We start from the raw sequence: 72,089 nt of genomic DNA, 5'->3' as shown, positions 1-72,089 counted from the left end.
TGGCTGCCAAAATCAAGAAGGTTTTGTGTACAGAGTTTTGTGTTTTTTCTTCCAGGCTTTTCTTTTTGGGGAGGGTAGGATGGGTGCAGAAACCACAGAGGTCTCTAAGTTTGACATCTGTGTCAGGGTACTATGAATAGGAACCACATACAAGGGCACAGGGATGATCATAAATCCAACTGATTAAATACAAACAAGGAGTTTCAGGTAAGGATGCTAATGAAAATGAAGTCTCCTGGGGATCTGGGGAAATGTGGGGAAGGGCTTTTCACTTCCACAGGATGTAGGATGGGACCTTATCTAGAAGTTAAAAGGAAGAGAAAGCATAGCTACTTTTGGTAGAATTACCTTGTCTATTTGCCTGTCTCTGTCTCTCTCTCTCTCTCTCTCTCTCTCTCTTTAGGCAGGGAGGAGTGTGGTTAACAAATATGTAAATATCTTTACGTAACTTTTAATGCTATTACCCTTGCAGAATATTATTAGCTTCTATTCCATTTTACAAATGCAGACACTAGAGCTCTGAGTAACTTTTTCAGAGCCACCCAGGAATGAGTAACAGAGCAAGGAATTAACTGAGATCTGTCCAACTCCAGGGCAATATTTATTCCATCAGGCTTCACAAAAGTGACATGAACCCTTCTGGAACTGAGGAAATGCATGGTTATGGGAATGGGGAGGATGACTGGTAACATATAATCTAAAAATCTCAGTTTGCCATATATTACTGACTGTAATTATTTATTGACCTATATATTGAGATCCCTAAATAAATTAATAGGAGCTTTCAAAGGAATTAATTACCTTTGCTATATCATCACTTTTATTTTATCTTTCACCACTAGTTCTTCCCCAGAGTCCATTTTCTTGGGTGAATTTACTCCAGAAGATAGAATGTTTCTACTGTTTTCACTGACATTGGAGGAATTAAAAACGAAATATATTGAAAATATGGGAAAACATTCATTGTTGATAAATAGGGGTGAGTGAGAGAGAATGTCAAGTAGGTTGCAGTCATATGGTAGAATTAAATTACTGGGAAAGTAAGAAAGCTAGTTAAATGGAAATGAATAAAGATGAGATTGGATTTTCATTACAATCACAAGAAACTGAAACATTTGAAGATTTAAGCTAACAATGGGGATTTTGAATTTAGCTAAGAAAGAAGAGATTAAAAAAGACCTTATTATGGCTGTTTCTGACAACTAAGTATGACAGAAGCAAGAGCCCAAATAGAACAGAGCACCGGAGAGGGGACAGCTGAGGCAATTCAAGTGTTTATGCAAAGAACTTCAGAAGCAAACTTTGGCTTAGACTCTCCTCTCAACTTTGGCTTAGGTGTAAGATAAAGGAAATATGAGGATGTCAGAAGTGTAGGAACATTCAAAGAGAAAAGCGGATTTCTCCCTTACATCCCTTAGTACTGAGAGTGAAAGGTCTATGGTTAGAGGGCGTGGGGGGAGGAGAGAGAGAGAAAGAGAGCAGAAAGACAGACAGAGAGAGAGACAGAGAGAGAAGAAGAGATTTTAGGAATGAATGGCTAAAGAAGATTATGAAGAGTCGATAAGAGAAAAAGGTATTGTCCTAAATGAAGAGCTATATAGGACAAAGAGGCAGAGATTGTTGAACTTTTTAGAGACAAGAAGACCTAAGAGAGTGAATAGTTATGTAATGGGGTACTCAGTGGCATAAACACAAATAACAAGGAATAACTTCACACTGAGTTCTCATAGTGCACAAAGAGATAAAAAGAATCAAGAATGGAAATAAGAGTGAAATCCAGTGAAACCTTGAAACAGAGAGGAAGAGAAAAGAGATCGTCTCTACTAAAAACACAAAAATTAGCCATGTGCAGTGGCAGGTTCCTGTAATCACAGCTACTCAGGAGACTGAGGCATCGTGCCACTGCACTCTAGCCTGGGCAACAGAGCAAGACTCTGTCTCAAAAAGAAAAAGAATTAAGAATAGAAAAAAAGTAGATGGGCCAACCAGCAGTATGTTAGTGGGGAAAGAAGCGCAGTAGTTCAATGTTAGAATACATTATATGCATTATGTCATGTATTTTCCATTATCTATCAAGGGTAGGTACTGCCAGGTGAGGTTACTGTCACGCGCATCCATGTGAAGAGACCACCAAACAGGATCAGTGTGAGCAACAAGGCTGTTTATTTCACCTGGGTGCAGGTGGGCTGAGTCCGAAAAGAGAGTTAGCGAAGGGAGATAGGGGTGGGGCTGTTTTATAGGATTTGGGTGGGTAGTGGAAAATTATAGTCAAAGGGGGTTTTTCTCTTGTGGGCAGGGGCGGGGGTCACAAGGTGCTCAGTGGGGGAGCTTCTGAGCCAGGAGAAGGAATTTCACAAGGTTAATCGCTCAGTTAAGGTGGGGCAGGAACAAATCACGATGGTGGAATGTTATCAGTTAAGGCAGGAACCCGCCATTTTCACTTGTTTTGTGATTCTTCACTTGCTTCAGGTCATCTGGATGTATACGTGCAGGTCACAGGGGATATGATGGCTTGGCTCGGGCTCAGAGGCCTGACAGTTAATAAGGCATAGAGTTTAAATGCCTTGACCAAACGTCACTAGCTGGTAAATGAAGTCAAGTGTCAAACCAGGCCTGTCTCCAAAGCCTATACTCTATCACCATTTACATTTTTGAAGACATTTTAACTTCAGTATGTATTTTAAAAGAAACATTTTCTGGATAGCCAAAATATTATCATAATTCACAAAAATTAATTATAATTTTTTAATATACCCTGTCCATATTTCACAAACTGCCTTCCAAATATCATTTACAGCTGGTGTATACAAACCATGATCCTGTCCAAGCCACACTACTTACCTTTCCAATGTAGAAGAGTCTCTTTTTTTTCTCAATGATACTGATCTGTTCTGTAAAGTGTTTCACCTTCTGAATTTGTCTAATTGTTTCATTGTGGCAACTGTCTATTCTTCTATATGTTTCCTATAAACTGAAAGTTATATCTAAAGTCTTGATAGGTTTGGCCGGCCGTGGTGGCTCACACCTGTAATCCCAGCACTTTGGGAGGCTGAGGCGGGTGGATCATGAGGTCAGGAGATCGAGACCATCCTAGCTAACGCGGTGAAATCCCATCTCTACTAAAAATACAAAAAATTAGCCGGGCGCGGTGGCAGGCACCTGTACTCCCAGCTACTTGGGAGGCTGAGGCAGGAGAATGGCGTGAACCCGGGAGGTGGAGCTTGCAGTGAGCCGAGATAGCGCCACTACACTCTGGCCTGGGCAGAAGAGCGAGCCTCTGTCTCAAAAAAAAAAAAAAAAAAAAAAAAAAAGTCTTCATAGGTTCAAGTTAAGTGTTTTAGTTGAAAGTGCATCATAGTTAATGTGTATACACCATAGGCAATTCATTAGGAGTTGGATAATACCTGGTTGTTCTAGCATTAGGGGTGCCAAGTTTGGTCAATGAATTAGGATGATGATGGCCTTATTCTCTATTGTACAATTTTAGTCTTATCCTGCCTCTGCCATTGCATATTTATGATTTCCCCTTGTGAAGCGAATGTGATCTTTTTTTTGATATTCCTTAAGCAAATCACATACAAAATTCACTTCCCCACCAATTGATCACCTAACAATTTTAACATCAACTGATAATCCTTGCCTGAGTCAGTAATTTTCATCAGGGCTGCAAAATGGTGAATTTTATCTTTCTATCTATTATCATCTATATTTATTAGCTGGCATTCTTTTGTAAAGTACAGCTTTGACTTGTCAACTAGGGCTACTAGTTACTCAGAAATACCGGTCTTACTGGAAAGGCAGAATAAATGTGTAATACTTCCTTTTACTTACCAATTTTCAAAGTAAGATGTTGGTTTAATGGCCACCTCAAATGGTAACAAATAGGTTTTTATGACTTATTTGAGAGTTATGACGGACTTAACGAATTTTCCTAGACCTAATGTGTTTCAGTTACCTACAATCTTGATGTTCAAATGGTGGCAAATTAGGCCAGTGGGAACCCCATCTACGAGGTTTTTGTGCCCTTTTGAAATGACTCCATGTCTTTGAAAGCTTCTTTACTTTGGTCAGAAGATAATGTGGGTCACCTTGTGTTTCCCTGTTTTAAATCTGGAATCAGCCATTTCTTCAAGGAGTCCTGCTTACTTTTAGTGAGCAATGATACTAGAGATCAAAATTTGGGTTTGAAATGATATTTTTTTTAAAAAAACTAAACTACAGTCTTAAGGTAAATCTGTTTCTAAGATTTTGACTTTGTTCTTATCATGAATTTCCCCCACATTATTAAATAAAACGCCTCTACTAGGCCTTTTTTTTTGAGACGGAGGCTTGCTCTGACGCCCAGACTGGAGTGCGGAGTGCAGAGTGCAGTGGTGTGATCTCGGATCACTGCAAGCTCCGCCTCCCGAGTTCACGCCATTCTCCTGCCTCAGCCTTACAGGTGTCCGCCACCATGCCCAGCTAATTTTTTGTATTTTTAGCAGAGACGAAGTTTCACCGTGTTAGCCAGGATGGTCTCGATCTCCTGACCTTGCGCCTTGGCCTCCCGAAGTGCTGGTATTACAGGCATGAGCCACCACGCCCGGCCCTGTCTACTAGGCCTTTTTAAGTGACTGAATGGTGCTCTATGAAACTATTATAACTTTTGATGAATAGGCTTGTGCAATTAAACTTTCTTCAAAAAGCTATTAAGCATTAAGTCCAGGAAAGGTAGAGGTCCTACAAAATTTTCATTGACTTTAACCTACTTGTTAATATTATACCCTACAAACCAGCCCATAGATCTTACTAGACTGAAAATGTTTTCAATAAGAATTCTCAAATTATCTTACCAGAGAACCAACTCAAATGGAAGGCAATAAACAACACAAGTTATATCTTCCCTAGATTTGCTCACTGTTATTCACTGATTTGTATCATTTTTCCATTTTTAACCATGTCAGGACATCTTTAAGCACTTTGTTGGTTAGTGTTTAACTTTGTGAAACAATATCAGAATTCAGAACTAAAGGAACAGTTTCTTTTTTCCAGCTTTACTGAAGTATGATTGACAACAATTGTGTATATTTAAAGTGTACAATGTGACATTTCGATACAGGTATTGTACCTGACTGAGTTAGAGAAAATGCCACACTTTGAGACAAATTAAGAGTCCGTTTATTTAGCCGGCGGCCAAGAGACGGCTAATGCTCAAAGTTCTCTCGGCCCTGAAGAAGGGGCTAGATTTTCTTTTATACTTTGGTTTAGAAAGGGGAGGGGGGATCTAGTTAAAACAATTTTACAGAAGTAAATTAGGCAAAAAAGTTAAAAGGATAAATGGTTACAGGAAAGTAAACAGTTCCAGGTGCAGGGGCTTTAAGACTATTACAAGGTGCCTGTAATCCCAGCACTTTGGGAGGCCGAGGCAGGCGGATCACGAGGTCAGGAAATCGAGACCATCCTGGCTAACAAGGTGGAACCCCATCTCTACTAAAAATACAAAAATTAGCCGGGCGTGGTGGCAGGCGCTTGTAGTCCCAGCCACTCGGGAGGCTGAGGCAGGAGAATGGCGTGAACTCAGGAGGCAGAGCTTGCAGTGAGCCGAGATTGTGCCACTGCACTCCAGCCTGGGCAACAGAGCAAGACTCCATCTCAAAAAAAAAAAAAAAAAACAAAAAAAAAACTATTACAAGGTGATAGACACGGGGCTTTGGGCATTATCAATCAGACGAATTCCTGGGAACTAAGGATATTGCTCGCCACAGTATCTTATCAATTAATTGCATTCTTGGATGTGCTGGGAGTCAGCTTGCACAAGTTAAGTCCTTGAGGAAGGGGCTGCCAGTGAAAGAGCCAAGATGGAGTCTGTCTGGCTCTCTTAGCTAAGGGAGAGTCAATTCAGGTGGAAACAAGGCTAGGTGATTAAAGGAAAGAGAGAGTCTAAGAACAGGGTTAGTAAAAACAAGGTTGGGCATTACAGTACGCATTGTGAAATGATTATCATAATCAAGCTTCATCAACTCACATTTTTTGTGTGTGTATGGTGAGAACAATAGCAATCTACTGTCTTAGCAAATTTCAAGTATGCAATATATTATTATTAACTTTAGTCACCATGCTGTACATTAGGTCTCCAGGACTTAATCATTTTATAACTGAAAGTTCACATTCCTTGATCAATAAATCTTTTTCCCCACTCCCCAACCCCTTGTAATCACCGTTCTATTGTTATTAGGAGTTTAAGCATTTTTTTTTTAGATTCCGCATATAAGTGCTCATGTGATATTTGTCTTTTTATCTTTCTGTGCCTGGCTTATGTCACTTAGCATATTGTCCTTCAGGTTTTTCCATGTTATCAGAAGTGGCAGAGAAAAACTAGAAAATTCCTTCTTTTTTTTAAAGAATGAGTAATATTCCATTGTATATATGCACCACGTTTTCTTTATATGTTCGTCTGTTGTAGAACACTTAGGCTGTTTCCACACCTTTGTGATTGTGAATGACGTTGCAGTGAACATGGGAGTGTAGACATCTCTCAAGACAGTGATTTTATTTCTTTTGGACATATACTCAGAAGTAGAACTGATATGCGGAAGTAGGATTTCTGGATCAAATAGTAGTTCTATTTTCAATCTTTTGAGGAACGGTCATATTGTTTTCCATAATGGCTGTACCTGAAGGACCATGTTCTAATCTCCTCATTCTGGAGATGAGAAAGTTGGGACTTGCAGAGATGGTGGTAGAGGCATGCTTAAAAATTTGGGACATCCAACTCCTATGCTAATTCTCTCCATTTTCATTTTGCAGTTCTGCCACTTATATCTCTGTTAGCACACTTGATCATTGTAAAGTTGCAACAACATTTTGCAAGAGGGAAAGGTAAAGATCAAAGTATGCCAAGACCAGCTAGGTTGGGGAGACCCTAACCCAGTGGCACTAGAGGAATTAGAGACACACACGCAGAAATACAGAGGTGTGGAGCGGGAAATCAGGGGTCTCACAGCCTCCAGAGCTGAGAGCCTCGAACAGAGATTTACCCACGCATTTACCGACAGCAAGCCAGTGATAAGCATTGTTTCTATAGATTATAGATTAACTAAAAGTATTCCTTATGGGAACAAAGGGATGGGCTGAAATAAAGGGATGGGTTTAGCTAGTTATCTGCAGCAGGAAACATGTCCTTAAGGCACAGATCGCTCATGCTATTGTTTGTGGCTTAGGAATGCCTTTAAGCGGTTTTCCGCCCTAGGTGGGCCAGGTGTTCCTTGTCCTCATTCCGGTAAACCCACAACCTTCCAGCATGGGCCTCATGGCCATCACGAACATGTCACAGTGCTGCAGAGATTTTGTTTATGGTTAGTTTTGGGGCCAGTTTATGGCCAGATTTTGGGGGGCCTGTTCCCAACAAAAGTAGAAGTTGTGAGAACTTATGACTGCAAAGGTAGAAAAGAGCTAGGAATTAAAATCTGATAAATCAGAATTTAGCTAAGGAAAACAGAAGGAAATATGGAATGGGTTTTTTTTTTTTTTTTTTTTTAAAAAAGGAAAAAGACTAAATTTTCTAGTAGTGCATTTAAATAAAGAATGCATTATTGAGAAGTCAGGGGAGCACTCAGTGGGGCATTTTAAATGCTGTCCAGGGAGCATGGTCAGTGAGCAATACACTCAAGTGACGGACATCTGGTAAATATCTGATGGGCAACACAACCCTAAAAAAAACCCAAGGTCGGCCGGGTGCGGTGGCTCACGCCTGTAATCCCAGCACTTTGGGAGGCTGAGGTGGGAGGATCACGAGGTCAGGAGTTCGAGACCAGCCTGACCAACATGGTGAAACCCCGACTCTACTAAAAATACAAAAATTAGCCAGGCATGGTGGCGCGTACCTGTAATCCCAGCTATTCAGGAGGTTGAGGCAGGAGAATCGCTTGAACCAGGGAGGCGAAGGTTGCAGTGAGCCGAGATGGTGCCACTGCACTCCAGCCTGGGCGACAGAGCAAGACTCCGTCTCAAGAAAAGAAAAAGAAAGAAAAAAAAAGAACCCAAGGCCTTCTACACTGATACCCTCAATATTTTTATGTTTTGACATTAGCTATATTACATTTCTGAAAATGCCAATCATATTCAGCCAAGTATTCCTCATTTATACTGCAGGAGATCACAGAAACCGTGGCTACATGATACTGATGTCTGGGTAATTTCTAATTCTTATTTGAACAGGTAACTTTGATCCTCTCCCTTCATTTTATTAACGCAGCTAAGGGAAAGATACTGGCATGGATTCTTTCCCAGGACCTATACACCCCCTGGTGGAGACAAGAACAAGTAATCAAATTCCCATACCCTGATGACCTGATGTTAACTTGTCACAAGGTAACTACTGTATAAGATTTTGTATTACTACAAGTAGCACCTTGATTTTGTAAAGATTAACAGGCTCTATGACCTTAAGTATTTATTGCCAGATAATGACATGTTTGGGCGGGGATAAAACATAGTTCGTCACTCATTGTTACCTGACATGGCTCCTCGCCCATACATACCTATCAGTAGGTGGAAACCACACAGTTCCTTGTCTTACAGCCTGGGTCATTGTATCAGATCCAAGTCACTTTGTCAAAGAAGTGAAAATGTAATAAACAATAGTACTCTTGATATTTCTAATTGCTGCCAACCAGTGATATCTGATGTAGTCTTCTCTTTTCTGGCTTACAGTTGAATAAGAATACCAGATTCTTGCACCAGATCAATGTAAAAAAAAAAAAAAAAGAATTTGATATTCCTATCTCCAGTTAAAGAAAAACATAATATTCTTATAGAATTAGCGCCAGTGCCTTTCAAATATTCTGCTTTTTTCTGCCACATCATTTTTGATGTAAAAAAGTTTCTACGATAGGTTTGAAAAACAAAACAAAACAAAAACAGCAAACATTCAAGGAAAATATATCAAAACATTAAAACACATTAGAACACTCCACACAAGAAAGTTAAACAGAACCCAAACTACCAAATCTTCATACATTAACATTTCATCTGAGGATGCTTTTGGCAGTGAGGCCAAAAATTACATTTGCTGAATAGCCTTCAGAAAATTACTTAATATGCTGAATACTCACCATATTTACTGAATATCCTTTAGAAACTACTTAATCCTTTATAATAATCTACAAAATGAATATGTCAATATCTCTGTATCTACACTGCTAATTACTATTAAGAAATAAGGACAATGTTTGTTACCCAAAACTGCAGGACAATGGAAACTGAATCATGCCAACCATAAGGAGATACTGACTTCATCTCTACTCACAATGTGATTCTTCACGTCACTTAACTTTTACCCATGAAAATACTGGGGATATGATTTATTCTGCTTATCTCCAAGGGTTCTCGTGGAAGCCGTATTTTGAAATAATGAATTTTGTATAGGAGCGAAGAGCTTTACAAACTCAAGTGCTGACATAGTAGAGATATTTCAGGATTTATGTTTATATAGGCTTTTACATTGTTGGTATTTATAGATATATCTCCATTTACAAATTAGATGACCCCAAGTGTTGAATGTAAACTGACTTTTGTAGTTAAGTCATTCAGATTGCACTTAAAGGGACTCAACAGAGAATCATCAATAAACAACTATTTTGCAGTTGAATTGGCACCAATACTAATGTTATCTCATATATAAAGATATTCCTGATGAAAGCTGTCTGTGTTACAGGGCTTTGCTCTTCTAATCCTCTAGTGAGCCTTGTCAGAGCTGACGGTGCCCCACCTCTGCTGTGCCACTGGCAAGATACCATTCACACTTGGTACTTCTCCTGACATGTTACTGTCAGGAGAACTCAATGTTCCAAGGAAAGTTCCCAGTGAGTCAGAAAGTTTTGGAAGTAATATTTAGAAGTATATGGAGAACAATGAGAAAAAAGAACCCAAGAGGAATGGAAGTGAAAGTTTATACAGTGTTTGAAACTTTATGGAAAGTTTATGAAAGTTTATTGAAAGTTGGTTGGAGATTTAGAAGTATATGAATAAAACAAAAAATCGCCACCAGCACCCTACCCTATTTACATATAGTATGAAGATTTTAAAAATATTTTGGGATATTTACAACTAGTAAAAGTAAATACCAACTTGCTTACAGTAGGAAGAATAATGAGGAAATAAACATGTTTTTGTATATACTTAAATGCAATTATCTAAGTAAAATCTTAGCTTTGGTGAACCATTAAAAGTGGTAAAAACTGGAATTAGGGGATCTGTTTGCAGGTATAAAATAATAACTTGTCATAAATTTAAAAGCTTTTAGAAATGCAAACATCTTTTATAATTTTATTATTTTCACTAATAGATTAAATTAAGGTAGCTCCTCCTAATTTAAAACTAATTTAGAGAGGGAAAAAAAAGAGTTTGTGAGCCATCCAGTGATGCTTTGCATCTAAGAAGGTCGGATCACGTTAATATATGCCATGCACTCACTGTGGCATGAACATGACCTGGAAACCCATCAAGGCTTCTTTTTGCTATTTTCATTACATCCAAAACAAAAGGATTGAGATGCTTGTGGGTACAGTCCTACGTTAAAAGTAATTTCTCATTTTAAGAACAAAATATAGAGAACTCCTGATTTCTTGTAAACTTCAGTGCCATTTTTAATGTCAAATATACTTAAGATTTTTATTTATAGTACGTAATAAAAACCTATGGAAATTAAGTAATTACTGGTTGAATATTTTAACACGCAGAATAGGGTACTTTTAAGAACTATCGAAATTAAGAGGAATTTATAATATCATTTATTTTTCTGAAAAATAATTCCAAAAAGAACATTGAAACTCAGGCATGTTTGCAGATATCCTTGTCTGTTTATAAAGGTTGTTTGGAAATCTGTAACTCCAGGTCATTTCTACTGCCTTTGCTTGCGTGAAAGATTGCATAAGTGAGTTAATTTAGAGAACAAAAACAATATATAATGACAAGTGAGAATTTTCTTTAAAAGTTCAGCCAAACTGAGCAGGTAGCCAAAGTCAACAGCTACTTGAACTTGTTTGATTTCAGAGGCATGAGTGCCACATAACTAAAGCCTCTAATATCATCTTATTTTCTGTAGTTTTTTATTTAAAAAATTATTACATAGATTTAGAAACTCATTAACTCCTCTTTCACATTTTTTTGGGTGTCAGTAGTCAGGTAACAAATAAATGATGATGAGATATTACATTCAAAGCCTGAAAATGTTGGAATATGTGAAATTTAATAAAAATAAATTGAAAAATGGATATTACACAGGCTTGTATTATATAGCCTGCATTATATAGATTTTATATATGAAAATGAAATCTATAATAATCATACTGTAAGCAATCAGATAGTATGACAAGTGACCAAGGAAACTTTGGTTGTTTCAGAGTGAAAACAAAAATCATTACTGAACAGCTTGAGGGTTTTCTACAATGTCTTCATAGCACAGTGTTCTTCCTTATCTCCAGACTTCTAGAATCACAGCAGTTACTACTATATATATATACACAAAGTTTTTTAAGCCAGGGTCTTGCTCTGTCACCTAGGATGGAGTGCAGTGGCATGAACATGGCACTGCAGACTCAACCTCCTGGGTTCAAGCGATCCTCCCACCCCAGCCTCCTGAATAGCTGGAACTGTAGGCATGTGTCACCACACCCTGCTAGTTTTTAAAAATATTTTGTAGAGACAGGGTTTGCTACGTTGCCTAGGCTGGTCTTGAACTCCTGGCCTCAAGCAACCCTCCTGCCTCGGCCTCCCAAACTGCTGGGATTACAGGCGTGAGCCACTGCACCCAGCCAACATACATTTTTCTATCACCAGCATCAACTTTGTTGGCACTGCTCTCTCGTTTAAAAAACATTAATGTATATATTTCCTCAAGGTCCAGAGGGTTCTATTCTTCATTCGCTGATTTATTACTAATTAACCATTTACCGAGTGACTCCTATATGTAAGATGTTGTTCTGGGCTCTAGGGACACATAGTGGAGAGTCTGGAGGAATGGGAAAGGAGCATGTTAGTCAAACAAGTTAACAAGAAAATGTCAGGTATTGCTAATGCTACAGTAAAGAGTGTAAAAAGTAACTGAGAGAGAAAAGAGATGACTTTAGATTGAGGTATCAGGGAAGGCCTTTCTGAAGAAATTACATTTATTAAGCTGAGGTCAGAAGGACAAACTGTAACAGAGTGTCATTTACCCTAAGTAATGTGCCGCCTGCAAATACAGGACTGTGTTCTTGGTAGGCCCTCAATAAGTGGTAAGTCCAAGTAGTCATCTCTAAGTTATGTACTCCTGGCTGGGCGCAGTGGCTCACACCTGTAATCCCAGCACTTTGGGAGGCTAAGGTGGGTGGATCACTTGAGGTCAGGAGTTCAAGACCAGCCTGGCCAACATGGTGAAAACCCATCTCTACTAAAATACAAAAAAAAATTAGAAGGGCGTGGTGGTGCATGCTTCTAATTCCAGCTACTTGGGAGGCTGAGGCAGGAGAATCGCTTGAACCCAGGTGGCCAAGTTTGCAGTGAGCCAAGATCGTGCCGTTGCACTCCAGCCTGAGCAACAGAGCAAGACTCCATCTCAAACAAAAAAGGAAAAACAAAACAAAACAAAAAACCTCCAAAAGTCATTTACTCTATTGCAAAAGTACCATACACATGCTTAATATTAAATCATATAAAGTCAGATTAGTTTGGGTTGCCATAGAACACCAATGTACACAACATTCTAGACACTAACATCTACTCACATTACAAATACTTATAACAGGTTTTCTTTTTTTTTTTTTTTTTGAGACGGAGTCTGGCTCTGTCGCCCAGGCTGGAGTGCAGTGGCCCAATCTCGGCTCACTGCAAGCTCCGCCTCCCAGGTTCGGGCCATTCTCCTGCCTCAGCCTCCCAAGTAGCTGGGACTACAGGCACCTGCAACCACGCCTGGCTAATTTTTTGTATTTTTAGTAGAGACGGGGTTTCACCGTGTTAGCCAGGATGGTCTCGATTTCCTGACCTCGTGATCCGCCCCCCTCGGCCTCCCAAAGTGCTGGGATTACAGGCATGAACCACCGCGCCTGGCCTATAATAGGTTTTCAAAGGGGAAAAGAAAACCCTCCTAGCCTCAATATTATGTATTTTATATGTACAAGTTTAAACATGGTGTTTGCATGTAACTTTACTGTATTAATAAAAACGACCACCTCATCCCCTGGAATGTTGAATCTGTTATCAGTTTGTAGAAAGGATGAACATTTCTTTCTACAAGATATCACTTCATCCTACTACCTTCTTTCTCAAAAGCCCACATACAGTCACAAATTCCAGGCTAGGGCAAGCAGGACCTCCACTTGTATCAACTGGTTCATGCTTTCACTTTCAAGTCTACTGATGCTCTGAATATCTGTAGTATCTATAGTTGCTACTTTTTAATCAACATACTTACAGACAACTAAACATTATAGTTTTTACCATTCCTGATAAAAATGATAAAATCTGTTAAACAAGCCTTTCCCACAAAGATAAAACTGAAGAATAAAATAGGGAAGATGTTAAATACAGAAACTATGAGGAAAGACTTTTATAATTAAGAATGTTCTACAAAGTACATTGAAAGGTACACTATGTAAGGAAAACACAAACCAAAAATCAATACAAAGGATAAAACAGAAAGGACATGTACTCATTTTAAATATTCTTCTATCTCCAAGGTCAAAGTGAGAAAAGGCACTGGCTCAAATATTGACACTAATTGTGAGTCATTTTAAACACTATTTCCAAGCCAGTGTAAACTGAAGGAGGTAAAGGACAGTAAAGAGAATCTTGTGAGGAAAAACCTTTCTTAGTCCTCTTTTAATGTTGCCTAATTATCATACAAACCTTAATTCAACAATGATAAGCCATTAGAAAACATTGTATTGCTAATTATGTGTGAAGTCTTTAAGTCCATGCGAATAAGTTAGTTAACTGTTACGCCCTCCAAAGAAAGCAAGAAGTGTTGTGATACAATCAACAAAACAGTGGTTTATCAGCATTCTCTTTCCCTGTAGCTTTCCTTTGAGTAGGTGCACTTGGAATTATGCTAGTGAAGCCACATGAAATCAAACTACAGGACTCAAAAGAAATTTTAAGGTAGCCACTGCCGAGGATGATTCTGAATGTCTCTGCTTTATATTGTAGCAGGACAAGCCGCAGACAAAACCCCTCAGACACCGAGTTAAAGAAGGAAGGGCTTTATTTGGCCGGGAGCTTCGGCAAGACTCACGTCTCCAAAAACCGAGCTCCCCGTGAGCAATTCCTGTCCCTTTTAAGGGCTTACAACTCTTAAGGAGTTCTGTGTGAGAGGGTTGTGATCGATTGAGCAAGCAGGGGGTGCCTGACTGGGGGCTGCATGCACCTGTAATCAGAACGGAACAGAACAGGACAGAGATTTCCACAGTGCTTTTCCATACAATGTCTGGAATCTATAGATAACATAACCAGTTAGGTCAGGGGTCGATCTTTAACCAGGCCCAGGGCGTGGCGCCAGGCTCTCTGCCTGTGGGTTTCATTTCTGCCTTTTAGTTTTTACTTCTTCTTTCTTTGGAGGCAGAAATTGGGCATAAGACAATATGAGGGGTGGTCTCCTCCCTTAATATAGAAAGATTTATCTAAAGGAAAATGAATCATCAAGTTCAAACTTTGTAAAAGAGCATTTTCCCCTGCACAGATCCCCAGGTCATAGCTATAAATTCCAAAGAGGCAAAACTGTTAAGCTAAGTGGATTAGGGCTAATTATTAGTTCTAGGACACACATGCTATTTTCATGTGCTATAACACACACACACACATACATATACATGGTTACACATGTACTAGGGCTCTTTTTATAAACTATTTGAGTTAGAAGATACTTTACATTAAAAACTTTACAGAGGATTATAGAAATTATTAGCCTTTATGACAATATTGGTCACATATATATTCACATTTATTGATCAGGGACACTCTTAAGGGGCAAACACTAATACAGGATATAGAAATAAATTATTTAGGCAGATAGTGAGGGCAAAAGAGTCCTCAACAGAACTTCCCTTTTTACAAAAAGCAGCCCTAGAAATCATTTCTTTTCTAACAAAGAGCAGCCTGAAAGATCGAGCTGCAAACACAGGTAAGGAAGCTGGAAGCTTGCACAGGAGGAGGCCTGCAGCTGTGCCAATAGAAAAGGGTTACCTGGGGGCCAGACATGTCCACCATGGAAACTCCATCTTCCCTTTTTTGTTAGCATGTGTACAGTAAGAAAGAAATGGGCAACATGGAGAAGCTCAGGCAGAGAACCCACCTGCATAATAAGATTGGGGTGGGGGCTGCCAGAGATTTACACCCTATGCAGATGGCACACCTGTTCCTAACTGGCTTGTTGCACCCTATGTACATCAGACACTACCCCCCAACTAGCTCATCTATAAAACCCCCTGCATTTCACTGCGGATCAGCAAGCAATTTTTCCAGGACCCCTCTTGGTAGCAGAGCTCTTCTCTTTCTTTTGCCTATTAAACTTCAGCTCTTAACCTCACTGTGTGTGTCCACCTTTTTGATCTCTGTGGCTGTGAGACAACGAACCTCGGGTGTCGCCCCAGACAAGGCCGCTTCAACATGATGCACTTTTTAACAATATACGTTGCATGAACCCCAAATACCTAAGACAGGTCTCAATTTAGGAAGTTTATTTTGCCAAGGTTAAGGATGCGCAAGTGTGACACAGCCTCAGGAGGTCCTGATGACATGAGCCCAAGGTGATCAGGGCACAGCTTGGTTTTATACATTTTAGGGAGACATAAGACATCAATCAACATATGTAAGATGGACATTGGATCAATATGGAAAGGTAGGACAACTCAAAGTGTGGGAGAGGACTTCCAGGGCACAGGTAGATAAGAGACAAATGGTTGCATTCTTTTGAGTTTCTGATGAGCCCTTCCAAAGGAGGCAATCAGATAGGCCTTTATCTCAGTGAGCAGAGAGAACTGAATAGAATGAATAGGAGGCAGGTTTGCGCTAAGCAGTTCCCAGCTTGACTTTTCCCTTTAGCTTAGTGATTCTGGGGTCCCAAGATTTACTTTCCTTTAACAATTGTGACAAGGTTTTCAGAAATCCATTGTGGCAAAAAAGAAGCACCTGAACCTTTTTATTTGGGTAGAATAAAAACAGAAACAGTAACAGGATATTCAGATAATATGCTACAACCAATTCCTTCTCTGTCCCTGACAAAGGTGCTCCAAGGGAAATTAAACCACAGGAAATGTTATTCATGTTAAAACAATCTATTCAGGCACTCAAAACTACAAATCAAAGAAAATTTGAAAAACCTTTCCAATAAGTTTCAGTGAAAACATTCTTTATTAGTAAGCAGACATTTCAAAGTTTTTGATTACATACATCATGCAAAATGACTGACCTCACAGATGGTTGTCTGTTCATTGTGACATCTTTTTTGAGATGATTATAAATTTAAGATGACTGCAGTAATAAAAATAATTCATGAAAATGACTCTCAATAAAGCAAAACACTACAGAGCACACATGAAATACTGTTCATCCCTCCTGGATGTTTAATTCTCTCCTAATGTAAATCTCTATCTTGGAAGACTTATATATACAAAAATGGCAGTTGTTTTTCTATGTGCACCTGTAGGCACTCAACTGATAAAAACAAGAAAATTTCAAATACTTTTACAAAGATTGGTTATTTTTCCTGTTTTGTTAATCCACAACAGGATAATGCCCTTTGATTTACAATGTTCAATTCTTTAAAGAAATCATTTTCTTCGGAAGATGATTTTGACCCATGAAAAAGTTGTTTTACCCGATAATCTTTTTGAAATGGGGCTGGCTGTTATACATTATCCAAGTTGTTTTCAGTAAGTGAAAAGGAGTAGGGCTTATTTTGAGAATTCCTCTATATTACGGCACTGAGAAAACTTCTCTGCAGTGGTGGGCTCACCACTTTCATCCTGTGATAGTTCTGGTAGCACTCACAGTGTGAAAACCCTAGCACAGGTAAATTCACCTCTTTGAAATAAACAGTGACCCCGGAGAAAGGTGAATTCCAAATCTAGTAGCATATTCAAGTCATCTGGCAGAGAAGCAGGCATAAAAGACTTTTCTAGGTACTTGGGGTGCTGCTGTAACAAACACGTAAAAGTGGAAAAGTGGCTCTGGAATTTGGCAGTACGTAGAGGCTGGAAGAATTCTGAGGAGCATGCCAGAAAAGAAGCTAAATTGCCTTAAACAGACTGTTAAGTAGAAATATGGAATGTTAATGCTAGGACGGCCTTGAAGAAAGGAGCATAATAGAGAATACCTCGATTGCCATAGAATATCTAAATCATCATGAATAGACTGTTGGTAAAAAATGAGGAATATGTTATTGGAAAAGTGGAGGAAAGGAGTCCTTGTTACATAGTGGCAAAAAGCTAAGCCGAGTTGTGTCCTGCAGTCATGTGTAAAGCAGAACTTTTAAGTGATGACCTCAATATTTAGCTGAGGATATTTCCAAGCAAGCTGTGGAAGGTACAGTCTGCTGTCTTCTTGCTGATTATAGTAAAATGTGGAAGGAGGTAGATTGAGGGAAGAACTGTTAAATATAAAGAAACCAGAACTTGATGATTTGGGAAATTCGTGGCCTATTCAAATGGCAAAAGCCACTAAAACTAAGATTCACTGTCAGGGCAGCCTTCTCTAGAGAAAGTGAAGATATGGCTGTATAACCTTTTGCTAATACTTCAGAAACATCAAAAGGTCTGAATATCAGGTCACACAAAAGACTCTTTGAAGATATTAAGGGTGTGAATCATAGATCCTCTCAGCTATTTCAGAAAAAGCCAAAAACAGAGACAGGATTTTCCAGGAAAGGTATGTGAGGAGCCTCTTATCTAAATGAGTGCATCCCCGTGACATATGTAAGAGACCCAGAAGTTTCTTGACAACGTTATAGCAAGTTTCTTGACAACGTTATAGCAGCAGAAGCACCACCATTTTTAACAGAAAGCTTTAGAGAATATAAAATAAGAAACAAACTGATAAGCTGATACTCAGCTGCAAATGTGTGCTACCTTTTGTGAAAAAGTAAAGATGACTCTGAGACAGTCAACAAGCCCAGAGAACAGCAGTGAACTGAAGATTACTCCCAGGCCTTGAAACTTAAAGAAGGGTGCCTGGCTGGTTTTGTAAATTGATTGGTGCTGATGGCTCCTTTTTCCATCCCAGTTTCTGCTTTTTGAACAGGAACGTGTGTAACTATTATTGTCTGCCTGTCATGCCATCATACTTGGGAACAGATAACTTGTTTTCTAGGTTCACAAGTGCACAGATGGAATTATGTCCCATAAATCACACACAGATCCTCTCCCAAACTTAATTTAGATGGCTTTAATGTGAGATTTGAGACTTTTGAGTTGGTGAGACCCAGATAAGATTTTGGATTTAGAGTTGATGCTGTAATAATGGGTTGTGACTTTTGAGCACCTATGAGTGACGTCAATTTATTTGTGATGAATCTGAATCTTTATCACAGGGGTGAAGCGGGGGGTGGGTGGGAACTGTAGTAGGCAAGAATAATGTTCCATGTAAAATGTTAATGTCCTAATCTCCAAACCTGTATGTAACCTTAGATGGTAAAAGAGATTTTGCAGACGTAATGTTACTATGGATTTCAAGACAAGGAGATAAGTGTAGATTATCCAGTGGGCCTCATTTAATCATGAGTCCTGCAGAGAACCTCTCCACGCTGGTGTCAAAGAGATGTGGTAACAGAAGGGTCATAGAGATGAAACAGCACTGGTTTTTAAGATGGAAGAAGGAGGCCACAAGCCAAGGAATGAGGATGTCCTGTAGAAGGTGGAATGACAAGGAAATGATTCTCCCGTAGAGCCTCCTAACGGAATGCAACCCTGCCAACACATTGATCTTAGCACCGCGAAACTCCTAACCTGGACTCCTAACCTACAGAATTGTGAAGATAATAAATTTGTGCTATTTTAAGCCACATTTTGTAACTTGTTATGGTGGCAATGGAAAACTAACCAGAAGTGATAACTGAGGATGAAATGGTGTCTGGGAAGAAGGAAAAGCTTCTGGCTTCAGCAGAAATGCAAACATTTATGCTGGTAACTCTTTGGATCTAGTCTGTCTGACAGAATTTACATTCCTGTATTTCTACACTAGTCTTGTTCTGGAGAAGACATTCTAGATTGAGCACATAGAATAGTGTTTAATGTGTACAGTGAGTTTCCTAGAAAAATGTGTTAAATGAATAAATGAATGTGATCAACGCAAGCTCTGGGAGGAACTGTAATTACTTGATTTTAAAATGTTGTTGCTGTTTACCACATCTTCTTAAGAACTGCTGACCTTTAGGCTGGGCGTGGTGGCTCATGCCTGTAATACCAGCACTTTGGGAGGCTGAGGTGGGTGGATCACCTGAGGTTGGGAGTTCGAGACCAGCCTGATCAACAGGGACAAACGCCATCTCTACTAAAAACACAAAAATTAGCCAGGCGTGGTGGCGCATGCCTATAATCCCAGCTACCCAGGAGGCTGAGGCAGGAGAATCTTTTGAACCTGGGAGGTGGAGGTTGTGGTGAGCAGAAATTATGCCATTGCACTCCAGCCTGGGCAACAAGAGCAAAACTCCATATCAAAAAAAAAAAAAAAAAAAAGAATTACTGACCTTTATGTGTTTCTGTTTAAGTTCACAACAGTCATAATTCTGTAAAATACAAGGCAAAACTGTAGTTTCCGATACTAGTAATATATCTAAATCAGTAAGTAAAAAGGATGTGTAAAATCTTAATAGGAGAAATAATTATTGTATGATCAAACAATTTCAAAATCAAAATAGACACGTTTCAGTATATATTATAGACAAATTTTTAACTTATTTGATCAAAAGATTTCTTAATGGCTGTTGGTCAATGCTGCATCAAGAAACTTTAGTGCAAATTTTACCAAATGCATTTATCAAAAAGGGGTTTTGTTCATTTTTCTCTGCAAAGAAATGTTGCTACATTAACACTAAGCATGTAACAAACTGATTTGCCTAGAAATCCAAAAACTATCAACATAAGCCAGTCCTTCAACTAAAAACTCAAACATACTTATCTCAAGGTCTATTCCTAATCCAAATTTGTCTATATTCAGATTGGAAGACAGATTAACAATAAAACCAAAATTTATCTGTAAAAATAATAAAAATAATTTGGCTGTTTTTAATGCTGAAGTATTGTCCTTATTAATATGGCACATCATCTATTCCCACATGCTACTGCATGGACAGGAACAATATTATTTTAGTTGCTGGAGTAACACAGTGTTAAGAATATCTGCTTCTAGCAGTGTCAGGCTTTCATCTGTTAGCTCTTTATTCGGAAATGAAGTCACAAGAATAAAGTCAAGAGCTGCAAATTCAGGACGAGACTGTACAATAAAGTTCCGGACATCCAGGATCCTGAAGAAATAAGATAAAAATAATTTGTAACATAAAAAATCATATTTTCATGTAAACTTAAAACTGAATCATAATAAAAATCACAAAATTTTAATCTTTATATAAAGGTGTTGTAACTTTCTTTAATATATAGTATTTCAATTGAAGGATTTATCTTAGGCTTCAGTTAAAATGTAAAGTAACTTTAGTGTGTACTTTTACTTTTCCTGTAAAATGGAAACAATCTTCAGGTAAGTTATGCATAAAGTTAAGTGTACTAACGTTGTTATTTTAAAAGTGCAGGTCCAGCTGGGCACGGTGGTTCACGCCTGTAATTCCAGCACTTTGGGAGGCAGAGGTGGGCAGATCACTTGAGGCCAGGAGTTCAAGACTAGCCTAGCTAACACGGTGAAAACCCCGTCTCTACTAAAACCAGAAAAAATTAGCTGGGCATGGTGGTGGCTGCCTGTAATCCCAGCTACTCAGGAGGCTGAGGCATGAGAATTGCTTGAATCTGGAAGCCGGAGTTTGTAGTAGGCTGAGATTCCACCACTGAACTCCAGCCTGGGAGACAGAGTAAGACTCTGTCTCAAAAAAAAAAAAAAAAAAGTGCAGGTTGTACTTTTTTCGGAGTATAAAATATGTTAGCAGCATATGACCCAGAAAAAGGTAATTATGATTGGCCTGTGGCAAGGTGAGTCTAAAACTATGAAATGTGTTATCATAGGAATAATTTTAAAAAATTACTCTCACATAAACATAGTAATTCAACCAAAATCATAAATATATCTGTTAGGGTCTTACTTCAATGGACAAATCAAATGTTGATGCACAAGTAAATATTAAAGAAACATTTAAAAGTATCTGAAGTTCTTCACAAAAGTACAATTAAACTTGATTTACAATACACATTTATATTATGAAGTATTTGCTATACAGAAAATTAATCCCAATCAAAATTATCACAAATTTTTAAATGAATAAAGTCCCCAAAAGGTTTTACTATGTTAAATTAAATCTGATTCTACTTCATATAGTTTTAGTAACAACGTAAAACTATAGTTCTGAATTTATTTCTGTGTGATATCTGAGATCACATTAGTATTTGGATAGTTTATAGAGACTGTTTAAATACCACATATTTCATTTCTTATACACAGCTATTGTCCTTTTAAAAATGTTTCTTCTGCCAAAAACTTACTTCAAAAGTAAACCTAAAGAATATCATATTCTTCATTACTCAAAGTCACATACAGTTCTACTTAGATAAGCAATCCAGTGTATATAACAGCAAACAGGACACTGTTGGTATAGAAGCTTACCTGTGTGTACTATTGAATCTTTGTATCAAACGACTCCCATCTGCTAACCTGATTTGAATTTTTGTTGTTGGCACTGAATCATCAATAAGAACAACTGCATTAAGTATTGATTTATCCTCCTCTTCTGGAGAGGAAGGTGTACTGACTATTTCAGGTGTAAGGCTAAAAAAGAGGAATTAAATAATTAGAACACCAATCTGAATATGTAAAATATATGACAAACTGAAGACAGCAGATAAACAGTTAGAACATGGCTTCATTTGAGTCTCCTATACTTCTTTCAACCTCTTTCATTATATTAAAGTTATTTTGGATCCTACGATTCTTATTTGGTTTATCTAATCTCTCTTAAAAGCCTAACTTTGCATCCTTTCCTCATTTAACTGTTTGCAACTTCATCACTGTTTAGCAAACCAGTTTATTTAGAAATACAAGCAACTCTGAGTTAGTGTCAAAGAATCACTAAGACCACAGACAGACATGGTTTCACATACCAGCTATGTCAACTGTGTAAAGTTGAGTAAGTACATCAATCATTTTGAACCCCAGTTCTATCATTTATAAAGTGAGGGAATAATACTATGTTATGAAGGTATATTATACCAGTAAGTCCTTAATATTGTGCCTAGAACACAGTGTTTCCATGGGTGCCAGCTATTGTGAACATATTATCAGCACTAAATTCATTTAATTTAGACTTGGTTAATATTACTTAAAAACATCTGATTCAAGCACTGCTTTGCAAAAGAGAAATAACTTCTAAGTACTAGTGAGGAATAAAATGTTATTACATGACAATAAATTCATAATGAAGCTTGATAGAACATCTTACCACCATTTGAACTTGGTTACTAGTGACCCTAGCATTGCTGTCTTAGCCCCTTCTAACACCAGCAGGATGATCAGCCAGCATACGCCAAAAGTGAATGTCAAAAACAGAGGAGTACTCTTTTGGTTAAATAATTAAAATACATTTAGCTCAATTTTCTCAGTCATCTTAAGGAATTTTTGATAGCCTTGAAGTTTTTTCTCTTGAACTCTGAGATTTAGGTGGTTTCCTATAGATTATTTTCTTCTGGAAGAAAGACATGCATGTATCTACATATTACTAGTATAAAAGTTCTATGAGCATTTGGGCTTTACTCCAATCTAAATCATGACTCTTCCTCCCATTCAAAAAGCTTCTCTCTCAGAGTACACAGTAAAGTGATAAAATTACCTGGTACTAACTGCTGACACTTTCTCTTTCTTTAGCTATTTCCTGGTGCTAATTTTAGAACTGACTTGAGGATACATAAAAATATACATAAGGTTAAAATTATGACTTACAATAAATGATGAGATATTAAGGAATTTCTTTTTAATTTGGAATTGAGGGCCTAAGTAATTGCACTGCCAATCTGGTTTACTGTGCCAACAGTCCAGCGTTCCTTACACAAGGGAGGGGGATGAAAATCCAAGAGAAAAGACATGAGACACTGAATGCAAAGGTCCTCTTTACCTCCGCCTCACTGATAACCAGGTATACACATTATCATCGTCACTACCACCATTACCACCTCTGCCACATGCAATATTTCATTTACATCAGCCTGGGAGGCAGTGTTAACAGCATGGTTCCCAGAGCTGGATTACCTGGTTTCAATCCCAACTCAGCACTTATTCTGTGACACCAGGCAAGTCACTTACCCTTATTGTGCCTGAGAGACAACAGCAGCAGTGCTGTAAAGATTATATTAATTAGGACACATAAGCACTTCAAATGGTGCTTTTATATAGTTGGTACTACTAAAAGTTGTCTATTAGCATTATAATTATCCTAACAACAACTCTGGAAAAAAAAAAATTACCCCCAATATTCCTATTGGTAAGTGAGAGAGCTGAGGTTTATCTTGGGCTCTTTCCACACACCAAGTTGCCTCCCTGTTATTTTTGTAATCTACTGCTTTCTGTTTAAGGCAGATTCTGACCAGGTATGCTTTTTCTCAAAACAGAAAATGCGGGATGGGGAAGCTAGGTAAGAAAATGTGTGTATATCACAATGAAACTATTGTGTATGGAATAATAACATTTGAGAACTGGAATGGATGGACTTCCAACATAATTTAGGCCAACCATATCATTTTATCTAAAAGAAACTGAGTCACAGAGAGACTAAAAGACATGCTCAGAACCACACAGATAGATAGCTGGACAAGCTGGTAGTGTGGTATTAAAAAACCAGCCTAAAAAGTTATGTTCATTAATTTATTTTACTTTATTTATTTATTTTTCTGGGATGCAGTGTTGCTCTGTTGCCCAGGCTGGAGTGCAGTGGTGTGATCTCAGCTCACTGCAACCTCTGCTTCCTGAGTTCAAGTGATTCTCCTGCCTCAGCCTCCCAAGTAGCTGGGATTACAGGTGCCTGTCACCACATGCGGCTAATTTTTTCTCTTTTTTTTTGTATTTTTAGTAGAGACGGGGTTTCGCCATGCTGGCCAGGCTGGTCTTGAATTCCTGATCTCAAGTCATCTGCCTGCCTCGGCCTCCCAAAGTGCTGGGATTACAGGTGTGAGCCACAGTGCCCAGGCAAGTTATGTTAATTCTAATATTTAGCTGTCAAAATCACATCTGTTTGCTATTTAAAACTTTCTCCATATCATTCAATTGATCAAGCCATAGTAAAACTTTTACATTAAAAAGAGAATTTTTTTAAGAAAGAAAAGAGAAATTAATTGGTACAACAAGGTTTGTAGGCAAATGGCAGGAAAGGATGTAGGTTGTAATTCCCTCAGACAGGAGGAGAAACATCCTCTTCTTCAAACTTATGGAGGGAGAGGAGGATGGAAATGACCAGCTTGAAGGCTGGAGGGAAACATAATAAGAATGAGAATTCCCGTCAGGTTCTATTTTCTCAATGAAGCTGGAAGCATAATTTGCTGGGAGTGAGGGGCAGGGGTCGAGGAGGGGGTTTAGGAAAGCAACTCAGCCCTGTGAGACTGACGAGGCACAGCAATGCCTGCTCAGCACAGCTGAGACTGTCCCCAGAAGTACTGAATTGCACAGGGCTGACAACCCAGTCAGGCTTCAGTTAGGCCACAGCTGTTGAAGAGCTGAGATAAGGTAAGGCTTTGAAGTTTTAGGGAAGAGGGCCCTCAGGGTCTAGGGCCCCAGATGAAGTCAAATCTCAGGTGAGTGAGAGTGGCAAGCACAATCTTTTGAAGAGAACAGTAGGACAAATAGGCAGTGACTGTTCTTCTGCAGAAAGATCAGCTTCAAATCATGATGTTTATCATTATACACGCCAGCTCAAAAGCCTACCAAGAATGCCTACTCGCTAGTCCTATTAAAAACGACTCCGTGATTTTGTAGGTCTTTTACTTGTTAGGCACTACTCTAGCTCACCAAGCTAATTTTTATTCAATAATACAGTTTGTTCTACCATTGCAAATTTGCAGTTTTATATCTACGGTTTGCTTTCTTCTATTATGTGAGGGTACTATGTAACATTTTTATGGCATTTTGGTTTGCACCATAATTGTATATCACATGAAAAGATTTAGTTCCCATCTATGTAACATTCTGTGTGTAATTAGACTGCCATCTATGGAAGACAATAGATTATTTTCATTTCTGTTTTACTTGCTTCTTTTTATTTCCTGCTCAGTAAATAACTGTCTTGAACTCTTGAGAACCAAGCCATTTTAGAAAGTTACTTTCTAAATGAAGGTTAACTATTAAACTTTTAATATATTTCTTAATGTAAATCTTTAATATAAAATGTTCTATGTAATTCTTCACTTTAGAATATATGATATTTGCTTATTCAACTGCTGGGTTTGTGTACACACAGGCTCACATCATCATGCTATCTCCTTCTATTAGAAGCTGAAAATTCTAAAGACTCCATCTCCCAGACTCTCTTGCAGCTAGGATTTCATGATTCTACCCTTCCACCAAGCAAACAAACATACATTTGTTTGGCGGAAGTAAGCACTGCAAAGTGGAAACTCTGTAGCTCTTCTGGTTACTAAGGTGGTGGAGGCATTTATTTCTTCTATGGTGGAATGTTCTAATATCTAGTCCCTAGTTTCATGGGCACCGAGCACCTGACTGGGGGACGTAGTTTTTTCTCTGGAACACTCTTCTACGGTGTTTGTTTCTCCTGGCTAAGGAAAGCTTGGTTTGCTTGTCTCTTCCAGATATTCTATAAATTACACAAGATCCTGTAAGAAACCTATTACTACTGGCAAGTAGATTCCGTTTTCTATAATCAAAATCTTGATCAATATGGCTAGTAAATTAACATGGCATTATTACCACCACTGATCTCTGTCACTTTCTTCCATCAGTTTCTCCTTTCTTTTCTGTTATTTTCTCTATTTTCCTTATAAGGAAAATGATTGGCCTTTGTGAGATACTATCATCAGATAATATCGTTATTTTCATGAGTTTAATAATCACTGGCTCTTCTCAGATGCCTTCCCTTTATGCTACCTTCTTCGATTCCAAGTCTAGATTTACTGTAGGTCTACTAACAAGGATGTGCAGTCTAACATTAATTCTTGGTCATACATTTAAATAATAGAGAAGGAATATGTATATAGCAAAGAGATGACTAGGCATTTTATCTGCATTCTAATTAAAAATCGTAATCTCAATAAATATTAAGTAAAAATGGGAAGTGATAATTAAAAAAATACATACATACATATATACACATACATACATATATATACGTATATATATACACATATATATATGTGATCACAACAAGAGGAGTAAAAACATAATATTATACAATTCGAGAGAAGCCTGGCCAGGCGCAGTGGCTCATGCCTGTAACCCAGGCACTTTGGCAGGCCAGGGCAGAAGAACAGCTTGAGGCCAGGAATTCAAGACCAGCCTGGGCAACATAGTAAGACATGTGTCTCTACAAAACCTAAAAATGAAAAAAAATTAGCTGGGCTTGGCAGTGCCTGTAGTCCCAGTCAGGAGAGTGGAGTAGGAAGCTTGCCTGAGCCCAGGAGGTCAAGGCTGCAGTGAACTATGACTGCACCACTGTACTCCAGTCTGGGCAACAGAGCAAGAGACCCCATCTCAAAAAAAAAAAAGAAAGAAAGAAAGAGAAGCTTGACATGTGTTGGCAGGAAAGAGAGATGAGGAAGAAAATTTCCGAGTAAACCTGTGACTTAAAATTGAAGAGTTTGTGTCCTAAGAAAAACAGGTCAACATAAATTCCTGTATTTCCTTTATGTCCCCAGCGCCAGTCTCTATTAGGAGAAGAGAATACAGAAAGGGAGACTAGAGATAGCAAAGCATAAAGAAGCAATATTGAATTCTTTCTTATCTTGAAAAATAAGGGGAGAATAGACAACCAGTGTACACCGGGCAACTGAAGGGGGCTTGGAAGGGAAGGAATCACATGAAGAGAAGCAAAGGATGCACCAAAGAATACACTGGAAACATCGCCAATGTGGCAATTCCATATCACCTGTAACAATATGTGGACGAGTAGAGGGTAACTTTTACCAACATATTTTACAATTTCTAAGATTACATTAAGCCATGGCTATTATAAAGGAAACCACTCATACATTCTGCCATGTGCATTGGTTTTTAAATTGTGCTCTTCAAAGTCCTAAGGTTCTTTGGAAATGTCTCAGACACAACGCCTTCTTTCACCGACAATCAGAGGAACTCAGGTTTTACATATTGCACTTCTATGACTTGAAAAAAGGGTTTGGCTGTTTAAAAACTATTGAAAATCACAAAGCTAAGCACATTGCTCCTGCTGCAAGAGCTTGGTCATTACTGATGGCAGACATGCATGCTTAAGTTGTGATGTAAGGTATCCATTATTTTATCTCATTGACAACCCTTTACAATTCTCTCCTTTGAAACCAGGTAATCTGAAAGAGGCATATAACATAGTGGTGAAAAGCACAAACTCTGGAGTCAGAGTGCCTGGGTTTGAATCCCACATGCTAGTCATTTCTTAGCTCAATAATCTTGGGCAAATTACTGCATCTGCAAAATGAAGTAATAACAGTATCTACGTCAAAGAGCTGTTGTAAAGATTAAGTGAGATAACACATGAATAGGGCTTAGAGGGCCAGGAACATGGTAACTGCAATCTAAGTATTAATTACAGTATTATTAATATCACAATTAATATCATAATGATATAATAGTATAATAATATAATACTATTAACAGATTTATATATCTAATGTGCATGGTTCATATTTTTGTTTTTTACTTCATAAGTCATTTTGCTTTTCTTATTCTCAAAGAAAAATTCATGTTCAACAAAGGTATTTTTCTCATTTTAGGATTTTTACCTTCCAAGTTTTTGCCCTTCTCCACTAAAAGCCTTGAACCTCAATCTAGGTTTTATGTATTCTTGATCCTGATGATCCTCCATATCCAAATTCACTTGGCCACCATGAACAAGGCGCTGAAGCTCCAGGGGAATCTCTCTTTTAAAAAGGGGGAAAAAAATTATCATTAAGTTTTTCAAGAATTAAACTACACTGTTGAGATTACTGTAATTATTTCATGAGCTACACTGGAAAACAGAATTTTTTGCTTAAATTATAACACAAAAATTTCCATGATGACTGATCAGTCCTTGTAGATCTTTTTTAAAGTCACTTCACATTACTCCTTACTGTTTCTCAACATAGGGATGCTTTGGTTGTCATAATTATCTTGGAGAGCTTCTGGCATTTAGAAAGTTAAATTTGAAGACAGCAATTTATATGTAAATCAGCACTAGAAAATTCCTATGAGGATAAAAAGGTAATGTGGATATTTATTAATAAACTCCTTGGAGAAAGTTCTGAAAATTGATATTGGTGTTTTTGCTTGTTGGGAGTATTAGTCCATTTGCATTGCTATAAGGAAATATCCGAGGCTGGGTAATTTATAAAGCAAAGAGGTTTACTTTGGCTCATGGTTCTGCAGGCTGTAAAAGCAACATGGCACCAGAATCTGCTTCTGGTGAGACCTCGGGAAACTTACAATCACAGTGAAAGGCAAAAGGGGACCCAGCATATCACATGGCAAGAGCAGAAGCAAGAGGGAGACGGGAGGTTCCAGGCTATTAAACAACCAGCTCTTGAGTGAACTACCGGGGTGAGAACTCATTACCATGAGGATGGCACCAAGCCATTCATGAGGGATCTGCCTCCAGGATCCAAAACCTCCCACCAGCCCCGCCTCAGTAATGGAGGTCACACTTCAACACAAGATTCGGAAGGGATAAAACATCCAAACCGTATCATTTCACCACTGGCCCCCCAAATCTCATGTCCTTCTCACATCACAAAATACAATCATCCCTTCTCAATAGTCCCCCAAAGTCTTAACTCGTTCCAGCATTAACTCAAAAGTCCAAAATCTCATCTGAGATTCAAGCCATGTTCTTTCTACCTATAATCCTGTAAGATAAAAAATAAACTATTTACTTCTAAGATAGAATGGTGGTATAGGCATTGGGTAAACATTCCCATTCCAAAAGAGAGATCTGCCCAACGAAAGAGGCAACAGGCCCCACACAAGTCTGAAACCCGGCAGGGCAGACATTAAATCTTAAAGCTCCAAAATAATCCTTGATTCCATGTCCCATATACAGGGCATATTGGTGCAAGAGGTGGGCTTCCAAGGCTTTGGGCAGCTCTGGCCCTGTGGCTTCTCTCATGGGTTGGAAGTGAGTACCTGTGGCTTTTCCAGGCTCAGGTTGCTGGTGGCTCCACCATTCCTGGGTCTGGAGAGTGACACCTCCCTTCCAACAGCTCCACTACGCAGTGCACCAGTGGGGACTCTGTCTGGGGGCTCCAACCTCACATTTCCCTTTGGCATGACCCTCTGAAATCTAAGTGTAGCCTCCCATGCCTCTTTCACTTGTGCATTCTGTGTGCCTGTAGGCTTAACACCATGTGGAAGCCACCAAGGCTTACAGTAGTGGCTTGTGCCCTTCAGAGCGAGTGGAGGCCCAAGCTATACCTGGGGCTTTTTGAGCTGTGGCTGGAGCTGCAGCAGCTGGGATGCTGGGAACAGTGTCCAGAGGCTGCACAGGGCAGCTGGGCCCCGGGTTTGGCCTCCAAAACCACACTTTTCTCCTAGGACTCTGGGCCTGTGATGGGGGTTGGGGGGGCTGCCTTAAAGGTCTCTGAAATGCCTTCAAGGCTTTCTTCCTATCATCTTGATTAGTAGCACTAGGCTAGGCTCTCTTCTGTTCATGCAAATCTCTCTATCAAGTGGTTGCTCCACAGCCTGCTTGTATTCTTCTCCTGAAAACACTTTCTCCTTCTCTACTACATAGCCAGGATGAGAATTTTCCAAACTTCAACTGGCTCTGCTTCTCTTTTAAATATGAGTTCCAAGTTTAAATCATTTATTTGCTCCTATGTCTGACCACAGGTTGTTAGAAGTTGCCACAAAGCCTCTTGAATGTTCTGCTGCTTAGAAATTTCTTCCACCAGGGCCGGGCGTGGTGGCTCATGCCTGTAATCCCAGCACTTTGGGAGGCCAAGGTGGGTGGACCACAAGGTCAGGGGTTCAAGATCAGCCTGGCCAAGATGGTGAAACCCATCTCTACTAAATACAAAAATTAGCCGGGTGTGGTGGCAAGCACCTGTAATTCCAGCTACTTGGGAGGCTGAGGCAGGAGAATTGCTTGAACCTGGGAGGTGGAGGTTGCAGTGAGCCTAGATCATGCCACTGCACTCCAGCCTGGGTGACAGAGCATGACTCGTCTCAAAAAAAAAGAAAAAAAAAAGAAATTTCTTCCACCAGGTACCCTAGATCACTCTTTAGTTCAACCTTCCACAAAGCCTTAGGGTATGGACACAATGCAGACAAGTCCTTTGCTAGGGTGTAACAAGGCTGATCTTTACTCCAGTTCCCAATAACTTCCTCATTTCTATCTGAGAACTCATCAGCCTGGACTTCACTGTCCATATTTCTATCAGTACTTTGGTCATAACCACTTGAGAAGTCTCTAAGAAGTACCAAATTTTCCTTTGTCTTCCTGTCTTCTTCAAGGACATCCAAAGTCTTCCAACCACTGCCTATTACCCAGTTCCAAAGATGCTTCCACATCTTCATGTATCTTTAGAGCAATGCCCTACTCCTTGGTACCAATTTTCTGTATTAGTCTGTTTGTACTGCTATAAAGGAATACTTGAGGCTGGGTAATTTATAAAGCAAAAAGGTTTATTTCGGCTCATGGTTCTGCAGGCTGTACAAGTAGCATGGTACCAGATTCTCCTTCTGGTGAAGCCTCAGGGAACTTACAATCATGGTAGAAGGCAAAGGGGGACCTGGTGTATGACACAGCAAGAGTGGAAGCAAGAGAGAAGGGGAGGTTCCAGGCTCTTTTAAACAATCAACTCTCACTTGAACTGCCAGAACAAGAACTCATTCATTACCATGGGAATGGCACCAAGTCATATGTGAGGGATCAACCCCATGATCCAAACACCTCCCACAAGCCCACCCCCAACAGTGGAGGTCACATTTCAACATGAGATTTGAGGAGGACAAAACATCTAAACCATCTAAACATCATGGCGTGATTTGTGAGCACTGCTGTCATTCAGTGTCGAGGTAGGGGATGTCAGATGCACTGCAACAGGAGATTTGTCTTACGTGATAAAGACTCGTCTTGGGTTCCAAAGAATCATCATGTGCCCTCCAGGGAGTCACGTGGATAATACTGTCTGATCCTAAAACCTAACTCTGTCTCATATACAAGCAAAACACATTTTTTAGGCTACTGTATTAATATACTTTGCAATCTCCAGGAATGTACGATCATGTAAAGTGAGGGAAGACTGTACTTTGTTTTGTTTGGACCTTTACCAAGTCCTTGAATGCAATGTTACTTGTAGTAATTAAGCTGACAACCTCATATACTTAATTTTTCTGTTTTTATACCTGTCACATTTACATGGGAAGTGCTAGACTGCACAGAGGCACAAACTAACTACTTCTTATGTGTGCTGTGTGGTCATACCAGGGCATTTATAAACTAAAACATGTATCATTTTTATAATAAATTACTTTATTTCTTCAATATATTTAAGGTAGAACATATATTAATTTCTTTTGGAGAATCATGTACATAGATTATATTATCTATGAGTTCTCCTTTGAGGATAGTGTAGATGGTTTTACAAAATATTTCTTATAAAAAGGAGACAATGGGTCTTACATAGCTGAGAACCACTACCTGACATTACTCATTTTCTTTAAACAGTCTTTTCTGAAACCCTTATGGATCATAATTTGTACATTATTGCAGATATGGTGTGGCTCAAATTTTAAAATTCTTTTAATATACCACATTTGTTTAAACATTAGCCTACAAAGTTTATGGTTTATTTTCATTTAACAATAAATTAGTTTTTATCTATATAATAGTACATTCATTCTCAATATGTTCTTTGTTTCCACTATCTTGAAATTAGTATCAATTTCTATAGTTATGTTGGTCTTCACTTAGCCAATCAAAACTTCCCCCACCTAGTTGCTCACAGCTCTTCCCAGGGATTCTGCAGGTTTCCAAGTCCACAGCATTGACTTAAACCATTATATCCTGTATTTGCCACCCCCATATACTGCCTCCTAGGACAGCTTCCCACCTTTCCCAATGCCTTCAGCATACTTCTTATGGCATTTGTTGCCTTTGTTTGGTATCCTGACAGTATCTGTACATAATTTAAATTCAAAATTCATGCTAATTAATCTTCTAAAAGACTAATTTAACCTCCACTCCATGTCAGCCACTCATCCTGGACATATTTCAACATTTGGAAATGCTCCACCTTCTATTCCTTTATGGAGTATAACCCTGTATATATAACTCTGGTTATATACAGTAAAACTCTGATCCTTTCCTACAACTTAATTCCCCAGTTTATGCTCAACTTTATGTCTTTAGTTGCATATCTACTTAGAAATAACTCCACTTTCAGCTAGTTTAATCATAACACAGAAAAGCTTTTATTATCATAGCAAAATCACTTGATTCCTCATCCTTTAGCAAGAAGAGCTGGTAAGTTACAATGTTCTTTGGATGGGTGAGAGCACTGAATATCTGAGTTTACTTTCACAAATTACAACTTCAAACTAACCTTTTGAAATCTTCTGCCAGCAGTAATGCCACATTAAAAGATTTCTAATATAAGTTGCTGAATTTCAGGCATACATGCAATGAGAGTCACCCTGTCAACAGTAAGCAGGACAGTGGCTTAGTGGGTGGGCAGCTACATACTAATTAACTCATTGATTATCACATTAAGATGTTTCTTCTTGGAGCTGGGATCATAGTTTCATCAGATTTTAAAATGGGCCAATGTCCAATGCCCCTGGCCCACAAAATTAAGAACCAGTGACTTACAGATAGCAGTATATCCTTTATAAACTTAAGAATACCTACACCCCCAGCAACCACTTATTTAATATATTCCAGGAACTACTTCTTGAAAACCCGTAGTGCACTAATAATGAGTAGTCTGTTAAGAAAATAAGTCCCACTCTACGTAACAAATAGAATACAAATAATACATCTTACCCTCTCTTAACAGACTCCAGAAATTGAGCATTTGTTGGTTCATTGTAAGGTCTCAATTCTCCATCATCTAAACTGAAACCATTGCTCCACAGTTTAAGCAAAATCTGAACCTTTTGGGTATAGAAAAAAAAATATATATATATATATATATTCACATATATGTAAGAATACATCTCTCCCAAATAATTTTAAGTTCCAAATGTGATATCATAAAACGTATTTACTTAATTTAAAATAGGGAGTTATTTCTACTATTCTTTATTCATAGTGAAAGACATTAATGAAACCACATGTGTTTGTTTGGCTAGTTTGCATTCAGCTTAACAAATTGACAATGGCTGCAAATACCAAAGGTCCTGCAGCTGGACCCTGGCCTTGAAGTACAATTATTGGTGGATGGTTCACTAGAAAATGAAAGCAATGAGAAGAGCTGTACTCCGTGATTCCCACTTCCTTCATTTTCCTTCATCTGCACCCATACTCTTCTTTGCTACAGAGCTTAAATATTCATGCTAAGGGGAACAGAATTTCCAGTGACCTTCCAAGAAACTATAAATGTCTAAAATAAAATTAAAACTCCAAAATTTCAAAAGGCAACAGAAACAAAGAATGACTTTAGGTGTTCTACATTTACACCTCACCTCATTTTAGCTTATGAAAATATACCATTTATAATAATAACTATATATTTGTTCATTTTTCTTTTTTTAATTGATTTTTTTATCTTAAAGAGCCAGGGTCTTACTATGTTGCCCAGGGTGGTCTCGAACTCCTGGGCTCAAGCAATCTGCCCACCTCAGTCTCCTAAAGTGCTAGGATTATAGGTGTGAGCCACTGTGCCTGGCCCAAGTTCATTTTTTTAAACGTCTTTTTTTTTTTTAAAAAAAGAGATAGGGTCTGATTATGTTTTCCGGGCTGGCCTTGAACTTCTGGGCTCAAGTGATCCTCCTACCTCAGCCTCTGGAGTAGTTGGGACTCCAGATGCATGTCACCACGCCTGGCTGCAAATTCATTTGGAAAATGAATCACACATTCTTTCAACAAATAGTTACATATCTCTAAGTGCAAGGCATAATTGTGATACAAAACATAAAGATCGAGACTGAAAACTCACACATCATTGGTCCTTTTAACCCATGTTTTAAAAAGTAACAAAAATATATTTATATTATCAATTCTTAATTTTAAAACCAACAGTTTTAGTAACTAGAAGCAAATATTTATACTTTTTCATTTTGATTATTGTACCTACATCTTGCAGCTGATTTTCTCCATAGATATATTCAGACCGCTTACAAAAAGAACTACCCAATCTGTATCCTCCACCTGTAAATGACTAAAATACATAGCAAGTGAGTTAAAATTCACAAAGGATTATTCAGCAAAAAGTTATTATGTGATATGTATTTTAAAACTAGATTAATTCTAATTAGCCAAAGTGGCTCATACTGGGGAGCCTTCAAGAACCGAAATTACCATAAGACTTGACTAAAAGATAATTTCAAACCATTGATGAATAATGAAATGAAAACCAAAATTTAAGTTTCATTAGAGCAGTGGTTCTCAACAATGGATGTCAAAATTATCATAGAGGCTTTTTTAAAAGACATGTTTCTAGGCATATCCCAAATCTATTGAACCGTAATACCTGAAGCCATCAGGTAGGTTAGACAACCTCCCCAAATGATTTTGATGGAGAAATTCCAGGTTAAGAAATGCTACTTATAAGAATGTATGAAATGATACCACAAAAGACACGTAACTGTTGGTCTTTAGTATATCAATATTGTGTCAGTTGATAACAATTATAAAAGCTGTATAGAGGTGGCTCACGCTGGTAATCCCAGCACTTTGGGAGGCCGAGGCAGGCGGATCATGAGGTCAGGAGATCGAGACCACCCTGGCTAACATGGTGAAACCCCGTTACTACTAAAAATACAAAAAATTAGCTGGGTGTGGTGGCAGATGCCTGTAATCCCAGCTACTCGGGAGGCTGAGGCAGGAGAATGGCGTGAACCCGGGAGGCGGAGCTTGCAGTAAGCCCAGATCGTGCCACTGCACTCCAGCCTGGGCAACAGAGCGAGACACTGTCTCAAAAAAAAAAAAAAAAAAAAAAAAAAGAAATTTAGAAAGGTACAAAAGCAATTCAATGGAGAAAGGAGTGCCTTTTAAGAAGTGATGCTGGAGCAACTGGACATCCATAAGCAAAACAATAAACTCTGGTTTCAACCTCACACCTTATATAAAAAATTCAAATAGATCATAGCTTTAAATGTAAAGCTGTAACATTTTTCCAGATAACAAGGGAGAAAATATTTGGGACCTACAGTTAAGTGAAAAGTTCTTAGACAATACAGCAAAAGCATGATCCATAAAAGAAAAAAAAGGAATAAACTGGACTTTATCCAAGTTTTTATCTTTTGCTTAGTGAAAAATCCTGCTAAGAGGATAAAAATATGAATGACATTCTGAGAGAAAATATTTACAAACCATGTATCTGACACAGGACCCATACCTATTAAAATATACAAAGAATTCTCAAAACTCAACAGTAACAAAATAATCCAATTAGAGAATGGGAAAAGTAATGAAGAGATATTTCCTTGAAAAGAATAATACAGATAATGGCAAGGAAGCACATGAAACGATGTTCATCACTAGCTATTAAGAAAATGCAAATTAACATCATTAGTTATTAGAGAAATAAAACCATGTTATGTTATCACTACACACCCATCAAAATGGCTAAAATTAAAAATAGTGACAATACCAAATGCTGAAAAGGATGCAGAGAAACTTGCTCTCTCATATATGTGGGAATATAAAATGGCACAACCACTCTGGAAAATAGTTTGGCTGTTTCTTAAACTAAACATACACTTAATGTATGACCTACAAATTGCACTTCTGAGCATTTATCCCAGAGAAATAAAACCATACGTAAGTAAAAAAAAAACCTGTACCCAATTGCTCACAGCAGCTTTATTTGTAATAGTCAAAAGCTGGCAACTAAAATATCCCTCAATAAATGAATGGTTAAACTGTGGTATATCTATACCATAAAATGCTACTCAGGAATTAAAAAGGAACAAAGTTGTGATACAAGCAATAACTCTGACAGATCTGAAGGGCATTATGCCAAGTGAAAAAAGCTATTCCAAAAGGTCACATATTGTATGACTCCATTTGTATAACATTGGAGTTTCACCATGTTGGCCAGGCTGGTCTTGAACTGTGATCTGCCCCCTTCGGCCTCCCAAAGTGCTAGGATTACACGCATGAGCCACCACACCTGGCTGGTGTAACACTCTTAACATGATAAAATTATAGAGATGAAAACCCGACTAGTATTGGCTAGAGGTTAGGGATGGCAGGAGAGACAGGGTGGGTGTGAGTGCAAATGGGTAGGCTATGAAGGAGAGCTTCAGTTGGGTGATTACACACGTGATAAAAGGACATAGAGAGAAATGCCAAATTCCTGGCTTTCATATTATACTACAATCATGTGAAATGTAACCATTGGGGGAAACTAAGTGAAAGGTACATGAAACCTCCTGTATTCTTTTTGCAAATGCCTGTGACTCTACTAATTATTTTGTAATTAAAAGGTAAATCAAAAAGTTGTTCAGAAATGTAAGAAATTGTCTCAACTTTCAATCATTAACAGAAATATTATAATTTTATAAAAATGAAACAAATATTTAAAACAGAAATATACAATTAGAAAAGCAATGTTTGCAAATAATAGAAAAATGAAAAAGGAGGTAAAATATAGAAACAATGTATTTAGTTTAAAATTGAGCACTGACCTTAGATTTATCATCACCTGAAGCTCTTGTGGCTTCATTCAGAGGGACAGCCCCATGTTCCCTTGCCTCTTTGAAAAGTTCATTCACAATTTTCCCAGTTGAAGGTCGAACTATATTTAATCCACTGTATTCATGTTCACTTGAGTAAAACCTTTAAACATTTTAGTTCATGAATAAAAACTTAGGATAACAGACATAAACTGAAGTAAAAAGCTACATAGTCTTATGAAAATAAAAGTATTTTATTTAAAAAGAGGCATTCTTTTGACTTCTATGAGAATATTAAATTTTTAAAATGGGATTAAGGAAAAGAATAAATAGGAAATAGATCATATACTTTCTCACTGAGTTTGCAAAGATTGACTCTAAGGGCAAGTTCAGCCTCCAGCACGGTAACTGGCTTGCTTGCTGATCCCTCAGCCTTCTGTAACTGCTTATCACATACATCTCATTCACTAATTTAGCACTTCTGATGTAGAAGGGAAAGCAGTGTCAACAATCAAAAGGTAGTCCCTTCTCCCTAAGGCCACACTCAGTAGAGACCTAGTTAGTGACGAGATCTCTAGATTTAGACAGTATAAACAGCTAATTCTAAACTAAAGGGTTATCTATAGAGGATTTATCTTTCAGAGATTTTTGGATTTAAGAGACCTACTCCCTTATAAGCCCCTGTGTTTGTTAAAAGTAAATAATTTAGACAGTAATTTTTTGGTGACCAATTTCTACTTTGACTCCAACTTCATAAATGGTCCTAGGAAACATAAAAATTACCTTTACGTAAGATTAATAACCTACTTTTATCTTTCAAGATGTTTTCTATCAAGAATATCAGAAACTATAACCAATGAAGTATCAACATGGAGACTTCCAGGGTAAGATGACAATCAAACTTCATTTGTTAAAATACTTACAACTCTCCAATCCAATTCCAAATTCACACTGAACTGACACATAGAACAAAACAATGGGGGGAAATGATATCTGCCTTGGAGATTAGGAATGGAATTCACCTTCAAGGCTTTCTCCTAAATTAGAATATGCAAAACTGAGTAAGATAAGAGGAAAGAACAGACCAGCTCTTACTTTGCAGTAAAGGAAGGAAAAGATCTATCAGGATGGAGAACAAGGAGACACCAGGAGAACCCTACTAAATCCCACAAACTGCAGAAGGTGGAGGTGGGGCTTCATCCTGCCAGTGCTCTGGAGAAGTACACTGGGCCCAAATTTATCTAGAGCAGGAGCCTATGGAAGCCCTCCTCCCAAGCTTACACTCAAGGGTCCAGGGTAGCAAGCAAGGGTGAACACTGCCCTAGTTGGCTTTTAAGACAAGCCTTAGTGTTAGAAGCAGATTATTTTAGGTAGCTATGACAAACACAGAGAAGCAATGCGATGCTTCCTGCTGCAGCTGTCTGCTGCTGTAACACTCCTCCCCTCTCTGGAGTGCCCTGGAAACGAGGAACGGAAGTCGCCTTCAAGGCTTTCCACATCTCTAATCTGGCAAAGTGAATAATCATTCCTTTTTATCTCAGTCTTAGTGAGAAAGACCTTACTGCAAAAATCGGTCATAGCAAATGGTTTCCTATGTCCTTTATGGTTAATGGTTTTTATTATTTGAAATCTTTGCCTACTCTAAGGTCATAAAGATATTCTACTTTCTTCCAGAAATTTTATTGTTTTAATTTCTATATTTAGATCCACAACCCATATGGAACTGACGTTTATAGGTGGTATAAGGTAGAGGACAAGAACTATTTTTTCTCCACATAAATGTCCATTTGTCCCAGTACCACCTAATGAAATTCTGCCCCTCACTGCTCTGCAGTGTCATAAATCAAGTTGCCTATGATTCTGAGTTCCCTTATTTTGGTCCATGGTCTACTGTCAGTTCTTACTCTCTTAACCATTGCAGCTTTACAATAAGTCTTTGCATGCAGCAGTGTAAGTCCTCAACTTTAATTCCTCATGAATGTTTGGGGCAAAAATATTTATTGATTGCTGAAGTAATTCTCTATACTCATTCAAACTAACTTATTGAATATAAGTGAAAAGGAATAAAAGATGCCTAGTACAGAATTAGTACTTAGCTGGGCCTTAAAAGGGTTTAGGACATTAGGACTTAGATAAGCACAGAGGACAAGGGACAAAATTCTAGGAATGAAGAGGAACACAGGAGGAAAAAATCAAAATGACCAGAGGAATCAGAAAAAGAATCAGTCTTTTACAGTTTTCTTTGTATGCAATTATGTCATTACACATAATGAGCTTTATTTATTTCCAATTTGTATACTTTTGTTTTTCTAATCTCATTGTGCTGACTAAAACCTCCAGTACAAGTTGAATGAAAATTGTGGTAGGGGTTACCCACTGATAATGTTCCCAACTTCAGAAGAGTTGGGCGGTTTCAATCTTTTTAGATCCTAATGATGATTACCCAAACCTTAAACATTACCTGCGACTGGTGCCCATCTTTCCCGTGCATTTACTCCCTGCGGTAAGATTTTTGCTCCCATTTTGCTACTGAATGTCAAGGTTTGCTACTGAATACTCAAAGGTTCTGAGTTATCTTCTCATTGCCAAACACAAAAGACTTCCCTCAGTTATTAAACACTTTCTGAAACATTTGATCCTTTTGAGTCTATTCTTCTTCTCCCTTTCGCTGTTTCATAGTTGAACTCTCTCCTGGACTTTCATCATACCAAAATTGCTTGTTTCTTTGCCCAATGGGATCCAACATCTCCTTCTCTATTTTACTGAGTTTTCTTCCTCCTCCTCTTACATAAATATGCCTATATCCTTGACTTCAATTCCCCTCTATTTAAGCTCATGTCATCATCAAAATATTTATCCACTGCCAAAGATAACCTCTTCCTATACAGATGACTATGAAATATGTGCTTTTACCACTCACTTATGGTCCAGTGTTGAATTTAAAAGCACCTGCTAGATAGTTCTACTTCAATTAAGTTCATCTCCAAAACTGAAGCTATTTCTACACATAAGCCCTCCCATTAACAATCACACTTTTTCCTGTATCCCATATTTAAAACATTTAAGTCTTCTCTCTTTCCCACTGGCTTACTCCCTATATCCCATGTCATTACATTTCTACAATAAACACCTTGAAAATATCCTGCATTAATTTCACCCTTTTCTCTCCATTCCATTGACACTACCTCAATCCAAAATTTATTTTATTTATATATTTTTTGAGACAACATATGGCTCTACTGCCCAGGCTAGAGTGCAGTGGCGTGATCTTGGCTCACTACAACTTCCACCTCTTGGACTCAAGCTATCCTGCCACCTCAGCCTCCTGAGTAGTTGGGACTACAGGCGTGCACCACCATGCCTGGCTATTTTTTTGTAGAGATGGGGTTTAAGCCCTGTTGCCCAGGCTGGTCTTGAACTCGTGAGCTCAAGCGATCTGCACCGCTTCAGCCTCCCAAAGTGCTAAGATGACAGGCGTGAGCCACCGTCCTTGGCCTTGAATCCAAAATCTTATTACCTCATTCCTTAGTTTACCTCAATAGTTTCTGTCTTGATTTCTTTCCCTCTTTATCCTGTTCTCCCCATCCTCATTAATTTTATATAGTATTGCCAGTCCTATTTTCCTAAATGAATAGTAATAGCTAACATTTATCAAGGGATGACTATGTGTTTAGTTAATCCTCCTAACAATGGTATTACTCCTGTTTTACAGGTAAGAAAACTAAGACCGAAGGAGTTTAAATAACTTGCCAATTGGCAAAACCTTATTAGAAGACAGAGAAAAAAAAATTACAGGGAGGAGGAGCGAGCCAGCCTGGGGGGCGGCTGCACACAGTCTCCGGGATCCCCAGGCCTGGAGGGGGGTCTGTGCACTGTCGGCTGGCTCCACCCCGCATCTGGTCCCGAGCGGGCCTCCCTCGGGCCAGCCCAATGTGACCGAGCCCAGCGGAGCCTGAGCAAGGAGCGAGTCCGTCACGGAGCTGGAATGTGGGAGGAACATGACGTTGCAGAGATGGTTTCACCCAAATATCACTGGGGTGGAGGCAGAAAACCCACTGTTGACATGAGGAGCTGATAGCAGTTTTTTGGCAAGGCCTAGTAAAAGTAACCCTGGAGACTTCACACTTTCTGTTAGAAGAAATGGAGCTGTCACCCACATCAAGATTCAGAACACTGGGCCGGTCACGGTGGTTCACACCTGTAATCCCAGCACTTTGGGAGGCCGAGAAGGGCGGATCACGAGGTCAGGAGATTGAGACCATCCTGGCTAACATGGTGAAACCCCGTCTCTACTAAAAAATATTAAAAAATTAGCCGGGCGTGGTGGCAGGCACCTGTAGTCCCAGCTACTCAGGAGGCTAAGGCAGGAGAATTGCATGAATCCAGGAGGCAAAGCTTACAGTGAGCCGAGATCGTGCCACTGCACTCCAGCCTGGGTGACAGAGCGAGACTCTGTCTCAAAAAAAAAAAAAAAAAAAAAGATTCAGAACACTGGTGATTACTATGATCTGTACGGAGGGGAGAAATTTTCCACTTTGGCTGAGTTGGTCCGTGATGCATTAGAACATCACGGGCAATTAAAAGAGATGAATGGAGATGTTATTGAGCTTAAATATCCTCTGAACTGTGCAGATCCTACCTCTGAAAGGTGGTTTCAGGGACACCTCTCTGGGAAAGAAGCAGAGAAATTATTAACTGAAAAAGGAAAACATGGTAGTTTTCTTGTATGAGAGAGCCAGAGCCACCTTGGAGATTTTGTTCTCTCTGTGCGCACCAGTGATGACAAAGGGGAGAGCAATAATGGCAAGTCTAAAGTGGCCCATGTTATGATTTGCTGTCAGGAAGTGAAATACGATGTTGGTGGAGGAGAACGGTATGATTCTTTGACAGATCTTGTGGAACATTACAAGAAGAATCCTATGACAGAAACATGGAGTACAGTACTACAACTCAAGTAGCCCCTTAACACGACTCGTATAAATGCTGCTGAAATAGAAAGCAGAGTTTGAGAACTAAGCAAATTAGCTGAGACCACAATAAAGTCAAACAAGGCTTTTGGGAAGAATTTGAGACACTACAACAACAGGAGTGCAAACTTCTCTACAGCCGAAAAGAGGGTCAAAGGCAAGAAAACAAAAACAAAAATAGATATAAAAACATCCTGCCCTTTGATCACACCAGGGTTGTCCTACACGATGGTGATCCCAATGAGCCTGTTTCAGATGACATCAATGCAAATATCATCATGCCCGAATTTGAAATCAAGTGTAACAATTCAAAGCCCAAAAAGAGTTACATTGCCACACAAGGCTGCCTGCAAAACATGGTGAACGACTTTTGGCGGATGGTATTCCAAGAAAACTCCCGAGTGATTGTCATGACAACGAAACAAGTGGAGAGCGGAAAGAGTAAATGTGTCAAATACTGGCCTGGTGAGTATGCTCTAAAAGAATATGGCATTATGCGTGTTAGGAATGTCAGAGAAAGCGCCGCTCACAACTATATGCTAAGAGAACTTAAACTTTCAAAGGTTGGACAAGTGAATAAGGAGAGAATGGTCTGGCAATACCACTTTTGGACCTGGCCGGACCATGGAATGCCCATTGACCCCAGGGGTGTGCTGGACTTCCTGGAGGAGGTGCACCATAAGCAGGAACGCATCATGCATGCAAGGCCAGTCGTGGTGCACTGCAGTGCTGGAATTGGCCGGACAGGGACATATGTTGTGATTGATATTCTGATTGACATCAACAGAGAGAAAGGTGTTGACTGTGACACTGACGTTCTCAAAACCATCCAGATGGTGCAGTCTCAGAGGTCAGGGATGGTCCAGACAGAAGCACAGTACCGATTTATCTATATGGCGGTCCAGCATTATACTGAAACACTACAGCGCAGGACTGAAGAAGAGCAGAAAAGCAAGAGGAAAGGGCATGAATATACAAATATTAAGTATTCTCTAGCGGACCAGACGAGTGGAGATCAGAGCCCCCTCCCGCCTTGTACTCCAACTCCATGCTGTGCAGAAATGAGAGAAGACAGTGCTAGAGTGTATGAAAACGTGGGCCTGACGCAACAGCAGAAGAGTTTCAGATGAGAAAATCTGCCAAAACTTCAGCACAAAAATAGATGTGGACTTTCACTCTCTCCCTAAAAAGATCAAACTTTCGCAAGAAAGTTTACGTGAAGACCAAATTTGGATTTGGAAGGCTTGCATTGTGGTTGACTATCTTTTGATAAGCAAAATTTGAAACCATTTAAAGATCACTGTATTTTAACTCAACAATACCTGCTTCCCAATTAGTCATTTCCTCAGACAAGAAGAAATCATCTCTTCTATGTAGACATTATATTTTATAGAATTTTGTTTTAAATTGAGGAAGCAGTTAAATTGTGTGCTATATTTTGCAGATTATGGGGATTCAAACTCTAGTTATAGGCTTTTTTTTTTTTATAACCTTAACCAGTTTTAATTTTTTTTTTCCTCATTGTGGGGGATGATAAGAAGAAATGATTTGGGAAGTTTAAGTAACAACATCCTAGAAAAGTGAGAACAATCTCATTTACCATCACGTATCCAATAGTGGATAATTCATTTTGATGGCTTCTATTTTTGGCTAAATGAGAATTAAGCTAGCGCCTGAGACTGTCAGAAGCTGACTGGTCTACCTTTGCATTGGCATTAAAGAGTCATAGAAAAGGAATCATGGATATTTATGAATTAAGAGGTGTAGCTTTTTTTTTTTTCCAGCCGATGACAGTTTGGCTGTTGACTGAGAAGGCTGTGGTGGGAAAATGTTTGCCGTATTTTCTTTGCATTTGAGTAATTGTCTTCTACTTAGAAAAAAAGCATCTATGAATGATCAGTGTTTTTGGTTGTCAAATGTTGCTGACAAACTTACCCTAAAACTTTAGTGGCTTAAAAAAAAAACCCACTCCCGGCTGGACGCGGTGGCTCACGCCTGTAATCCCAGCACTTTGGGAGGCTGAGGCTGGCGGATCACAAGGTCAGGAGATCGAGACCATCCTGGTTAACACGGTGAAACCCCGTCTCTTTCGAAAATACAAAAAATTAGCAGGGCATGGTGGCAGGCTCCTGTAGTCCCAGCTACTTGGGAGGCTGAGGCAGGAGAATGGTGTGAACCCAGGAGGCAGAGCTTTAAGTGAGCTGAGATCTCGCCACTGCACTCCAGCCTGGGCGACAGTGCAAGACTCCGTGTCAAAAAACAAAACAAAACAAAACAAACAAACAAACCCACCCCCAACTGTTCTTCAGTCTGAGTTGGGCTCAGCTGGGCTGTTCTTCTGCCAGCCTGCAGGTGGCCACTCATGTGGTCAGCAGGTTGGCAGAGAGACTGGGATGGCTGGGCTTCTCTCTCTGCCTGCAGTCCTGAGTCTCTCCTTCTTCGTGTAGTCTCTTTCAGTGGCCTGGCTGGCAGGTAGAGAGACCTCTGACATGCAGCTCGGAGCTCCCAAGAGCTCAAAAGCAGAAGTGGCCAGGCCTTCTTAAGACTAAAGTCCAGAATTGTTGCAGCTTCCCTTCTACTGCCCTCTATTGATGATGATGATGACGATGATTCTGTCTAATCAGAAGAGAGCTGGAGTATGCCCTCTACTTACTAAACAAGTCACATGCCCAGCCCAGATTTAAAAAAAGGGTGTGAAGTAGAGGTGCAGTTAATTGGGGGGCCACTTGTCTAACAGACGGTCACAACCAGTGCCATGGAAAACCAAGGATATTAGCAAAAGCAGAAGTTGCTAGTGACCCTGGGAAGCTGAAGCTGCTTACAGCAGCTGAGACAAGCTGAAAGACTGAAAAATAAAGAGAGGGCCTTCAAGAAGCTTCCTGAATGATTTCTGCCAATCCTGAGCCTATTTTTGGAACCAGCACTTGGGGAAACTGATCTTGTGAGGATGGATGTGTTTAGGGACACACGGCTTTTGCAAGCAGCACCACCCCACTGGGGCACCCCCAGACTTGGGAAATGTGACTCTTTCTTAATGCCACTGGTTTTTAGTCAGGCCACAGTGAGAAGGAACAGCCCTAACAGGCCTCTAGCCAGGTTGAACGAGATCATTTTTGTTTTAGCCAAATGGTAAGATTTGCTAATGTTTCACCTTAAGTGCCTTCTCCAAAGACATCCCTCTTCGCCTTACATGTTGAATCATCATTGAGTGTGGATATTTCAATGAAAATATCATTGGTTGACTTTTGTGATGGTAATAAAATGCTATGGCATCTTTGCTGTGAAGTTATTGTCTCCTTGGATTCTTCTGACTTTGGCTCCTGAAAGGAAGGCCTAGATCCAGCCCTGGTAGTAGTTCCTTTCTGAGGTCTCTCAGTCTCTTAAGACTCTGAGTTAGTTTGGCTGCCATTCTCACTAACAAAATGTGTATCAGCCCCTATCCCTCCCCCCAATATTCATTGAACTTTGAATTGCTTCAGAACACAGGTGTGGCCTAAAGGTATTCCCTTATTAGGGAAATGTCATGACTGCTGTCTTCTAGTCAAACTTGTAAAGAAAAAGATTCCAGTTCAGTATTTGCAGCAAGAAGCTTGAATCCTGTTCTTTTTATTGCATTGTTACATTGACTCATTCTCCATTTTGCTTTGGTTTGGTTTTGACTTGACTTTGGGGGTAAAGTCTTTCACCAGCACACAAGAGTTTGATTGTACAAATATTTCTCCTGTATTAACATCTCTGCCTGTTGCTTAAGATCAGTTGCTTTTATACTCAGAATGGAAATACCTGATCTTGGCTAGCTTTGTTTGTTATATTGACTTCATTTAGATTTCCCTCCACAAGGTCAGCAAACTATCATGTTCTTATGTAACCTTAGGCCAAGGCCAGAGTTATCATAGTCCCTAGGTTGCTAAGGCTTATCATGTGTTTGGTAAAAGGTGATTGCAGGTTCTCAGATGAGGTTACTTTACATGGGATGGAATAAGGCAGAGACGCTGGGATGATGGAGAAAGCTCGAGGTGCACGTTTTAAAAAAAGGTGTGGAAATTAAAGTTCCAAAGAGGTAGTTTCTGAGGAAGTCAGAGAGCCCAGGGCCAGAGCAGTCAGTAATGGGTGAATCAGGTTATTTGGAAAGTTGGTGTGACAAATACATGGTATTTGTCTACTTCTAGGTTGCTGGTAGGTATTAAATATGCACAATATTCTAGAGCTCACTGAGGATTTTAAAATTATATGCATGGGATTTTATATTTTGGGGTGAAACAGTTATCTGGCACATGGTATTGTAGTTTTTAAAAAAGACAAATTTCACAGTCTTAATAGCTTTAAAAAAAAAAACTAAAAGGCGCTTCATGTCTAGTGTGCGGCCCTCCTGAAACTTACGGTCATCTCTCCCACTGAAATCAAGGTCTTTTCAAATGTGGCTAAATGGGGATGAGAAAACATGTGTAGGACTTTCTTGGTGTGTGTGCATTCTTTAAAGAGCCCAGTTACTTCGGGGAAACAGTCAAGAAAATGGTCAAGATTGTTTTTAGAGGTTATTTTATTGGGGAGTTTAAGAACTAATAGTATCTTGAGTTATTTTTAGTTCAGGGGGATGTGGAAAGGTTTGCAATTGTGAAGTGTTTTGTTTTAGCTTAGTATCCATAAGGGAAACTTAGACTGTAGACATAACTACAAAGCCAATGCAGTTTTTATTTTCTGTATGTTGTTGGGGGAATCGAGTTTTACATATAGCAAGCACATGGCCTCCCTGATGTCAGGATGCCTTTGTCAGGATCTGTATTTGCCCTTAATTTTATTGAAATATTTTTTCCTTCTTCCTCTTGAAAAGTTCCAAAATATAGTTTATTGTATCTTTCATCATTAAAAATTTGTTCCTTTTCCACTACAGGCAGTTCACACAAGGCAAAAACTATTGAACAGTTGGTTTTAGTGGGTCATATAACTTTGCTGTATATCAAACTAATTTCGACAAGTTTTCATCCGAAGCCTCAAATCATGTAATTAATGATTTGTCTGTTTATTTGTGACCTAATTGTGATTCTTTTATTAATAAAAGCTAATGGGAAAAGGATCCCTGATTAAGCTGATGACTAGACCTACAATTAATTTTCCTGCAGTATATGAAGTACCAGAGTATTAAAAAATATGTAATATTTTATTGATAAATCTATCTTTTAAAAGGAATACATTTTAGGATGTCATCATTTTGATGTGAATCATGTAAATGTTGATAATATGCTGTTTATTATACATTTAGTGTTTCAAGAGATTCACTTAATTGCCTTTTTGCCCACTTATATTATGTAGTCTATTTGCAACTGTTTTTAAAAAAATGACATTAAAAGAATACTTTATGTAGAGAAACATTAGTGGATGTTAATTGTCTCCCCAACTATATTTATGGGTGTTAGCGCAACTGCTTTGCTAGTTGCAAAGCTGTATTATCAGAGTAAAAGTGTATTTGTAAACTGTATGGGAACTAAAAATTAGGAATAAAACCGTTTTCTTATATGAAAACAAAAAAATTACAACTGAGATGTATCTATCTCGAGTCAAAGCTTTTAACATTGTATTATAGTTTTGTCATTAAATTTTTATTAAAAGACAAACTGACTTTCCACTGCCTTCTACACAGGTGCAACTTATCTTCTTGGTCTTCAAGGCTGTATCCACAACTGGCTACATAATTTGTGAGACCCAGTGCAAAGCAAAAATCGAGTCCCCTTGTTCAAAACCAATTAAGAATTTCAAAACAGTAACAGCAAAGCATTATTCCAAGCACAGGGCCCATCTAAGCATGGGGCCTTGTGCAATAGCACAGGTCACACGCCTATGAAAGCCTTCCTGGCTGCACCCCCATCTATCCAACCTTATTTGCTACTAAGCTACTAAAGTTCTGCTGGTTCCTTTTCTGGTTCCTCTGGTCATTTTGATTATGTGACTCTCTGTTCCTGGAATTTTGTCCCTTGTCTTCTGTGCTTATCTGACTCCTAATATCTTAAATCCTTTTAAGGCCCAGCTAAGTACCAACTCTGTGCTTTGCATCTTATTCACTTTATCTCATTTAATTCTCAAAGCAATACTACTATATAATGACTTGTGGAGGACATATCCAAGTTCTGATTGTGATATTTAACTTTTCATGGATGAATATGTCAAAACAGGCATCAGACTATATCCTGAGGGTCTTTCTGTAGATTACGTAACTCCTCTTGTAAATTAAAAACACAGACCATCTTATGTCTAGAGTTTCAGATAATGAAACTATCTTGGCTTAAAATGACAATGAGACAATAACTGTTTTGATTTCAAATATTGCCCAAGGAGGTGGACCATGAAAATAAGCACTGTTTTCTGTACCAAACAGACCCGTAGAAATACAACGAAACTGGGAAAATTTCAATATTGAATATGAAATCAAAGGAAGTATACACTTAGCATTAGAAAATATCATACTTAGAAAAAAAGATTGCGAACAATTTGCTATACATTGTATTATAAACAGATTAAACACAGTTTACGTCTCAACCTATATATTTTAAGGAAGCTCAGTTCTTTTAATAGATAAATTATTCTAGAGATCAAACGCGAGGCACAAAATCCTTAAAAACTGGATTACTGAATTGCACCTATTAATCACAGCATTGCTTCAGACAACATAAAAGAAAACCCTTCACTGAAATATCTTAGTGATTATATTTGAATAGCAAGGAAAATATTAATACAGTAATCTTATGATAAGAACTCAAATATTAAGTCATTCAACTTATGTTCAAACTGGGGAAACAGTGGCTAAACAGTGAGTAAAATGTAAGTACACAGATACATATTAAGTACTTTCAAGACTTTGGAGAATATACAAATTAAAGAAGCAGCTAAAAATACAGTATTTTATATGCATAAAGATAAGAATTAAATGAAAGAATAGGATGTTCAAACAGCATCAAGATACCAACCTGCTGATTACAAAGGACACACAGTATCTTACAATGGAGTGCTGTGGTGGTCTGGTCAGCACCTTAACCAAATGAACATATCACTAATGGGGGAAAATCCTGAAATTATGACTCCTGTTGTCATGTAATAAATAGCAGACAATATCACTTATCTAGCATCCTCGACAAAAATTCTAATGAAAATCTAATCATGAGGAAACAGTGATCTAGAATGTTAGACATTTTATAAGACATCTGGCCTAGACTCTCTAAAAAAGTCAACGTAATAAATTTTAGATTATGTAGCTGAGCTAAAAACAACAATAAAAAGGTGGGGAGAATGCTGTGTATTCAGAAATTCAAAACAGGAATAATTAAATGCAATGCAATGTCCTCGGTTGAATCCTAAATCCAAAGAAAAAGCTATAAGAGATATGTGACTACAGACTATATATTAAATGGCATCACAGAATTACTATTTTTTTTTTTTTTTTTTTTTGGAGACAGAGTCCTCCTCCATCATTCAGGCTGGAGTGCAGTGGTGCCATCTCGGCTCTCTGCAACTTCTGCCTCCCAAGTTCAGGCGATTCTTGTGCCTCAGCCTCCCAAGTAGCTGGAATTATAGGCCCGTGCCACCATGCCCAGCTAATTTCTGTATTTTTAGGAGAGATGGGGTTTTGCCATGTTGGCCAGGCTGGTCTTGAACTCCTGACCTCAAGTGATCTGCCCACCTTGACCCACCTAAAGTGCTGGGATTACAGGCCTAAGTCACCACTCCCCGCCTGAATCATTATTAATTTTGTAAGGTGTTATCAATTTTGTAAGTGTGCTTCTTCTTGGGAGACTCATGCTGAAGTATCTAGAGGTGAAGTGTCATGATGGCTACAATTTCCTTTCAAATAGTTGAGTAAAAAAGAGAGAGAATACATGTGAGCACAAGTTCAATGTAACATTGTAACAACTTGATGAATATAGGTGAAGTAAACACAGTATTTACTCTACCAGTCTTGATTTTTGATGAACTGAAAACTTATAAAATAGACTTTCTGAGAATAAGATATAATGGGAAAACTGACATTTCTTCCCCAGGGATGATATTTACAGTACTAAAAAGATGTTAATGAAAATATTCCTGGCAACAAAACTCACAGCAATAAAAGACACCTGGTTCTCATCTCTTAAGTCTTCATAGTTGGTTGTTTTTATACTTCAGGGATTTTAATAACAACAAATACTATTTAGGAGGTCACACATTAGAGGAATCATCACCCAAAGGAAGAAGAGACAGACTTCAAAAATCACAGATTCTTAAATGGAGGAAAAGGACCTGCAGAGGCTCCATGGAGTGACTTCAAGAAACACACACATCCTTAAAAACGAACGACAAACTTGCACATGAAAGTTGTTTTGAGACGAGAATTCTATAGCTTTCATCAGACCCTTAATGAGTCCTATGACTCAAAAAATATTAAAGAACCATTGTGCCCAAGAAAAACAGTATTCAGGATATAATTTCATATGATATCTACCAAAATATTAGGTATTTTAAGGTAATTTTTCCTTAAGTTTCTTTTAGCTCTGATTGTAAAAGTTTTAAAAATAGTACCTAAATGATATTAATCATTTCTATTTTTTATCCAAATCTGCCTCGATCTTGGAATAATAATTTTTAAAAATTATTGAAGAAACCTTGAAGAAGGCCATTTAAAATAATTTGAAGTTAGTAAATTTTTAGAAAGGATTATAATTTCTTTTTACAACAAAACAAAATAAAACTTACCGTTGAGGTGGTGTCCGTGGGCTCTTGAAGACTGTAGCTTTAGGTCTATTAGACTTGGAAGATTTGCACTTCACTTCATCTTCATACAATTCTGCCAAGGCCAACTACATAATAACAGGCTTGTTACAAAGTATAACACTAGGAATAACCTCTTCCATACAACTAGAAGTTATGTATAGAACACTAACTTAAAATTGAGTGGTAAAGACTTTTCATGAAAAAAGCTGCTGCTACAGATGATTCCTTTCTGAAATAAACTTACTGCATCTCATTATACAGAACTAACCAAAATGCCACATCTATTAGAATAACTTTAAGTTATAATAATTACTTGATTATTTTCAATTAACTATTGAACAGTGTCAAAATCTGTTTCAGGTAACAAACCATTTTCAAATTTAAACCTAAAATTCTTGTGCAATTCTTTTAAGAATTCCTGAAGATGTTCACACTAATGTCAGCTTCTTTCATCAGATCTCATAAAATAGTTTCATTCAGCTATTCAAGTTTTCAAACTCCAAGCACATAAAACAATTTCAGAAGTATTCTATTTAAAAGTCTACCAAACTTAATAAATTTCATCGTGTTTAGGAAAATGAGTTTCTGAACAAACAAGATCATAAATTATATATGGTTTATATACCATTTAGAAAGTAATATTACCAAATTATACATTCTAGATATTGGCTGGATAGTTTATTTCAAAATGAAATAAAATTATATTTGTTCTTAAAATGGAATTTTAAAAAGTAATCCAATATTTCAGTATTGTATAGAATTTTTTCTGACTTTTGACATCTTTGGACACAACTCAACAACTTCCTTTAATGCTCCTGTGGCTATTCAATTATAATTGGCATGACCATAATCTCTGAGTTTTTTGTTTTTTTTTCCCAAAAAAAACCCCCAAAAAACAAACAAACAAAAAACCCCAAAACCAAAACAAAACAGATTAAAATGCTCCTTTTAGACACACAAATGATATGAAAACTACCTCCAAGAAGAACAGGGCATTGGGGCAACGTTAATTCTTTGAAAATTCTATTAGTCAACTTTTAAAATATACACAAATAAAACAAAATGAAAGACTTCTAATTTTTTTACCCCTACCCTCCCACATTCAGTAACATTCATATTTGTACAATGGCAACTTTGCTAGAAATCTGAATTATAAAATAGAAGTGTTTGGTAATCTAAAAGGACTGAATTCAAATCCTAACTTAGGCACTTCCTGTGTGATCTTGGGCAAATTATTTAATTTCTCTGAGCCTTAGTTACCACATCTTCAAATGCCTATAAAAAATCACCGTAGAGTCATTTGAAGGATTAAATAATGTATGGAAAGCACAAAGCATGTGTTCCATCACTAGAAGATATTATTCTTAAATGTTTAGCAATGATTGTATCAGTATTTCATTTTCCCCAAGATTTTTTTTTCTTCCTACAGTGTTATATCTCCTATGGTCCTTTACTACTCCATCCCCTCCAAAAAAACAAACAAATGACAGAGGAGAGAGAGACAGACATGTACATACACAGTCTGACGACTAGGGTCTAAAGTTTTCAGAAATTTTACCTCCCTGAAATTTCTTTAAAGTAGTATTATTTCATGGATTTCCTTCTGAGCTGATTATATCAGCTTTATGAATCACTTTTATGATATTCCTATTCTCATCAATGAAAATGTCATCTGTATTTCAAAGGCCCATTTCAGCTCTCCTTCACAAAACCTTTTCTAATTTTCTTAATATCTTTTTTTCTAAATACTCATAGCACGTGATACCCCCAATGACATTCATATTAAGCATTATGTTGTCATTACTTGTGTACTTTTGCTGTTTTATTTCCCCAACTAGATTTTAAGTTTCTCAAATTGTTTCTAATATTGTACCTAAAAGGCAACAAATTCACGTTGAATTATATAAAGAACATAATACAAAATGAATCAGAAATAGATATAGATAGATGTATTTTAAATTGGGGTTATATTTGCTAAACATTTTTTGCTTTAACAAGATCTGAATAAATGCTTCCAATCAAATAACAATTTTCTTTGGTGACATAAATTAAAAAAGCAAAAATACCTCTGACCCCATGGAATGTGGAACATACATTAACAAAAGAGGAATATGAGGAAAATGATATTAAAGAGTCTACCTGGCTGAAAGATCCTAGTTATTAACTGTACATCATTAAAAACTCAGAAGAAAATGAGTGATATTTAGAGGGAGTTGATGCCATATGGCATCATATGGCATGAGTTCATTAGTAAATACTACAAAGAAATTTAATTTATATTATTTAACATAGTAGATGATATTACATCAAAAGAGGAAATGATAATTTAAATTGATAAATATTAATTGAAGTACTGGTCAAAACTAACACAACAAAAAAATCTCAAAACGTAATTAAGAAAATGTTTCAATAATATACAGAGGATAAAGTATGTAAGTAAAGTATTGATAATCTTTCCTCTAGAATTTGAAATGTGAAGAACTTGAAACCTGAAAGCAAAGGAATCGGGTGAGAAAATCAAGTATGTAGCAAAATATTAAAAGCACTGGAATTCTCAGCCTTAGAGTAACCAATTCTAGAAGCTGTAATAAATGATTATTATACAGACACCTGAGAACTTGTAGGAAATGCATACGCTTAAACTCTACTCTAGAACCAATGAATCACACTCTGGGGTAGGGCCCAGCAATCTCTGACAAGCCTTCCAGGTCACAGATGCACACTAGAGAATCAACGATACAGAATAATCACATTCAATACGATTAGGGTACTTGTGGCAACACAGTTATCAGAACAGTTATCAGACATTTTAATTCTTCTCATTTATAGTACCCACTATTGACTCCATCCTAACAAATCCAATCCTAACCCTAACAATACTGAAGTTATCCCTGTTCCCACTCCCTCCCCGTCCAACCTATATAGAAACACATAATATGCGGAGGAAAACTGGGACAGAGTATACAACTAAATACCTTAATGAACATGTGTGTGGACGGGCTGAGGGACACCAGAAGAGAAAGCAATTCAGAAATACTATTGAACACTAATGAGGTTTTGGGCTTAGTTTTGCCACTAACAATCCCACCCCTAACTTTCCCCCTGACCATCTCCTTATTTGAGGGGGATGAAGGGAGCTATGAAAATCTACTCTGATAGGCAAAAAAACATTTCCGAGTCTGCAGTTTGTAACATGGGGGCTCCTAGGGCTGGGAGGCCTTTTGGGAAGCAACTATGCAGCTTTTCTCTGGTGGTACCTGGAACACTCCCTCCTGATTTAGATGCTGACAAACCCTACACTGCATGGCAGCTAAGATACACTTACTCAGGGGTAATTCTGCTTGTTCCAATTAGTAATATGTTGCCCCTTTACTCACTCTGAAAGACTCTTAGAGCAAGCTGTTAGGGAAGTAAGAAATATCTACTGAAAGCTGCACGAACTGGGTAACTCTTAAGAAAACCATGTCTAGATTAAACGATAACAAGATAATCTATAAATAATCAATATCCAAGATACCATTTGGGAAGAACATTATTTAATTCTTTTAAACTTTTGATACATACTTTATTTCTTGATATGCCATCCCTTTGGCTGTTTTCAAGTTTCTTTGCAAGTTCTTCACATTCATATTAAGTTCTAAAGGAAAGATTATCAATACTTAGATACTGTACTTGATACACCAAATCACATTCATAAAGAAATCAGTTATCTTCCTACTGCCCTAACCTACAAGAAGTAGACAGGAGATGAAAAAAAAAACCCCATCATAACTTAGGGTGGAAATGAAGGCATTCTCACAATTAGCAACATCTACCAGAGTATCTCCAAACATTAATCATACTTTGATCCACTGGATTAAGACTGCAAACAATTTGCCAAGAAGCAGGTGGTCATTAACCAAGCTGTTCTCACTTTTCACATAAAAAGAAGAAATGAATTAGGGAAAGGACATTAAGTTACGTACTGTATTAACTTTAATGATATTAGAACTGACTAGCCAGGGAAAGTTATAGCATCTTTCTCCTGAGGAAAAAGGAACCAAATATTTGGCCAGCAACAACCGAGCCAGGATAATGTAGTAATTTTGCATAGGCCCTTTACAACATTATTTAATCCTTACACCACCACCAGCACCCTGACCTTCCTCAGTTTACAAATGAAGACACAGGGTCAGACAGGTTAAGACATTTCTCCTAAGTTCACAAAACTACTAAGTAGCAGGACTAAGAGGCAAACCAAAATTGGTGGGACTACTAACTCCATGCTGCCTCTTAGCGATGTGGGTTTATAATAGGAAAGATGAGGTACACAATAGCTTCCTATCCCTTGATACTGTTTACTACTACTGAACCAACTATGGGAGCTGGAACTATTCTACATTAAGTTCACCTCCTAATATTACACTGATCTCTCCAGCCTCCAAACTCTTCGCTTTATGCACTGCTTATTTTGGCACCCAATCATACTCCATCTTAAAATGTTATGCTAAATGCATTCATACTCTATTTCTCCGAAGAAATCTGTAGGCTTCCAAAAGGTAGAACTGTCTTTTACACTTACATACCCATCAAGAGTTCAGCACCGACTAAGGATTTGATGTCCTTATTTCCACATTCCCAAAGCTCAGCAGTATGTTACAATGGATGGTGGTTTGTTCACATTAGAATGAAGTGTGGTTGTAAAGTAATACAGCAAAACTGTTCTACCAAGATTCTACTTAGTATCTCCTTACTGATATTTACTTGTTAAATTTTTACCAATAATCTTATAATGAGACACAAAAACGCCTAAAATGAGAAAAGTGGCGTTAGTATCTGATAAAACGGGATTTGGTGCTCTACTATTTAGCTAACTAATACTAGTGTCCTACACAACATGACGAAGTTTTATTTCCCTGTTTCTTGTGTGCAATGTTTTAAAGACCACAGCTTAGACAACTAGGCTGTATGGGCATAGCGTGCATCGTTTTCCTTCACCCCTTTAAAAGAAAAACCTACCTGATAAAATGGAACCATTTTTATATTTAAGTAAGCAAGTCAGAAATAGCATCCAAGACAAAAAAGAACAAATCACGTATCATTACTGTTCAGGTGACTGCCTACTTCCCTGCGGCCACAGTAACCTTTCTTCTGGAGTAAGTCTCAAGAAGGAAGCATCAACCCGTGAACCGACCAACTGACCCCGCAAAATGTCATTCTAAACGAATAGCTATTTTTACATCGTACGTGGGGTGGAAGGGAGACAAAGCACCAGCGCTGGAGGCTTGGGCACTTGTGTCCACGACCACCACAGTGTTAAGGGCCGACCTCGGGAGACCGGGCGCCAGATTCTATCCCCAGACCGGGTCGGGGAAAGGCTCCGCCGAGGCCAGAGGCGGCCTCCGACTCGCACCAGCCCGCGTCCACCGCCGCGCTCCCTCCCCCAGCTGCTCGCCTCACCTGCAAATCCCGCGCGCTCGGAGGCCGCGGCCCGGAAGACCTCCTCTCCTGCTCGCCGGGCTCAGGACCTCCGCCCTCCGCCATCTTCCGCTGGCTAGCGGCGCCCGCTGCTAACGCACGTCCCGCAACTTCCGGGGCCGGTTGCCTGGCAACCGCAGGAGGGGCGAAGACGCGCAAGGTGCGTGCGCGTCCCCGCTACCCGAACACGCGTCCCGTTTCCGGTGCTGGCCCACCTTTTTGGTTTCTCCTTTTTTCTTAAAGGGAGTTTCTCCGCAGGGAAACCTCTGTTAAGTTTTGTGTTGCTCCTGCTACTCGCCCAAAGGCACTGTAGGCCGCCCTAGAGGGCAGCATAGACTTGCAGATTCATTTAGCTCAACAATGAAAACATCCTCTGGATTTTTCATCTGATGAAAAATTGCAACCTCTCCATCTAGTGTTGGTTAGATTCTCTCATCTTTCCTATCAAGGATTGGATGGTACATCGTCACCACAGAGTGAATTGGCACTGAGAGTGAAAAACACCGTAACAAGTGCTTGGAATAATTTGCTAAAAGCAGAACTCTGCCGGGCCTGTGGCTCACGCCTGTAGTCCCAGCACTTTGGGAGGCCGAGGCGGAAGAAGTGATGGAGACCATCCTGGCCAACATGGTGAAACCCCTTCTCTACTAAAAAAAAAAAAAAAAAAAAAAAAATACAAAAATTAGCTGGGCGTGGCGGTGCGTGCCTGTAGTCCGAGCTACTTGGGAGACTGAGGCAGGAGAATCGCTTGAATCAGGGAGTCGGAGGTTGCAGTGAGCCGAGATCGCGCCACTGCACTCCAGCCTGGCAACAGAGCGAGACTCCGTCTCAAAAAAAAAAAAAAAAAAAAAAAAGCAGAACTCGAGACTATCAAGCCCTCGTCATTCAACTGAAAATGATTTAGACTCCGGTCTTCTTATCCTAGGCACTTTTTTTTTTTTTTTTTTTGAGACAGAGTCTCGCTCTGTTGCCCAAGCTGGAGTGCAGTGGCGCGATCTCGGCTTACTGCAGCCTCCACCTCCCGGGTTCAAGCAATTCTCCTGCCTCAGCCTCCCGAGTAGCTTGGACTACAGGCGCGCGCCGCCACGCCCGGCTAATTTTTGTATTTTTAGTAAAGACGGGGTTTCACCGTGTTCGCCAGGATGGTCTTGATCTCCTGACCTCATGATCCTCCCACCTCGGCCTTCCAAAGTGCTGGGATTACAGGCGTGAACTACTGCGCCCGGCCTCCTAGGCACTTTTATGCCCAAGGGATGCAAAGGTAAAAAGAAATAGTCCCAGTCGTTGTGAAACTGAGTCTAGTGGGGAAAAGAGATATGTAAACTGGTAAGATGCAGCTTGCAGTAGAGCTTTGCTTGGGAGGGTTACAAAGGAAATGTGAGTCGTGTGAGGGGAAATACTCCGTTGGTATCTGCTGTGTGCAGCATGCTAGGTGCTGGAGTTGACAGCTTGCCACCCGAGCTTTGGCATACTGATCGTTTTGATGTATAAAGGCATTTGAGGCTGCGAACGGTGGCTGACGCCTGTAATCCCAACACTTTGGGAGGCCGAGGCGGACGGATCACTTGAGGTCAGGAGTTCGAGACCAGCCTGGCCAACGTGGTAAAACCCTGTCTCTACTAAAAATACAAAAATTAGCCGGGCGTGGTGGCGCGTGCCTATAGTCCCAGCTACTCGGGAGGCTGAAACAGGTGAATCGCTTGAACCCGGGAAGCAGAGGTTGCGGTGAGCAGAGATGCACCATTGCACTTCAGCCTGGGTGTCGCAGAGAGACGCCGTCTTAAAAACAAAACACAAAAAAAAGCATTTGATAAACAGCAGGTGCGAGAAGAGCACTCTGACCTTTTCTTCCTGAAAGCAGGAAAAGAAACTACCATGTGATAGATGCCCTCCCTATACCAAGAGGAAAGATACTCATCACCAGAGAAGGGGAGTTGAGGCCGAGAGACATCTGTACAGATATTGTTAAACTAACGGGTATCTTCCTAGATACTCTTCCACGATTGCCTCTCTTTGTTCAACCTAGTATATAAGCACTTAGGCCTAGCCACTTCTTTGGGTGTTTATCTTCCTGTGAGGATAACCACTTACACGTAAAGTTTTATTAAATAAAATTTGTATGCTTTTTCCCTGTTAATCTGTTTTGTGTCCATTTAATTCTTGGACCCAGCTGGAGACTCTGAGAGAGTAAAGGAGAAATTTTTCTCCCCCTAGCTGTGCATTCCCTGTGTAATTTCATTTATCCCTCTACTAGGTAGTTATGATTTTCTCGTTATACTTGAGGAAACCAGATGATAAAGACTAATTTCACCCTGTAGCAAATGGCAGTGCCAAATACTAAACTGTGCTTGTTTTCCTGATACTCTTTTAACACCAGATTCTGCCCTAGAAATCTCGGGCTCTTTAACAAGAAATGCCCCATAGAGCCAAAGACATTTTAGCTGAGTGTTGAAGGAATAGACTTCCTTCAACACTCAGTACTTCCAGTAGAAGTAATAGACCAGAAAGAATCTTGGTAAAGGCAAAGATATTTACAAAGACACTGATATTTGAAATATTATATTCATGTCAGCAAATTGCTATATGGTTGCAGCTTAGAAATGACAAAAGATGGTTATGGAATGGTGGGGAGGAGACAGATCTAGAATGGAGGCTTGAGACAGATTTTGAAGGATCTTGCCTTAGGTTGGGGATGGAATCCTCTGAGCCAGTGATTCTCTAACATTCTTGTACATTAGAATCACTTCTTCTCTCTCATCTCCAGGTACTCAGATTTATTAGTAATTGGTATAGAGTGGGACTCAGGCATCATATTTCTTAAGATGTTCGCAAAGTGGATTTTGCTGCTGTCCATGACGGTATACCTGATATTGGACTTGTCCTCCCACTCTTAACTAAAAACGACAGTTTTAAGGCATTGAGCAACAGGCAGTACAAGTCTGTGACATCTGAAAGAAGGAAAATGAACAAGGTGACTATGTTTGCCCAGGCTCTTTATTTTTATTTATTTATTTTTTGAGACAGGGTTTCTCTCTGTTGCCCAGGATGGAGTACAGTGGCGCCATCATGCCTCACTGCAGCCTCAATCTCTCTAGTTAGAGCAATCCTCCCACCTCAGCCTCCTGAGTAGCTGTTGCCCTGGCTTTCTGCATGGAACTCTCATACACTGCTAGTGGGTCCTAGAATGGTACAGCCACTTTGGAAAATAGGTTGTCAGTTTCTTCTAATGTTAAATATTCCATTATCATAAGAACCAGCAATTCTACTCCTAAATATTGACCCAAGAGGGATGAAAGTATACATTTATAAAGTATTTCTACCCAATTGTTCATAGAAGCTTTATCTGTAATAGCCTGCAAACTGGAAACAATCCAAATGTCCATCAGCCAATGAATGGATACAATTTTGGTAAATCATACAATGGAATGCTACTCAATAGTAAAAAGGAAGAAATTATGGAGTCACACATCTTGAATGAATCTCAAAGATATTATCTTGGGTAAAAAAAGCCAGGTGCAAAAGAGTAAATATTGTCTGATTCAATTTATATGAAATTTTAGAACAGGCAACACCTTTAATGACTAAAAGCTGGTGGTAGGTTGGGGCTGTCTTTTGGGGTAAGGATTCAGTTCCCCAATTGTAGGACATGTAGGAACTTTTTGAGGTGACAGAAGTGTTTTATAACTTGATTGTGGTGGTAGTTACACAGGTATATATTAATACGTTTGTTAAAAACACACTGTATACACTTAAAATGCATGCATTTTATTATATGTAAATTATTCATTTATAAACTTGACTGAACAAAATCCTTGCTCAGCTGATTCTGTTGTGCAGTTATGTTTGAGAGCCACTGCTCTAAGACAACTGGGAGCCATTAAAGGATTTGTGATTTACAAACATTACAGTTGCATCAATGTGTATGATGAGTCAAAGTTAGGAAATAGATGATTACAACAATGGGAAGTAATTAGGACTCAATTTTTATCAGTGGCAGTGAGAACAGAAGGAAGCAATACTTGGTAGAAATATTAACATCACAACCGACAGGAGCTGGAGTCTTCAATATGGAATATATGAAAAAAAGAGGAATAAAAAAATGACATCTGGGGATTTGGCTAGGTGATTTGGTAAACGGTGCTACCTGTAAATTATTGAGTTGAAAGGGGGAAACAAATTTCAAAGGAAATAAACAAGTTTGTTATGGACATTTTGAGTTCAAAATGTATGTGGAACACTCTGGTGAAAATGCATCATGGAGCAATTGCAAATGTGGGTCTAAAGATTAGAAGATTAGGCAAGAATTTTGGTTTGGAGATACAGATTTGGGTGTTGACTGCATGTAAATGATAGAGTAGACAAGGCTTCGCAGGAGCAGTGTGAAATGTGAGAAGATACAAGGATTAAGAACACTCAGAAACACCAACATTGAAGACGCATTGGAAAAAGGAAAGCTTTCAACGTAGCCCTGAGTAATAGAGAGGTGAGAGGAACACAAGAGACTGGAAAAACTGGTGATGAGGCAGTTTCAACAGGAATACCAATGATGTCATTTACTACAGATAATCAAGAAAGACTAGGACTAAAAAGTATCCACTGGATTAAAGGAAAAGGAGATGCTGTCCCAAAAGTTACTACCAATTTCATAGTTAGTGAGGAAAATCCATATTTTACTAGTTTCAGAGTGACAGATAGGACAGTGAAGGCTACATATTCAATGAACTTAATGTCAATGGTGTGCAGAAGTTGCCGTGCACTGGCTTATGAGAGCCTACTGTTAAATTTTTAGGAATTTTGCAAGGCAGTTGTAAAACAGGGATTATTAAAAATTAAATGATATAAATGTACAACTAAATTATACTAAAAACTCATGCAATAAATATTCAAATCTCTCATTTCCTAGTTATTTGAACACATTTTGCTATTATCTATGCTCCTGAGGGGATTTACATCTATTGGATCTATATGGTGGAGATGCTATTTCACACCTCTTCCCAATTCGCATTCAGTGACAACATGTTAGTAGCTTGAAATCTACCATGGTGTAAGTATTCCCACCTCAGAAATTGGTAAATGCCATAAATAAAAGTTCGATTTTTTGTTTTGTTGATTGCCCACTGTAGATTTAAGGATCTGTTGGAGAAAATGTTTACAAGGCAGATAAGACTTAAAAGTATGCTGTGCCTGCAGCTGTTATGCTGTGAATAGCAAAAGAAAAAAAATGTAAATTTTCCTCTAGTATTTGAAAATTACTTGCTGATTCTGGAAGAAGTTGCTCACATCGTTGAGTTACTATGGATGTTTGTGTTTCACTTGCATCTTATGTGTATCTTGTTAATGTGAACAAAAATATCAACAAACATTCAAGTGGTCCCCTTTAAGTCTCCTTTCTTTTGGCTTGTGATGAAAGTGATATCTTTCCCCATTCTTCTTCAAAGAACTATGATCACATACCTCGCTCTCCTTGATTCTCTATTTTCTATTCTCAAATTGGTTGAGGAGGTTCAAGAATCATGACATTCATCATCTATGAAACATTCTCCAGGAGCATCTTTCTCACACCCATTTTGACCTGTCATATATATTATGGGGTGCTTAAACTGGAAACTTAATGTTAAACATTTCATTATACTTACTTTCTTCTTCCATTAGACTAAGCTCATGGAGTATGTAGGCCGGGACTTCATCTCTAGTGCCTTAACATAGAACCTGGAACCATAATATGTACTTTTAATAACTATTTGCATGAGTGAGTGAATGAAGGTGGTAGGGATCCTGTATTGGTCCGTTGTTGTGCTGCTATAAAGAAATACCTGAGACTGGATAATTTATAAAGAAAAGGGGCTAAATGGCTCATTGTTCTGCAGGCTACAGAGGAAGCAGAGCAGCTTCTGCTTGGCTTCTAGAGGCCTCAGGAAAGTTATAATCATGGCAGAAGGCAAAGGGGAAGAGAAGCAGGTACATCTTACATGTCTGGAGCAGGAGGAAGTGTGGGGAGGTGCCACACACTTCTAAACAACCAGATCTCGTGAGAACTCTATCACAAGAACAGCACTCGGGGGATGGTGCTAAACCATTAGAAGCAGCCCGTGTTATCCAGTCACCTCCCACCAGGGCTCACCTCTAGCACTGGGGATTACATTTCAACCTGAGATTTGGGTAGGGGCACAGATCCAAACCATATCAGATCCATAACTCAAACCACATTTGACTATCTCCAAAGCCCATTTTCCATTCATGGAAAGTCAAGAAATAAGAAGATCTATCAACAGATATCTTCATTAGATACAGACAGGACAGACAGTATAAAATGCAGGCCTATTTATCTTGCACTTCTAAACCAAATCCAGCTCCAACTTCACAACCTAAATGAAACTCACATTTGTATAATTTTATATATGCTGGACATCACTGAGAACAAGATCAGAGGTCACTGTAATATATAATGGCCATGTTCCACCCTTTAAAACATTTTTATCTCATTCTAAAAATAGAAATAGAATATTTACAGTTGGTAATTTTCATGGATTGCACATTATTTCATGTAATCTACAACAGCTTTCTGGGATAGGTATTGTCTCCATCTTACAGAAGTAGTTGAGGATCAGAGAAATAAGATGAATTTCCTTATGTCACTCAGCTATTAAGTAGCAGAACTAAATTTTAAATTCAGGTCCATTACACTCAAAAGCATATGCTTTTTTTGTTTTTGTTTTTTTTTGGTTAAAAAATACCATCTCCACGTCTCCTGGGAGCTTTTTGCAGCCTCTGACTCTTGTGATTGTACCTTTCCTGAAATTTCCTCATGATACTTCTTGACATTGCTCTTCTTACCTACCTGACCATTCCTTTTGAGCTTCTCCTAACATTTTATCTTCTATCCACCCTCTAAATAATGATGTTCTTTAGGGCTCTGCCTTTGCCACTCTTATTTACTCACTGTGTATATGCTTTCGCTATTCAATATCTTCTGCTCTCATACCTACTATTTACACACAGTCAATTCTCATTATTTACAGTAGTTATGTTCTTTAAAGTCATTGAGAACACTGAGTTATTGAATACTGAATCATTGATGCTAGGGGAAATACAGGGTAGGTTCCTGTGAACTTCTTAAATTTTCATCAACTGATCAATGCATAACCTTGTTTTATGTCTATTTCTGTTGAAGACCCCATGTTTAATATGATCATTGATCCACTCACATTGAACTCACAGCCACCAGCACTATAACTCCTGCATGAAGGAAGTTTATCTAACACATGCCTTTTTTCCATAAGGACATCACACCCTCTTGTACTTAGGAACACCAGACAGTACTTCAGCACTACCCTTGGGGGCCATCTCAAACACCAAAATCACCAACAAAAAGCACAAACATGTGAAAAACATGGCACTAAATAGACTGTGCAAGGACACTTATTTAAAGTATAAAAGCTGAAATAAAAAGGCAGAATGTCACCTTGTTTGAGCTCAGCTGGGAATGTGCTCATGGGGCAACAGAAATATTTTGCTCCTTTGTGTCTGGGTTTGATCACAAAGCACTGCAAGTGTTGGTTTCTGGGTCACAAATACATTTTGTGAGTAGGTGAATATGCAAATATGAAATCTGCAAATAACGAGAATGGACTGTATCTAAGATTCCCAAATCTCTTTTTCCAATACCCAGGTCCCTCTGTTACCCCACATCTACATTTCCAATTGTCTTTTCAACTGATATTTTCATTTGGATGTCTCAAAAACATTTGTGTCTCCAACTAATCCTCTGTTTTTGTCCTACAAACCCACTTCTTTTTCATTCTATCATTTATTAGATCAGCATCTAGCTTCAGCTAGAAATCAGGGTCATTTTAAATTCCTATTTTGCCTTTAAACTTACAGTTTGTTGTTTACCAAATCTTCAATTTTTCCTCCAAAATATCTCTTTGATCTGTATTCTCCTCTTCACTCTTGCCTCCACTGGCACAGTTCACGATCTTTAGACTTCTGCCTTGGTTGTCACCCTGCCTCCCAACTGGGGCCTCTGCTTTCATTCTGCCTTCTGTATCGCTCTCAGAACTATTTTTTAAAAGCACAAATACTATCATATTGCTGTTCTGACCATAACCCCACCAATTGGAGGAGGATAAAAGCCAAATCCTTGTTATGGAACATAAAGCTCTTCTTAGTCTGTACACTTTTTGTTTTACCGCCTTTACCTCATTCCCTTCCCATGTGCTTTAGCTGTTCTAAGCCACTGATGGATTTGCAAATATGCCATGTCATTTTGCACTTCATTACCGTTTCCTTTGCATGGAACTTTCTTGTCCTCTTTATACCCAGTAAGCATGTATTCATCTTTCATGATCATGAATTCTAATGTGATATTTTGTCAAATCTTTACCACCTTCCTGAGGCAACTTTCCTGTGTAACTACAGAACTTCACACAGTTTTTGTGAGACATTTTTTCAGTGTACATTTTGTTTTCTGGTGTCTCTACACTATGAAGTTTTCAAAGAACAAGGATTATGTTTAATTCTCTCATATCTCCAATGGTTGGCTTATAATAGAGGCTTGATAATATGTTCTGAATAAATAACACACACACAAATGCAATTAATTGGGTGTGCTTATTTTCAATGTTTAGTATATTTAAGTTTACATTTTAAACATAAATTTCTTTTTTTTTTTCTCAAATCCGTTTGGTTGTCTATTTCCAACTTCAAGATGCACAGGATATAGGTTGTTATTAATAGGCCTAAATTCTGGTGAAATTTACCAGCAGCATGTTCACTAATTGTGGTGCCTAAGCAGGAATGGGCTCCTTCTGGTTAAATGAAATTTAACCTCTCAAGTCTCCTGGGCAGAAAAAGTCTGTAGGGCACTTATACTTGAGTCAGAAGGACAGGCTCTACTATTTGATTAGACGTTTACTGTGTGAAATGTCATTAAGTATGGAAACTTCTAAATTTTAGCTGCAACAATCTTTGTTAATCACCTACCTAAATAAATGTGTTTTGTGCTGTGGGGAGATTCAAAATGAAATAATCTAGCATTTGTTCTCACACTCCTAATTTCATTGTATAAAAATAATGCTTGTAAAAATCTAAAGTTAAATTTGGTACTATTAAAAAAAGGACTATAGATATGAAAAGGGGGAAATTAATTCTGATTGAGAATTAGGGTAGTAGAGAGGGGGGCATCCAAACTGACCATTAAAGGATTGGGACATTTCAATAGATGAAGATGACATAAGGGCCTTCTAGGCACAGGGGACAACAGCAAAGTTCCAAAGGGGAGAATGTGTGGAGCATGTTTGGGGAATGGTAAAAAGATTTGGCTTCAGTGGAGGATCAATGCAGTGGAAAAAGGACTTGAAATGATCAAGATGGGTCATAAATGCAATGCTAAGGAGTCTGGCCTTTATTTCTAGACATTATTGTGAAAAAATATTTTTGATGCAAGGAAAATATTATCTGCTTATTTTAGCAATTGCATTTGGTATGTCAGATGGAGTAGGGGAGTAGGAGACTGGAAGTCAGTGGATGCCAGTGGAACATTCTGAGGCAACTTCTGGGTAAAAGCTATGAGGCCATGAACAAGATCAGTGACAGTGAGAATGGAGGGGGACACATGGATTCCGGGCTTCAGTCGAATTGTGCCAGGTTTACTCCTAAATTATTATGCAGGAAAATATTTTCTATCTTTGGGTCTGTGAATATTCTCTTTAAATCTCAAATTGTATCTCTTGTTTTTATAGTTAAGCCTGTCTGCCTTATTTTCCACCCCTGACTCAAATGCTTTGCTTGGTTAATAATGAAACCTATACATTCTGTTTCCTTGTATCAGAATTTAATCCATTGAAATTATTTTATCCCCATAAATTGCCTATTAATCATCATATTATTCTCTTCTATTTAGAATTTAAACTTTATTATTAAGCTCTTTATAGGTTGGGAGATACTTGAGATAGCACTCTGGCCAGTCACCTATAGGTCAGCGACAGGGAAATTGAGATGGTCTTTGTTGTTTATGGGTGAATGAGTAACTTTTGTAAACACAACCTCCAACAATATTTCCTAAAGTAACTTTGTTTTATTGCTTATACTCAAATGAGCAAAAATGGTTTGTGACCTTATAGTAGATGCTTTTAAGCCAAACTGAATTAGTTAAAACACATTTTTATAAGTTTTACATTAAAAAAATTATAAGTAGCACATAGGAAATTTAAAAATTATTAGAATATAAGATTACCTCTGCAACAATATTGGATTCAGCTTTAGGATATTAGAAAGTGTTATTTTCATAAGATGGGTACAATATCGTCTTATGACTTTATGTTATCTGTAAGAACGATAATGATATCCCTTTTTCATTCTCAGTTTTGGTTAATTCTGTCTTCTTTCTTTTTCCCTTTATTAGCTTTGCCAGAATTATATAAATATTATTTCTTTTTAAGGAATCAACATTTGACTTTGTTTATTCTCTCCATTTTCTGTTTACTTTTTGTTTCATTAATTTTTGCTTTTTTCTTTCTTCTACGTTCTTTGCATTTTAATTTAGTATTTTCTAACTTCTTAAGAAAAATGCTTAACTTATTGACTTTTCAGCCGTTCTTCATTTCTCCTATATGCATTTAAGCCTGTAAGTTTCCCTGTAAGAATGGTCCTGCTTCAAATCTTATGTGAAAGAGAAATACAGTTGTATTTCATTTCAGCCATCAAAGATATTTTTATCTAGTTAAATACAGCCAAATTACATCATAAAAAATGTAGGGACTCAGTTTCACATGTGAGCAAATGTTAGAGTGGAGACAAAGCAACAGCTGTAGTATGTAGAGTAGAAAAACAATTTCAGTAGAGCCTGGAACCCATGCCAAGTGACACCCTGAGAACATAACTCACATTTCTGTCTCCACATCCCACCCAGGCAGTTCACAAACTCTAGAAAAGAACATTTGACTTTCCAAAGGAATTTAGGACATTTATAGCCACTCATATCAGGATCTTAAGCACTCAAGTAACCCTGCATGGCATTTGGGTATATTTTGCCTTAGCTTTGCTAGGGTGAGTGTTGGGTTTTTCATATCCATTCATAATTTTATCCTGAACCCACACATGGAGTGTTCTGGATGAGAGGCAGAATAGTTATTATTACTTATATTATGATAATTGTGTCAGCCCCCTCCCCTGCACACACCAGTGCTTACTCCTGAGGTGTCCGATGGCCCAAGATGCTCCATAGGTGAAGGATGGGGAAAATGGATTTTCTTCGTTTACGTACAGGACCTCCTGCTTCCATCTTGAAAGGAGGGAGAGAAATGTTTGTTCCCTGGAGAGGGGATGGAAGGGTTCTGGGCTCTCACTTTAACCTTTTGGACTAGAAAGACATCTCTCAAGGGCCTCAGAAGCCCTGGTGTCTCTGTCATGACCTAGAGATATCTCCAGGGTCTTGAGTCTCACTTTCCCTTGAAATGTAAATACATTCCATGAGAATCTCTGGAGTCCTCTCACTATAGAGTTATAAATTAACTTCTCAAGACTTACTGTTAGCTCAGTAATATGGTTTGGCTGTGTTCTCACCCAAATTTCATCTTGAATTGTAGTCCCCATAATCCCCACATATCATGGGAATAACCTAGTGAGAGGTAATTTAATCACAGGGTGATTACCCTCATGCTGCTCATGCTGTTCTCGTGACAGTGAGTGAGTTCTCATGAGATCTGATGGTTTTATAAGGGGTTTCCCTCTTCACTCAGCACTCATTCTTCTCCTTCCTGCCACCATGTGAAGAAGAACGTGTTTCCTTCCTCGTCTGCCATTATTTTAAGTTTCCTAGGGCCTCCCCAGTGCTGCAGAACTGTGAGTCAATTAAAGCTCTTTTCTTTATAAATTATTCAGTCTCGGGCAGTTCTTTATAGCAGCATGAGAACGGATAAATACGCTCAGGATCCAAATTTTTCAGTAAAATTTATTCAGAAAGCCTCAACTCTGCAGAAATACAAAAATATTTTCTCAAAACTCCACAAAGGCTTTATGCCAAAGCAAATGCCATCATCTTCTTTTACTTGCACCTCACCTCCTACATATTCAAAAATGTCAGAAGAGTGCATATGTAAGTTCTAGGTTTATGTTTGTTACATACACTTTAGGATTAATGCAAAGACTGCTATTTTTCTGTCATTTGATTTGCTTCCCTTTCTACTCCTAATGTGTAGAATTATCCTTTAAAAAGTATTTCCAAAAATATAATTGGACATTTACATATTCTTGAATCTGAAATTTCATCATTAACATAAAGGAATACAAAAGTAAAACCACTTCCATTAGAAATTTGACTGGGGGAAATTTGGGGGGTTGGATGGTTCAAGACCAGTACACCAAAATCATGGATAATGTCAGAGTCCACTAAGGTATGTAGGTCTGTGGGCTTCTGATAAATAACCTGATTGATATAATTTCTTTCCCTTCTGTTACAGTTTATATATATTCATTTTGGCTATCAGCTGTTTCCTTTAAAAATATGTAGTAAATCTACCTACAGAAGTAAGGGCCTTTTAATTTACTGAATATTGCGTATTAGATAATCTAGGTTTGCATGACCATGTGAAGATAAGACACCCTTTGAGGAGTGATATAGGAGTTCTCTATGTACAATTGGGGTGTGGGTATGTATCAGTAAGGAAAGCATACTATGGTAAATAATCCACGAATCTCAGTGTCTTATAAGCAACAGGGATGCTGATACATTGATGGGAGGCTCTGTCCCATGTTGTCTTCACTCAGAGATGGAGACTGATACCAGAGATGGAGACTGATACCAGAGATGTTGTCTTCACTCAGAGATGGAGACTGATACCACTTACACCCTCCGGGAACAATACCTGACATCACACAGGGGGGTGAAATTTGGCAAATTATGGTCAGGGCTTGACGTTTTTGACTGGAAGGGACACATTACTTCCGTTCTTATTTCTTTGACCAAAGCAAGTCACATGGGCGTACCTAACAATCACGGAATTAGGGAAGTGCTACCCTCCCATGTGCTTGAGAAGAGTAGAATGGGAAATGCCAGTTAGTAGCACCACCAATGATTTCAGTGTCATCCACACATTCGGAGCAGGGGAGTGTTAAAAGTTTTTCCTGCAGTGGTCCTGAAGCACTGGTCCTAGGACTTCATCTTACTCTGGAGTTGTAACAAGGATACTACATGGCCGACTAGAAAATGCACCTAAGAAAAAAGTACAGATGCTCCAGGACTTACAACAGGGCTATGTTCCTATAAACCCATCATCAGTTGAAAGTATTTTAAGTCAAATATGCATTTAATGCCCTTAGCCTACTGAACATCACAGCTTAGACCAGCCTACCTGAAATGTGCTCAGAACAGTTATATTAGCCTGAAGTTGGGCAAAATTATCTAACACAAAGCCTATCTTACAATAAATTGTTGGATATCTCACGGAATTGATTGAATGCTGTACTGAAAGTGAAAAACAGAATGGTTGTATGAGTAGCATTATAAAGTTTTGAAGTTGTAAGTGAAACACAGTAAGTTGGAGACAGTCCGTACTTACAAAATTGAGGGTAGTAATCCCTAAAAGATTCCCAGAAAACTGTTCTTTTCACCTCTGACACCACTAATGTCTTCCTTTTGTCATAGCAGTAAAAGGAGTTAGAATTGTTCTCAGTTCTCAGCTTCAGAATTATGCAAACACCACGTAAGTCTCACACATGGACTTTGCAATATCTATTTTGGCTGTTCAGAGACATTTTTCTTTCCTTTTTGCTTACTTCCCAGTTCTCAGTTGTGCAATATATTACTGTCTTTGTCTGTGTTAGTGAAGTGTTCAGACATAGAAAAATGACCAGATACAGCAGGGATAAAAACAAAGAAAGAGCAACAGACACCAGAACGGCAGCATTTCTATTCATCACTATGTAAGTATAGAGCCATTAAGGGAATTTAAAAGCCCTGTGGAAACTAGCCAGGCAGAGGGCAATGCAGGACTAGATTCCAATATGACAGGATGGTACAGAACAGGAGAGCTCAGACAGGCTGATTTTAGAAGATGAGCAAGGCCAGGCGCAGGTCTGAGACCCGGCCGCTGCCCAGAGGCTTATTGCTGCTCCTCTCAACTGATTTCTACCATCTCCTCCAGTCCCGCTCAGCCGACCTACTGCAGGACCTCCCATTGGTGTGCCTGGAGTCGGCCGCAGTTGTGCTGACGTGTTGATGCCTCTCAGCGCTTAAGACGCAGTCCGAGGACGGGGTGGCCAGACGCTATGAACATTACTTCTGTCAGCAAGCTGGACACATGTCATTTCCTGTGGTTACCTTCTTGTGAAAAAGATTGCTTAACACTGACCTATAGCATTGCTTTTGCCTTTTCTCAACGACTTCCATAGTGCAGATCCAGAGATATTTAAGCTTTCTGGATTCTGAAATCCCTCTGATGAAGGACCATGGTACTTTGTATGGTAACACTGGTCTCCTGTATTCACCTGTCCTTTCAGCCTTTCGATCTGTGTTTCAGCCAACCCTCTTCAGCCCCTGGCTAAGTCAGCCGCCACAGCAAAGTACCACACACTGGGTGGCTTTAACAGCTGCAAGATTTACTCAGGGTTCTGGAGGCTGGAAGTCCCAGATTAGGATGCCAGCCAGCATGGTTGGGTTGGGTGAGGATCCTTTTCCTGCTTGCTGATGGCTGCCTTTTTGCTGTGCCCTTACATGGTGGAGAGGAAGAGAGAGATAGATAGAGATAGAGGGAGACAGAAACAGAGAAAGAGAGGTGGTGCCTCTTCTTATAAGGGCATTAATCCCATAATGAGGACCCTACCCTCACAACATAATTACCTCCCAAAGGCCCCACTGCCCAATACCATCACCTTTGGGATTAGGGATTCATATGTTGAACTTACACATATTGGGAGAACACAGGTCAGAACATTGCAACCCCTCAAATTACACAAGACATAGAATTAAGCCTCTACCATGATAGGATCTACACACACCTGCTGAAGATTTGTAGGGTGCCAGGAACTCCTCAACATGTTAGACTGCACAAAGCATTTCACTAGAATATTTTCTCTTCAACATATATTTTCTCTGTGGTTCCTACTGTTCTGTGCTATACTGTCCCAGGGTGAGGTTGAAATTTCTTGCTCCCCAACTCTCAAATCTAAATTCCCCATCCTTTATCAACCAGAACTAATATTGTATTTATTTATTGATTTATAACTTTTATTTTAAGTTCAGGGGCACATGTGCAGGACGTGCAGGTTTGTTACAGCGGTAAACATGTGTCATAGTGGTTTGTTGTACAGATTATTTCAGTACCCAGGTATTAAGCCTAATATCCGTTAGTTATTTTCCTGATCCTCTCCCTCCTTCCACCTCTGCCCTGCGACAGGCCCCAGTGTGTGTTGTTCCCCTGTACATGTCCATGTAGAACAATCTTTTTAAAAAACAACGATTACAAACGAGCCATTTCCTGCAGCTTTATCAAGTCATTTTTTTCTTCACAGATCCTCTGAGAATTCTGGTGAATACAATCAGCTCAGTGCCATTGAACACATGCATTTTTGACCAGGCAGGGATGTTTTGAAATTACTTCCTGGTTGTTCTTGGCTTTGCGAGATGTTTCTTGGCCTATGAAATGCTCCCGCATTTAAAAAAGAGAAAAAAAAGAAAAGGAAAGAAGGAAATTTGCAACGTGGCAAATTTCCAACAGAGGGAGCACCAGCCCACAGACTTCCAGTGTAATTTGACCTGGGAATTCAGTCCCAGCCCCAGGTTCCTTTAATCTTTATTGGGCA

At 38.7% G+C, this 72,089-nt stretch overlaps 1 protein-coding gene and 1 pseudogene across 3 annotated transcripts; one reads left to right on the top strand and one right to left on the bottom strand.

Moving 5' to 3' along the window:
- Positions 1-16,343: 16,343 nt before the first annotated feature.
- On the bottom strand, positions 16,344-56,418 carry UBXN2B (UBX domain protein 2B). 3 transcript variants are annotated; one of them, XM_002819110.5, is made up of 8 exons: positions 56,274-56,415; positions 50,817-50,920; positions 37,144-37,294; positions 34,587-34,670; positions 33,335-33,444; positions 28,095-28,232; positions 21,772-21,933; positions 16,344-20,470 (listed from the first exon to the last, which is right to left on the bottom strand). In XM_002819110.5, exons 1-8 carry the CDS (start codon positions 56,355-56,357, stop codon positions 20,308-20,310), a joined length of 996 nt encoding a protein of 331 aa, XP_002819156.1. In that variant the 5' UTR covers positions 56,358-56,415; the 3' UTR covers positions 16,344-20,307. The 3 variants fall into 3 exon arrangements, with proteins under 3 accessions (XP_002819156.1, XP_054417617.1, XP_054417618.1); XM_054561642.2 differs by lacking the exon at positions 34,587-34,670 and having other exon boundaries at positions 56,274-56,411; XM_054561643.2 differs by lacking the exons at positions 16,344-20,470; positions 21,772-21,933 and adding an exon at positions 32,895-32,985 and having other exon boundaries at positions 56,274-56,418.
- LOC100434668 (tyrosine-protein phosphatase non-receptor type 11-like) lies at positions 41,130-43,287 on the top strand (annotated as a pseudogene).
- Positions 56,419-72,089: the final 15,671 nt, after the last annotated feature.

This window comes from Pongo abelii, chromosome 7, assembly GCF_028885655.2.
Source record: "Pongo abelii isolate AG06213 chromosome 7, NHGRI_mPonAbe1-v2.0_pri, whole genome shotgun sequence".
NCBI lineage: Eukaryota > Metazoa > Chordata > Mammalia > Primates > Hominidae > Pongo > Pongo abelii.
Note: the sequence above shows the minus strand (reverse complement) of the source record. Positions and strands in the feature narration are given on the sequence as shown.

Bases quoted from the DNA above. Each gene is read 5' to 3' on its own strand.
- UBXN2B (XM_002819110.5), bottom strand. From the start codon at position 56,357: ATGGCGGAGGGCGGAGGTCCTGAGCCCGGCGAGCAGGAGAGGAGGTCT. The intron at 33,445-34,586 runs GTAGGTACAATA...TATACCCAAAAG, and splicing joins GAGAAAATCAGCTGCAAGAT to GTTCAGATTTTGCTTAAACT. The intron at 28,233-33,334 runs GTAAGATGTATT...CCTTTTTAAAAG, and splicing joins CTGGAGTCTGTTAAGAGAGG to AGAGATTCCCCTGGAGCTTC.